This window comes from Ruditapes philippinarum, unplaced genomic scaffold, assembly GCF_026571515.1.
Source record: "Ruditapes philippinarum isolate M1 unplaced genomic scaffold, ASM2657151v2 ctg6385_1_1_1_1, whole genome shotgun sequence".
NCBI classification, from domain to species: Eukaryota; Metazoa; Mollusca; class Bivalvia; order Venerida; family Veneridae; genus Ruditapes; species Ruditapes philippinarum.
In genome coordinates this window covers 1-55,000 of record NW_026862325.1, presented here as the reverse complement: position 1 = coordinate 55,000, position 55,000 = coordinate 1, and the positions used below count along the sequence as shown (strand labels likewise).

The following is a 55,000-nucleotide window of genomic DNA, read 5'->3' as shown; positions in this document are numbered from 1 at the left end:
TTTTATGAAATTGCATCTTTAATTCCAGAGTTATCTCCTCTTTAAGAATTTTGCTTTTTAAAATGTTATATTTTGGTAACAGGGATGTTTCAAATATTAACTTTAGAGTGTCCTTCAGTTCGTCTGTCTGTCTGTTCATAAAAACTTTTTCCTGTGATCACTTTTAAAGAACATTTCCAACAAATTTACTTAAAATAGAGAAAAATTTACACATTAGTGAATGGCCAATTGCCCTTCAGAATGCTGATGGGGTTCTATCCGGTAGGGGACTTATGGATTGCTTGCAATACTATGATAATTGCTTGTTTTTTATGCCCCCGCCATGTAATGGCCGGGGCATATAGTGTTACCCTGTTCCGTCATTCCGTCCTTCCATCCTTCCGTCATTCTGTCATTCCGTCATCATCAGTTTCCGTTCATTATCTTAAGAACGGTTGCACACATTCAACTCAAATTTGACATATGGATATGTCATGAGAAAATACAGGTCAAGTTCAAGTTCGAATTTGGTCGTGGTTCGATGATTTTTGGCAGAGTTATGCCCCTTTTACTTTGAAAATAATATGAAATTTTCAGTTTCCGTTCATTATCTCCCCAAAGGTACAACACATTCAACTCAAACTTGACATATGGATGTGTCAAAGGAATGTGCAGGTCAAGTTCAAATTTGGTCATGGTTCAATGATTATTGTCAGAGTTATGCCCCTTTCACTTTGAAAGTAATATGAAATTTTCATTTTCCGTTTATTATCTCCCCAATGGTGCAACACATTCAACTCAAATTTGACATATGGATATGTTTTTGGAATGCCCAGGTCAAGTTTGAGTTTGGTCATGGTTCAATGATTTTTGGCAGAGTAATGCCCCTTTTACTTTGAAAATAATATGAAATTTACAGTTTCTGTTCATTATCTACCAAACAGTGTTACATATTCAACTTAAATTTGACATATGGATATGTCAAACGAATGGGCAGGTCAAGTTGGAATTTATAAGCAGTTTAAGTTTGAATTTGGTTGTAGTTCAATGATTTAAGACAAACTTATCTTTCCTGAATGTTGGAAAAATTTTGAACTTTCAGCACTCTTACTTTTAGCCATTATTTTGGCTACAAATATGCAATATGCTATTTTTAAAAGGTTTAGACTGAATAATTTCAGTGCCTTGAACATTGTATGAAAATGGTTTGTGTTAACATTGAAAAGTTTTAAGGGCTTTGAACTTAAAATGAAAAAAATAATTAATGCACCATCTGAAATTTTGGCTGCATGCGGGGGCATCCGTGGCATGATGACACATTTCTAGTTTTTAGCTCACCTTGCACAAAGTGCAGGTGAGCTTTTAGGATGGCCAACCAAATGGCGTCCGTCGTCTGTCGTCCGTCCACATTTTAAATATTCTAAGGACATCTTCTATGATACCGCAAGGCCAATGTTAATGAAACTTGGCAGGAATACTCTTTGTATGAAGCTCTATCAAGATTGTTCAAAGAATTCCATTTCATGCAGAACTCTGGTTGCCATGGCAACCGAAAGAAAAATCTTTAAATATCTTCTTTTAAAGAACCGTAAGAGCTAGAGCTTAGATATTTGGCATGAAACATCTTATAATGAGTGTCTACCAAGTTTGTTCAAATAAAAGCCCTAGGGTCAAAATTGGGCCCGCCCCAGGGGGTCATTGATTTTCCCTATATGCATATAGTAAAAACTTAAAAATCTTCTTTTAAAGAACCCAAAGAGCTAGAGCTAAGATATTTGGCATGAAACATCTTCTAGTGAGTGTCTACCAAGTTTGTTCAAATAAAAGCCCTGAGGTCAAAATTGGCCCTGCCCCAGGGGGTCATAGATTTTCCCTATATGCATATAGTAAAAACTTAAAAAATCTTCTTTTAAAGAACCCAAAGAGCTAGAGCTAAGATATTTGACATGAAATATCTTCTAGTGAGTGTCTACCAAGTTTGTTCAAATAAAAGCCCTGGGGTCAAAATTGGCCCCACCCCGGGGGGTCATTGATTTTCCCTATATGCATATAGTAAAAACTTAAAAAATCTTCTTTTAAAGAACCGTAAGAGCTAGAGCTTAGATATTTGGCATGAAACATCTTCTAGTGAATGTCTACCAAGTTTGTTCAAATAAAAGCCCTGGGGTCAAAATTGGCCCTGTCCCAGGGGGTCATAGATTTTCCCTATATGCATATAGTAAAAACTTAAAAAATCTTCTTTTAATGAACCCAAAGAGCTAGAGCTAAGATATTTAGCATGAAACATCTTCTAATGAGTGTCTACCAAGTTTGTTCAAATAAAAGCCCTGGGGTCAAAATTGGCCCCGCCCCAGGGGGTCATTGATTTTCCCTATATGCATATAGTAAAAACTTAAAAATCTTCTTTTAAAGAACCCAAAGAGCTAGAGCTAAGATATTTAGCATGAAACATGTTCTAATGGGTGTCTACCAAGTATGTTCAAATAAAAGCCCTGGGGTCAAAAACTGGCCCTGCCCCGGGGTCATTGATTTTCCTTATATGTGTATAGCAAAAACTTAAAAATCTTCTTTGAAAAAACCCAAATAGCTTGAGTTTAGCTATTATACATGAAACATTTTTAAGTAAATATCTACAAAGTTTGTTCAAATAAAAGCCCGGGGGTCAAAACTGGCCCTGCCCCAGGGGTGTCATTGTTTTTAACTATATGTGTATAGTAAAAACTTAAAAATCTTCTTTTAAAAAAACCCAATGAGCTAGAACTTAGATGTTTAGCATGAAACATCTTCTTATGGGTGTCTACCAAGTCTGTTCAAATAAAAGCCCTTGGGTAAAAATTGACCCGGGGGGGGGGGGGGGGCTATATACAGGTGAGCGACCTCAGGGCCATCATGGCCAGCCATCATGGCCCTCTTGTTTTAAGAAAGATACCCATTCTTAGCCATATCTTACGTGCCATATCTTACGTGCCATATCTTACGTGCCATATCTTACGTATGGTAAATTGGATTGTTATAAAACATATTGTTATATGGAAATGATGCTCATCATATACTGTTTAAATCTCCCTGTGCATTTTCATGTTGCAGCCCATTGTAAAATATAGATAGGCATTATTAAAGGAAAATTTAAGCCAATCTCTATACTAATATACATAATATACGATGTACCAGTACATGATTTTCAACTTTTTTGGCATGGATGTGTTTTACAGTAAGAAAATAATGGACATTAAATAACATAACATAAATTGATTGGGCTTTATATCGTTAATATTATAATTACAAAATGTATTTAAAAAAATACATTTTTTTTCTATATATATACTACTTAGATGTTTGCGTGTAATAAATTGTATTGTAATAATGAACATTAAATAACGTAACAATACAATGGTTGAGATTTGCATCATACTAAGTAAAGATATAAAATGTATCAAATATATGTTCATATATTATACTTAAACATTTCCATCTAAAAAGTTTTACTGTATAGTGGAGGATATCATTTTAACAAATTTCTTTGTTTACAAGCTTCAGGTACAAATAATCATTTAAGATGCTAATTTTGATAATGAAATACCAGAATCTCAAGCAATCCCACGAAGTGATTAATAGACAACTCGAAGATTGTCATAGTTGTAAACAAATGTAGGAGCTAAGGAAGTGTCTGAACCAATTCCTGTAGCAAACACGTTTGTTATGCAACAGTGATAATTTGATGTTTTAATTTTATGTTCAAAATTTCAGGCAGTGGTGTTTGCATTCAAGAAGGTGAATGGGTACAGTCGGAAACGAGCATGGGAAAGATTCGATATAGGTAACGTTAAATACAATTGTTTACATTGTATAAAGCTATAATATCTCTGAAAATTTGGAATACTGGAAACAAAAATGAAAAACTCATCACTCTGTGCAGTCTGACCAGGCTGTTGTTTTACCAGCAAGCACTGAGAATAGTCGAGCATGCTGTTCCACTGACAGCTCTTTTGTATTTGACTGTTTGAAGAATAGTGTTACTTTCTTAATATCTTTGTATTGGCCTAGCACTTGGTTTAACATTTTGCTTGCAACTTTATATGTCATCAGCTATAAAAGGTATATTCACCTACAAGTTCACACATCATGTCTCTGAGATCAATTTTGTGTGTTTCTGTTCAGGGCTTGATGCTGGTAGATGTACTCAGGTGCCGGTTTGTGTCAGAAATAATGCACTTTAGAGGCACCTAAGTTTTCCCACCATCATTTAACAAGGAAAAAAAATTAAAATCCATTTGTCCCCTCTTCTCTCCCCCCATATATAAAAACAAAAGAAAAACTTACAAACAAACAAAAATCTCAAACAGTTAAAGCTCTTTGTAACATAAGGAATGCCTGTTTCAATTTTTCATGCATGGTAAAAAAAATCTTTCAAACAAATGAAAATATTCTTTTAAAACTTCACGTATGTTTTCTGTATTGAAATTATAGGTAATTATTCAAGATCCCTGTCTCCTAGTGTGTGAATTTTGAATGAAATACAGCCCCTTCATTAACTTAAAGAAATTCCCTGTTAAAGTTTGATTTGCAAGATTAATCTGAAGCTATGATAGGTTTTTAAATTAAATATATTTCTATTATAGAAGTATAATTCTTGTCAGGTGTAAAAGTATAATTTTCTTTTCAACAAAACATGTAAAAGATTAGAAATAAAATGTCCGCTGGCCTTTAACATCAGAAGTCTTTCATGTGCAGCCAGGTTACAGAATGTCGATGGTTCTACTCAGGTGGCCGCCTGACCACCTTAAATAATACACTAACAGGCACCTGAGGGCTAATTTGACCAAAACAAGCTAGAATCTCACCATATAACCTGTTATTCACAGTGCCTATGACTAGGGGTGTCAAGGTTAGAAAAAATGCTAACTGTTTAAACAGTGACGTAATAACTGTGTTAAACACTTAACTGACCGTATTAAAAAAATCCTTAGATTTTCAACATTAATGTTGTTTCTTTATGACAAGATATGCCATTTTGTTGTAATCAAAATAATTACAATACATATCCAAATATGGAGTACCTATTTTCCGCTAGGGTCGTACCGTATTCTGCCAGATCGGAAAAAATACATTATTGAGTACAACTAAAATACAAACAATTGTCATATGTTGTCATAAAATACTTAGGTCATATTTAGAATCAATTTAAAACTTTTCCGCCCCTTTTTCAAATATTAACCTTTTACTGGTTATTGAATTTTCTTATTTTAAAGGTATTGGTCGGTTTTCAGCTAAAGTGGGTTTTTAGCTGAAAATGGACCATAACCTTTAAAACAGATAAACATGACATCCCTCCCTATGAAGTAACCTTTAATGTACTGGATATCTTAAAAGAATCTATCCAGTTTACGTTGTTGTAACTACTGATTATCAATTTTAGGGATATCAAGATAAAAAATTAAAGTTGGCCAGTCTACAGTATAGAGCCTGGTCAGACTACATGGATGTGTAGGCTGGTCTGGCTCTATACTGGTGGCAAAGGTTAGTCACTTTCGGTTTCAGCAGGTTAAAAGAATTTACAGGAATGTTTTAATTATTCAAATTGATTTCAGGTGTAAGACGGACAAAAGAAGAGCTACAGATCATGCATAATGACTTAGTTAACTGATGTGGAGTCCATGTATGTCATTATGCATGATCTGTCAAGGACATACAATGATATACATATATCATGTGAGTGGATTTCAAAAAGAACGGAATTCATAGATTTTGTCTCTTGTTGCCATGGTAACCATATATTTAAATCTAAATTTTCACTGCACAATGACCTGTGAAACTGTATGATTGATTGTGATTTAAAAATACGTTTTTGATATTGTTAAATTGAAATGTGAGGTATAATTAATAATTTCAAGTTTTTGTTTATGGTCAATAATTTTCATTTCTGAGATTGAAACTTGATTATGTGGATACATGAGCCACACCCATTTTCATGTCAAAATGTCAATGTGAACACATTTATTCAAGTTTTCTATTTATTTAGAAAAGTTTAAGTTATTATCCAGTACTGAGAAAAGGGGAGCACACTAATCCTCTGACAGCTCTTGTTAAGTTCTGGTATGTTGGTAAACCAAACTGTAAAAGTTATATGACCAAGTTTATATTGTTGTGATCTTATATAACCCAGCTTGATAGGCAAAGGTTATATTGGTTATTATGTAAAGTTCTGGTATTTTGGTAGACCAAACTATAAAAATTATATGACCCAGTTTATATTGTTGTAAACTAACTTATATAACCCAACCTACTAGGCAAGGGTTATATAGCAAACAACCATTTAGTCATGACCATATAACCATATAAGCAGTAAAAAAATCTTGATGAAAAATTATAATATAGCACAATTTAAAATTTATTTATTCATTTACATTAGTCTTGTATATAGATAATATAAGTGTTATAGTTATCCAATGAAAACAGACATTACAAACATGCACTATTATAATTGTTAATACATGTATATTGTTTGAAGAGAATAACCCATGATGCAGTGGTCGTTTTATTTTTCTTCTGCAAGAGCTTGAAGCAAGTTTCCTGTATATTTTTGTTACAATACTAATTAAAATATTTGTAGAATATGTTGATAATTTATTTGATTATTTTGGATCTGAGATTTCCTTAATTACCGCCTGCTTGAGAATATTCATTAATGTTGATTAAATGCTTTAAATAATTTTTTGATTTCTGCTGAACTACTGAAGCTTTAAATTATTCTTAATCATTAATAGTGTTTTTTTTTTTTTGAGAAATTTATTAGCTTACTGGAGCACATAGCACTCAAACTTTTGATCTTATATTGTAGAATCATGCTAACAGTTATGTGCCCTTGAGGTAAAAGATTGATACAATACAGTTTTTGATTGTGTGAGTAAGGAAAGGCCATGCTTGCCTTTTTTAGCACATCTGAGATAGCTCAGGGTGAGCTTTTAGGATCGTTGAATGTCCGTCGTCCATCCACATCAGTTCGTTAACACTCAAGCAATCACATCTTTGCCTCAATCATTATCAAACTTTGTCAGGATGCTTGTCTAGTTAATGGCTTGGATAAGATTGAACATGGGTTCACTAGGTCAAACTAGGTCACAGCAGCTAAAAATAGAAAAACCTTGTTAACACTCAAGTGGTCACATTTTTGACTCAATTGTCATCAAACTTGGTGAGGATGCTTGTCTAGGTATTTACTAGGATGAGTTTGAACATGGGTCATCTCGGATAAAAAAACTAGGTCACAGGAGCTAAAAATAGAAAAATCTTGTTATAGCACTCTAGTGGATACTGTTTTAATTCAAATATCCTGGAAATTAGTCTGAAAGTTTTTTTTATGATTTCTAGGTTAACATTGAATATGGGTCATCTGGGGTCAAAAACTAGGTCACACTGCTCAAATATGAAAAATCCTTGTTAACACTCTAGTGGTCACATTTTTGACTCACCTGTCATGAAACCTGGTTAAAATGCTTGTCTAGGTAATTGTTCAGATGAGTTTGATGGGTCAGGTGAGCGATCTAGGGCCATCTTGGCCCTCTTGTTGTTCTTTATTTCCACTGATAAAGAGGTAATAATTTAATTATTCAGATGTCAAAAGTTACTGGTATGTAAAATGCATTCTTTCATTCATGATATGATGAAACCTTTATTTGTGCCTAGATTATTATTACAACTTTACATCGTTAAATATCTCATATTTTGAATAGTTGGTTATGATCAGATGTGCAATGGATATACTGAATATACCTAGAGATAATTTTTAGCAAATAATTTGCAAATTGTAATAAAAAATCAAAGTAGATAAATGAAAGTCAATTGTATATTTATATGAATGTGTATATAAAAGTGACAGTGATAAATGGATGACTGGTGCATTTTTCAACTTTGACATTCCATATTTTGATATTATATAAATATGCAAACAAATCAGTTTTTCACCTGTATATTCATCAAAATAGTTTCTTTTAGATATTTATATCTAATTTGGCAGCTTAAATAAAATGTCATCTTTTACTAGTTAAATATCATCTTTTACTAGATGACCCCTATTGATTTTTGAGGTCAAGGTGACTGTAGCCTTGACTGCTAAAAGCTTGTTCAACCAATAAAAAGCGAAGCTATTATGAGGGTTGTTCATTACTAGAAGATCCCTATTGATTTTAGAGGTCAAAGGTCAAGGTCAAAGTTATACTGACTGTAAATTCTTTGTCTTATCAATAACTTGAGAAGTAATAAACATAAGTTTATATAATAAACATGAAATTTTATAGAGACATTGCCATGGCCTGTAGGCGACACCGTTTGATTTTGAGTTCAACAGGTCAAGGTCACAGTGTGACCTCGTAGAGTTTTTGAACTTATTTGCTGTAATACCATTATTATATATATTAAGTATTGATAAAATGCTTGACTTTCCTAAGACAGCATAATTATGTAATTGTGCCTCTGCTACAGCAAATGAATTAGGGATACACTTTACTTTAATTGGAATCAATGTATTTGAAAATATGTGTGAAATAAATGCGTTATGTTAGATTATGACTTAAATTGTAACAATTTTTTTCTAATAAAAATTCTCAAAACATTACGTATGTTTGTGCTATGATGCCCTTTGGATTGATAGATCCAAAAATATAGTCAATTTTATGCCCCCCCCCCCCCCTTGGAAGAAAATGGGGAATATTGTTTTGCTAATGTTTTTTGGTCCACTACCAAGTTTGTTTAAATCATGGCACAATAAAATTCCTCCGCCCATAGGGCCACTTGGTTTGGCAAAGTCGTAGAGGAAAATTTTTTAAATCATTTTTTAAAGTGAAACCCCAGAACTTTTGAGTGTACTGTAAAGTATTGTCTAATGGACCTCTATTGATCGTGTTCAAATTAAGACAGTGGGGGTAAAACTGGCTTGTTTCGGGTCATTTGATCTTAAAAAAATTCATACAGAATGCTCCTTTATAAAAATCGTTTTGTTTATAACTGCAAGCTCTAGAGCTAAGATATTTTGTGTAGCATTGCATGGTAGACCACTAACCAAGTGTGTACAAAATCTACCTCCTGTGTCGAAAATGCCCCGTCACGTCCTGGACTTGATCTTACATAGACTCATATAGGTAAACCTTTAAAAGTCCTGTAATGTAAATATGCACAGTTATGTAGTGTTTGACAAAGTCTAATTAAGTTACACTAGAAAAAAAACACATTTAAATTTTCTTTTATAAACTTGAACCCTTAGAACTGAGCACTGGTGTTGGTAGTTTTCACTGTAAGCCACAGTACAGTTCAGCCAACGCATCGTTCTTAGGCAGGCTGACAAGCAGTTTACCAGTTCTAATTGGCTTCATTGTTGCAAGGAACTGATAACTTCTGTACACACCAGAACAGAGGTACAGTGCGAATGACTGTTGAAAGGATTTCATGACCAGTCACAACGAAAGTGACCTGCATCTTCCGGGAATCGAACTCGCATCGCCCGATTCACAGTTTTAAGCTAACCGGACGCTACAACTTGGATAAATAGCATAACTTACACAGTTACCAAATTTTTAGCATATACAGCATGTCTGAAAGGTGAATTCTGCATTTTGTCTGATAACAAATTTTATTTGGCCAAAGATTTAATCTTTTTACCTTCCTGTACGAAATTTTGGCACGGATTCTGGGCGGAATTGGCACGGAATTGGCACGGAATCAAGTGATTTTGGGGGCGGACCAGGGGACGGAAACGCAAAATCCGTGACCCATTCTGTCCTCACAAAGAAAAAATATTTTGTTCACTTTTTCTGGGCGGAAAAAACTAGAAAATTCCCCGGCTGGAATTTTATTTTGAGGCAGAAAATTTAATATCTTAAAAACATTTCATCTTGGACAGAATTTTCAAACCTTTGAAATTTTTTTTGGTAAAGGAAAGTCCTTCAACTACGGGCGGAATTTCTATACTTAAACATTTTTTTCTTGAAACAGAAATTTCACATATAAGCATGTCCAAATCCATAATTTGTAACTCCTGTTTTTTGCACTTGCAAGACATTGAAATTTTACCTACTGTTAACTTAATTTTTTTTTGCTGAACCAATAATTTTCAGGTGTAATTTTTAAGGAATTGATATATTATTTTTTTAGACATTAAAATAGGCCTTCCCTTTTAGTATAAAAAATGTGGCAATTAATAATATATTGTCAGACTAATTTATATTTTTTGGTAAACTGAAAAACAAACTGTAATAAATCTTAAAGTGTAGAAAATTTGAAAACATTCACCTCCAAAATGCTTAACTTTTTTATAATATAAAGATTTTTTCATAACAGCTTGTATTATAATACATTTACTGTATTATGAATTTTAAATATGATTTTAGGACATCATCTAAAAGCAACATTAAAAAATAAGAATGCTTTTTAAATTTGAATATACTAAATAGAATATAGGGCAGTCACATAGGGACAAGATTATGTGTGCTTGCCATTTTAAATTTTCTAAAGAAATTCATGATTTTGTTATAAAAAAATATAAACAAAACAAAACAGTCGCATGAAATAATCTCATATATAATGCCTTTTAAAATCTATTTAAAATTGATCAACCAATATGCCCAATAAAATTGCTTTTATTAACCGTAGGTAAATAAATACTACAATGTATATTCTCACTGAGATTATATCAACCCAGATTTTTTACACTACACAGATATCAAGAGCTCTGATAAAACTCTACTGACGCAGCAGTTTCCCCATCATCTACACTGACTGGTCATTCCAACAGATCAGGCTGTTCCATGTAATTATTTTGGGGAGAGATAACATTATAAATTGCATATGTAGAATTTGTCTAGGGCATATTGCAAATTTTTTTTGTACAAAAATTTGTAATTGTTTTTTTAAAATTTAAAATATATATCTATTTGTTATTTGATTTTTTTTTTTTACATTCAATGAAATGAAATTAAGATGATGAGTAAAAATTAACCCTGTTTTAACATAATGATGGACCAGTCCCATTATACAGTAAACTGTTTGTGAATTTTGAATTCAAGATATCTGGGTCAGCAAAAAGAGTGGAGGATGTACTTGATATTTTAACAATTTTGGAGTAAAGTTTTGTTTAAGATCTCAAAGTGTTATAAGTAATTGGTATGATAACATGGGACAAGAAGAATGTTATAACAAATAATCAGGTAATTATTAACTTTTAGTTACATTAATTTTATATGACGACTATCAATACTAAGAAGCCAACTAAAAATTTGTAACAAGAGGTCATTGTTGTTTTAGTATTTTTCAAACTTCATACATTTGGTTTTTTTTTCTGATAATTGTTTTAAATCTTTAATACATGTATAATTTGCAAGTTAAAAATTATTCAATGATTTTTTTGTTAATATAATGGTTGTGTAAATCTATATTGTATAAATAGCATGTAAGTATATCTTTTTGCATTTCCTGGAAATTTAACAAATTAAATAAATTTGATTAAAAAGGACTAAATGGTACAATCAGTAGTTTTGTACAGTTGAACAGGGTCATCATAATCATTTATTATTTTACATGTTTGTGTTGTATTTCCTATGGAACAATCTAAAATTACATTTTACACTCATAATTTGCAGGCTGCTTCAGGGACTTAAGTGCTGAATGTGACAGGTGTTTAATAATGATGTGCAGTATTAATCCTGAAAAGGTATATTTTTTAAAATCTCTATACTTAACTATTCAACATCTTTCCTTGAAAAAAATACATAACCAGTATTAAATAGTGTCACACATAAAGCAGTCAGTTAATTCTTATACAGGGCAATTCTTAAACACTTGTACACTTGAATAACTGATTCTGTGTTGCTTTTACTATTTTTGAATATGCTTTATAAGCATAGTTAATATTTAATACTGTTGAAACATAAATTTGATATTATTAAAAATATAAAATATAACTGCATAATTATGCAATAAAACATAATTGAGCCATGTCATGACAAAACAAACATAATGGGTTTGCGGCCAGCATGGATCCAGACCAGCCTGCGCCTCAGCGCAGTCTGATCAGGATCCATGCTGTTCGCTATCAGTTTCTCTACTTGTAATAGGGATTGTAAGCGAACAGCATGGATCCTGATGAGACCGCGCAGATGCGCAGGCTGGTCTGGATCCATGCTGGTCGCAAACCCATTATGTTGGTTTTGTCATGACATGGCTCAATTCATTACAAAATATTTGTTTAATTAATTATGAATTTTATTATTAAAGGTGAGCACAACCACAAGAAGTTCTAGGAAACACAGGCAGTGACTTAAAACAGACATGGATTAAAGAAATAGTAATTTAAATAATAAGAAACATTTGAAACAAAATTTATGATTGAAACACTTCCAGCAAAATAATTGCAAAAAAAACAAAACAAAGTGTTTGGATTCTAAGATTCCAAAACCTGCAGCTAGAAAAAAAGCTGTTTGTGTTATAGTGAATGTAGGGTATTCTATTCTGTATTTGGACTAAAGGATATGATATTTTTTTTTATTAAATTTTGTGAAAGAAAATTTAATGTGATATATTATTGATAATTTTTATCCCAAAATATGTGATCATGTTAAAACTCATAAATTCCGCCCCCCTGAATTCTGTCACAGAATTCCGCCCAGAATCTTGTTTGACAATTCCGCTCCGAAAATTCCGCCCCAAGGTTCCGCCCCCAAGATTCCGCTTCAAAAATTCCGCCCCAAGATTCCGCTTCAAAATTCCGCCCAACTCATTTGCATATTTCGTCCCAATTCCGCCCAGAATCCGTTCCATTTCCGCCTGGAATCCGGCCGGAATCCGTGCCAAAAGCAAATGGTTTAACACTTGTATAGTCGGGGGAGAATTTAAATTTCTGGGCGGAATCTGCCTTTGAATTCCGCCCCATTTCCGTGCAGAAAATTTCGTACAGGTTGCACTGTGACGTTGTTCTCATTAAAACATATTTATAGCCTTTCTGCATTGTAATTGAAACAATGCCTATTTTCTCAGAAAACAAGCTTGAAATTCAAAACTTTTGAAGAAATTTTGTTCAGACAGCATTTGTTTTCAGAATAATCTTGTAAGACTTATTTCAGTCCAGATATACGAAATCCCCGTGAGCTACGTGAAGTTTAAATCATAATTTAAATTATTTATACATTGGACCCGTAAAAAACCCAACAACAACAACAGACAAAAATAAACAGGTAAAGAAGCTACATGTATAAGACTTGACATATTTTTCTTATATATGTCTGTTCTGTGGAAATTCATTACGTATTCCTTGACCTTTCACCATATTATTTCATGATAATTTTAATGGCGTCAGTGACTAGTCGAAATTTCGTATACCATATTATTCCATGATAATTTTAATGTCCGCTGTGACTAATCATATTAACACTCCAAATCTTATAAAAAGAAAGGAAACCAATCTAGATTAAACAGTTCAAAGAAAGCAAGCCTGAGACGTGCAAAGCTATGTCCATTGTTCTACCAACTAGTAATGGCGGGTTATGCCAGTCAGCGTATGAAGATGATGTCGTCTGCGTATTTGTTTCTCGTCTGGATGAAGCGAGGGATTTTGTGCATTTTCTACCGGAAGTATATGTGGGTGACGGATTAAAGTCGCAAAAGAGGCCGGGTGGAATTGGAGCAACATTTGTGACATCAGCAGACGACAGTTAGACTTACATCCGGGAATCAGAATAACGAAATTTGTGTATTTGTATTTCTGTATTTGTAAGTAAAGAACAACACATTTCTACTACAAGATCATAATGATTTATTTAAAAACAAAATTGTTAAAATATATGAGGACAAAATGACTGCTAATTCCTTTTTATTGAACTACAGAGGAACAAATAATTTAACGATGAGGAAATTCTATTTTTGGCGCATTTACGCATGCTGGATGATGGCGTTTCGCTGCAAAAGATAAAGACAATAAACAATTGAACAATGTTGAAACTGAAGAAGATTCTTTATAAAAATATGGTTTATATTTGTCACATAGATATTATAGTAGAAAAATGTACAAGTTAATAGTTATTTCAAAATTCAGGATTTGATAAATTGAATCCAAAAGGTCTTAGACTACTTTGGTAAGATAAATTAATTATGATTATATCAACAAACATTCTCTCAGATTTCTTTGTCACATATCAGTCATGTATAGTATTTTATTTGTGTGTGTGTGTTTTAAAGATATACTATGTAAGAAAATATTGATAATTGCAAAGTCTCTGTAAATATAAAATAAACATGTTTTGACTTCACGAAGCACTATATAGGTGGATTCAATACTAAATCTATTGAACTCGTTGATTAAAACAATATTATGCTCACCAGTGGCTCGCATAATCTGATTTAATTCAACTCGTTCAATAAATTTAGTATTTAACCTACACTCATGCAATATCCCCTATATAGTGTCATTAAAAATGGCAGAATTTCTAAAAAAGGATCCAACTTTTTTTCCTGTAATAGGGAAAGCAGCTTCCCATACATAGTTTATTCATTCTTTTATTCAAATTAGACATACATGTATTCAGTTAGAATTTTATGAATGTTTTTACGTCATTTCCTTTATGTATTGATATCTGAATTTGTGTTGGTTTTGATCTTTTTGTCCTATGAATGTTTTTAAGCATTGTAAAAGTTTGACAATATTGGTGATACTGACCCGAGATATCTTTATTGACGAATTTTATGCAAATTTTATGCGCGCCGCGCAAAGATTATATAAAACAATTTAAAATCAGACTCGCGCTGCCATGATGATTCGGCATGGACCGGTATATTCCGAAGACAATTGCTCCGTTGATTAACATAATTTATTCAACCGGAAGTTAGTAATTTTACAAAAGAATTCAACAAACTGGCCAACATTGTCAAATAATACCTACTGTAGCTGTATTGTATTTGTATAAATAAAATAAATGTACTTGTTTAAAAAGGATTTAGTTTGTTTCTTATATATATACCTTTTGAAGAAAAAAAAACGCCTAAAATAGTAGGATGAACACTAAGGATTGTGGGAAGATACGATGTGAATGATCATTAAGTCAAATTTAAGTAAAGATTGCAGAAATTCATTGTCTAACCAATACGAAAGAGGTCCAAGCTTTAATTTTATGTCTGAGCCAGGACATATGCTTACCGCCATTTAAAGGGGCGTCCGTGGCCGAGTGGTTAAGGCCTTTGACTTCAAACAACTTGCCCCTCACCGCTGTGGGTTCGAATCCCGACAGGGACTTTGGATTCTTTCTTGTGAGGAAGCTATCCAGCTAGCTTACGGAACGTCGGTGGTTCTACTCAGGTGCCCGTTCGTGCCTGAAATAATGCACGGAAGGGCACCTGAGGTCTTCCTCCACCAGTAAAGCTGGAACGTCGCAATATGACCTATACTGTGTCGATGTGACGTAAAACCTAAAAACAAACAAACAATTACGCCATTTAACTGTGTCCAGGTTCCATAAACACACGATGGAATGCCGGAAACTCGTCCTCTTCTCGTATTGCATGGATAAGACGCAAAACCTACTTTTGAAAATAATTATGGTATCATAATGAAATTAAATAACATTGGACCTTATTCCATTTTTAGATTAATTCAATATTTAATCAATTGACATCGAAAAATTACGGTTAAATGTTTTGATTGTCTTAAATAGATACCAGGCAAACGTGTCTACGTTTTTGAGTTTGCAATCTTTTACTTTTTAAGACTTGATGGCAAATGAGACATTTTGTTTTAAAATTCACATGGAAATTGAATCGAACCAAGTTTAGAGGAAGGAAGTGTTAAAATGCTTTAAAACAAATGCAGAGAAAGATGAAGTCACTGTCTGACCCCGATTGTCTGAGTAATGTCCGACATATGTTGCCTTGCGCCTGCAGTCCTACGTCAACAGTTGTCTTCTGTTACTTACTTTTCTAATCTACTTCTGGTTTTCTGTATTACATCTCTTTGACCTATTGGCAATTTGACCATTGGTTTAAATATCCTTAAAACCGGGCATTTTTATGCAAAAGTACTGGCTGCACTGTGAGATGGATTGGTGTATCAATCTTGAAGGCAAATTGTGCCGGGATACCCGTCTTATATTTTACTGGTCCTTCGAGATATTTGATTTATATTTTGTCTCCAAAATGTGAAAAGCATCATTACCATAAGAGGAAATATATTGCTTTTTACACTGTATCAAAAGTATTTAGGTGTAAATATTTTTTGATCGCGGATCAATAGGAGAACAGAATATTTACGCAAAAGGTATGTGGTCCGAGACCATCTAGTCCCTTATTTACCTAGTTTTTGTTGCATTTTGCGATGTTTTTACTTTTTTCGCTGAAATGTTGCCATATACATGCGGCAGTGATAGCGACACTGACACGGCAAGTAAAACCAAACTGCGAGGACATGTTTGGAATGATTTAGTATATATGTTTAATATCAAAGTAAATATGAAAATCTAAAGGTATTAAAAGACAATGTTATAATTATAAGCAAGTAAAGCTAAAAATGACTGGACCTTTCAGTAAAGATGACACTACAATAAGCACACAATTTTTCGTCTCTATTTATTACTCATAATAATACAAAAATGTCCACAAAGTTCGATAAACGACACAGTTGACATACTGCTACTGCTGTGCTACTACTACTGCTGTGCTACTGCTGTGCTACTACTACTGCTGTGCTACTGCTACTGCTATGCTATTGCTACTGATGTGCTAATGCTACAGCTGTGCAAATGCTACTGCTGTGCTACTGCTACTCCTGTGCTTCTGTTTTGCTGCTGCCTGCTAAAACTACTGCTACCGTTGAGCTACTGCTTCTGCCAATTTCACATTATATATTTTTGCTACTGCGTCTGCTACTGCCAATTTCATGTTTTATAATTATGCCCCCCTTCGAAGAAGAGGGGCTATATTGTTTTGCTAATGTCAGTTTGTCGGTCCGTCGGTCTGTCCGTTGGTAGACCATATAGTTTCCGCTGATTTTATTGAAAGTTATTTATAACAGAGTCTTCATATTTCACATAGTGATTGGTCATAACTAGAAGATGACCCCTATTGATTTTGGAGTCAGTAAATTAAAGGTAAAGGTCACAGGGGCCTTTAATGTCAAAATGGTTTCCGCTGATTATCTTGCAAAATATTCATCACAAAGTATTCATATTTTACATATTAATTGGTCATAACAAGTAGATGACCCCTATTGATGTTGGGGTCACTAGGTCAAAGGTCAAGGTCAAAGGGGCCTTAAATGTCAAAATGGTTTCCGCTGATTATCTTGAAAAGTATTCATTACAAAGTCTATATTTCACAAATTGAATGGTCATAACTAGTAGATGACCCCTATTGATTTTGGGGTTACTAGGTCAAAGGTCAATGTCACAGGGGCCTTAATTGACAGAATGATTTCCGCTGATTTTCTTGCAAAGTATTCATCACAAAGTTTTCATATTCACAAATTGATTGTTCATAACTAATAGATGACACCTGTTTATTTTGGGGTTATAAGGTCAAAGGTCAAGGTCGCAGGGGCCTCAAATATCAGAATGGTTTCCGCTCATTATCTTGATTACAATTCATTGCAAAGTCTTCATATTTCACAAATTGATTGGTCATAACTAGAAGATGACCCCTCTTGATTTTGGGGTCACTAGGTCAAAGGTCAAGGTCACAGGGGCCTTAAATGTCAAAATGGTTTCCGCTGATTATCTTGCAAAGTATTCATCACAAAGTCTTCATATTCACAAATTAATTGTTCATAACTAGTAGATGACACCTGTTGATTTTGGGGTAATTAGGTCAAAGGTCAAGGTCGCAGGGGCCTCAAATATCAGAATGGTTTCCGCTCATTATCTTGATTACAATTCATTGCAAAGTCTTCATATTTCACAAATTGATTGGTCATAACTAGAAGATGACCCCTCTTGATTATGGGGTCACTAGGTCAAAGGTCAAGGTCACAGGGGCCTTAAATGTCAAAATGGTTTCCGCTGAATATCTTGCAAAGTATTCATCACAAAGTCTTCATTTCACATATTGATTGGTCATATCTAGTAGATGACCCCTATTGATTTTGGGTCACTAGGTCAAAGGTCAAGGTCACAGGGACCTTAAATGTCAGAATGGTTTCCACTGATTATCTTGAAAAGTATTCATCACAAAGTCTACATACTTCACGTATTGATTGGTCATAACTAGTAGATGACCCCTGTTGATTTTAGGTCACCAGGTCAAAGGTCAAGGTCACAAGCTCATCTTGAAAGATATTTATCAGAAAGTCTTCATATTTCACATAGTGATTGGTCATAACCAACAAATGATCTGTATTGCTTTTTTGGTCACTAGATTAAAGGACAATGTCACAGGTGCCTTAAATGTCAGAATGGTTTGTGCTTATTATCTTGAAAACTATCACAAAAGCCTTCATATTTTACATACTGATTGGTCATAACTAGAAAGTGACCCTTATTGATTTTGGGGTCACTAGGTCTAAGGTCAAGGTCACAGGGTTCTTAAATGTTAGTATGTTTTCCGCTCATTATCTTGAAAGCTATTTATCATAAAGTCTTCATATTACGTATATTGATTGGTCATAACAATTAGATGACCCCTTTTGATTTCTGGTCACTAGTTCAAAGGTCACAGGGGCCTTAAATGTCTCATTATCTTGAAAACTGTTTATAACAAAGTCTTCATTATTTTTCTTTTTTCCATAACTGAACACTTCCATGTACCCATTCATGGCAATTTTCAATAAAAAAATTACCAATAATGTGAGTCAAGGGCTAGAAAGGGGGGGGGTTGGCATATGTGTCGTTTGACATTTCTTGTTTTGCTACTGCTACTGCTGTGCTACTGCTAAAACTACTGCCACTGCTTTGCTACAGCTACTGCCAATTTCACGTTTTATAATTTTGCTACTGTTACTGCTGTGCTACTGCTAATTTAATTAAAGCTTCACTTTTCCTACTGCTTTTCTGCTACTGTCTACTTTCCATTCATCTGATAGCCTCGCCTTTTTCCAGTCAATGGAACCAACTGGCGTTATAGCAGCACATCAAAATCATCACTAGAATATATTAAATACACTCACAATAGAATAAAAAGTTATGCGTTAAATATCTTCCTCAGGTGAAAAACTTCTAATATGCCTTGAATCCATTATCGAAACATTACTTAACACATATGCTTGCCTATTCTCGTGAATAACAAGGTTCTACTTATGAGGCAAAATGTGCAAAAAGATATACTATGCTCATCTTTTCGTAAAATATCTTTATCTTAGAAATGTATTGAAATCCATGAAATGTTTAATTTGAATAAAATAATGATTTAACTATGTAAAGGAAGCTGCATTCCCTATTACGGGTCAAGTAAAGTTAGTCTATTCTTAAAAAAACTGCCAGTTTTTTTAAAGACACTATATAATGTTACGAAGTTCATTTCGTCCGAACATCATGACACTTTTTATAACCCCGGAAACCACGTTAATACTTGTTGACAGTTATCAACTTTATTCTGATTTATTAACATATGTATAATACTTAATGTTTACGCCAGTTTGCCCATTTGTAATCACTTATTTAATGCTACATAACTCATCAAACATGTGCCATGCCTTGTGTTTAATCCATTATTAGTTGGTACTGATTAGAATTCCAGATGGAGACGTAGAATATGTTCTGTATTTAATCGAGTTAAGATGGAGACAATGTGACGTCATCAAATAGATCACATGACCCATCTGGATACTCAGTGACGTCATTATATGAAGTCACGTTACTGTTTCAAGGGTCATGTGACCTTTTCCTATAAATACCCCAGATTTTCCCTTGAACTTTGTCAATTGTATTGTCCGCTTTGCAGACGCAACCTCTATGCACAATGTCTTATAGAAAATATCCATCTGGAGAGGTAGTACCCAGAATCATTTAATAAATATATTTCACTTATTAAAATAACTATAATGAACGTATAAATTCCAAGTATTTATAAACTTGTACAGAATATTTATCTATGTAACTAAGGTAAACAAACCCAACTGGAGTGGTTTCCGGATATGTACCCATTTTGACTACATGTATTATTTATATTACTGTTGACTGTGTATACATGAATGAATGATGTTGATGATGAATAAATGAGATGTTAAACTAACTACTGGCTTTCTCCTGATACAACATACCCTGACTATTAAATACCTATAGAAGTGAAGCTATAGTGATCTACCCGCTATATAGGCCTACATCCTGAGAAGTATAAATTGTTACCCGGGGACTAGCAGGCTCTCCCCGGTCCGGGAAACGTAACAACTGGTGTCAGAAGTACGGATAACAGTGACTGTAGATGTACAACCACAAACTGAGGAAAACTACCATCCAAGATGACTTTAAATAACTATCAACCCATATGTCTCCAGATTTCTCCAGATGTCTCCATCAGTATCCAGATACTCCATTCAAGTAGAACCTTTATGATGGATATTATGCCAATATAAAAAGAACAACAAGAGATGTCAAACCAATTTATTTCCATGAACATATGACACAATAAGGACATTACAATTGACCATCCAGCCAGGAATGTATGAGCTCCACAATCTTGACTGGATTATCTTCAGCTCTACGGGATGGATTGAGCTCCATCTATCCTTTAGACCTCAAGAGATGTGACTACCTACATCAAATATTGACCAATTCAACCATATCCGGAATCTACAGTACTGTTGACCCTCCTGCTATCGCCTGAAAAACAAAATATTTAACATTTTATGTATATATGTGAAATGTATGAATATGTGGATGTATCATTTTATATACATGAGAATATTTTTTTTTTATCAACTATGAATAGTTTTAGAATGCGTATTATGTGCGTGTGTGTCTAATAACAATTGTTATTTCTACTTTTCTTCATCAGACAGAAATTATGACTGATTCTAACACTGACCCTGTTGAAGTCATTGTTGACATAGATCATCACAATGAAGAAGACTCAGAACCAGATGTAGATGAATACCAAGATATAGAAAACTCAGATGAGAAAACCTTAGATGAACAAATCCCCAGTTACCCCCACCACAACTTAGAACAGAAAATAGAGGAAATGACTACAAAAATTACAGAGAGTCTAATGACCCTGTCCAATGACAATCAAGAAACACAAACAAGGCTATTAAGTCTTGAAGAAGATATTGAGAAGCTGAAAAAGAGTAAATACCCACAACAAACTAAGAGTGACCACACATCAAATTATACTAACCAAGAAACTTCTCCTGATCCAGAAATTGATTTTCCCCTCTTAAACCAGCAGAAGGACACAGCTTACACAGAAAATCACCTGAATATGAAGATAAAACCACCAAAATTTGATGGAAAAGAAGATTTATATGAATTTATTGATTCATTCAAGATTTGCTGTGAAATTAATCAGTGGAACTACAATGCAACCGGACTATACTTAGCAAGTTGTCTAAGTGGCAATGCAAGATCACTTTTGACTGAATTAAATGGTAAAGAAAAGAAGGACTATGATACTCTCTTCAAAAAGCTGACTGAAAGATATGGATGTCTAAATAAAGTAGAAGTCTTTAGAACACAATTAAGGACAAGAGTACGTAAAAATGGTGAAGAAATTTCAGAACTTGCCCGCAGTATTAAGAAGTTAAGCCATCAAGCTTATCCAGATGCCCCACCACAATGGACAGACACAATTGCAGTTGACTGTTTTATAGATGCAATGCAAACTACAGAGATGAGAATGAAATTAAGAGAAGCTAATGTAAAGACCTTATCTGAAGCTGAACAAACTGCCATACGCCTAGAAACTTTCCGTACAGCTGACCAACAAAGACATCAATCAATAACTGTAGCTGCTACTGGAAATGAAAAATCTGATACTAAACCTTTCCAAGACAATCAGGATAAACTGAAATCTATTTGTGACTCATTACAAAACTTAACCCAGCAGTTTCAAAGAATGACACAGAATCAAAAGCAGAACAACTTCCCCTCCTCTTTCCCAAGAAATGAACAACAAAGACAGCCAAATAATAGAGACCGGAGTAGAAGAAATCAATTTCAACATACTCCCGCTGATAATCAATTTAACAGAAACCCTACACCTTACAGTTATTCACACAACAGACAAACAACTAATGTTTCGGGAAACGAGAACCAGTCTTTCTGGAGGCCCACAGGAAGACAGAACAACAGAGGCCACAGACAATAAATGTAATTACAGATCAAGCAAGTCAAGAAGGATGTTTCTTATCTACTTTTATACAAAATCAACCTACAAAGATGTTAATAGATACAGGATCTAAAGTGACTATATTACAAAAGAAAATGATAGATAGTTGGCCAAAAGAAGACAAACCAAGAATCAAACCTGTAAATGCCCAATTACTCGGAATAACTGGCGACAAAGCACCTTTTCATGGAAAAACTATAGTTAACATTAAAATAGGAGAACAAAATTTTGATGTACCAGTATATGTAGCAGATATCCAACAAGAAGCAATCTTAGGAAGAGATTTTATAATGACGCAAAAATGTGAACTTCGATTAAGTGACCAGACTATGAACCTAAATGGAGAAATAATTCATTATTACAGCGTAACCAATCAAAATGTTCCTTGTTATATCACCATAACAGAAGACCTTGAAATACCCCCAGATACTGAGATCATCACATCAGGTCGATTATTATCAAGTTATTCAACAAATTGTATAGGTATTGTTGAGACCAATTCTACTTTCATAGAAAACCATGACATTTTAGTGGCAACAGCATTAGTTAGACCAGAAGAAGGTTGTATACCTTTAAGACTTGCAAACTTTACTCACATGCCAGAAATGATACGCAAAAATACTAAAGTAGCCATCTTAAACCCAGTTCAACTTCCAGAAGATATAGAAGTAAATACAGCCCAACAAGAAACTGACTTTAAATATCACCCTGACCAATTGCCTTCACACCTAACAGAGGTATTTAATAGATGTTCTAATGAAATGACCAAAGATCAGAAACAAAGTTTTAAGAAATTACTGACTGAATATCAAACAATCTTTTCGAAATCTGAAGATGACATTGGTAGAACAAACCTAGTAGAGTACACTATAGATACAGGAGAAAGTCCTCCTGTCCGAACTCCACCGTATAGATTACCTCCTGCAAAAAGGAAAGTTGCAGAAGAAGAGATACAGAAATTATTAAAACAAGACTTGATTGAACCAGCAAAGAGCCCATGGCTGTCACCTGTAATTATGGTACCTAAACCTGATAAATCAGTTCGAGTTTGTATTGATTTTCGAAAAGTCAATGCCAAAGTCAAATTTGACTCACATCCTTTACCTAGAATTGACCAATCTTTAGAGTCATTAGCAAACAAGAAATATTTTTCTAGCATGGACTGTAAGAAAGCCTATCATCAAGTTTCCTTAAATAAGAAAGATCGTCCAAAAACCTGTTTCAGCATAGGTGGTGAAACATACCAATGGAAAGTTATGCCCTTCGGCATGGCCACAAGCCCAGCTGTATTTGAACGACTTATGGAGCATGTACTACATGGACTTACTTATGAAATTTGCCTTGTATATCTTGATGACCTTTTATGCTTTTCCACCACTTTTGATGAACACATAGAACATCTTCGACAAATGTTTGAAAGACTTCGAGATGCTAACCTGAAACTGAGTCCAGACAAATGTTGCTTCTTCCAGAGATCAGTAAGTTTCCTTGGCCACAAAATCAGTGAAAATGGAATTGAGGCTTGTCCTGAAAAGATAAAAAGTGTATCTCAATGGCCTAGACCTGAAAATGTGAAACAAGTTAGACAGTTTATTGGACTATGCAGCTACTATCGCAAAATGGTACCTGATTTTGCCACCATTGCAAAACCACTACATCAATTAACCGAGATCAAACAACCTTTTATATGGGATGACCTCTGTGAAGCAGCATTTCAACAATTAAAGAAATTACTTACTTCCACACCTGTACTTGCTTACCCTATTCAGAATATACCCTATACCCTTGATTGTGATTGTTCAAATAAAGGACTTGGAAGTGTTCTCCAACAGACCCAAGATAATCAAGAGAGAGTTATTGGTTATTACTCTAGATGTCTCACTAAATCAGAAAGAAATTACTGTACTACCCGCAAAGAATTACTAGCAATTGTAGAATCAGTTAAACATTTCCATCATTTCATATATGGCAATCATTTTACCATTAGAACAGACCATGGATCACTTACTTGGTTATTAAACTTCAAGAACTGTGAAGGACAGTTAGCCAGATGGTTAGAAGTTCTAGGTAACTATGATTTCACCATTGAATATCGCCCAGGAAGAATACACAACAACTGTGACTCTCTAAGTAGACGTCCATGTTCCAATATATTATGTTCTCATTGTGAACGTGCTGAAACAAAATATGAAACAGAAGTAAAACAAGAGCTACCTGAATCAATACATGTAAATAATGTCCAAGTAAACCACACTTCAAATACCCAATTATTCTACACGAATATGGAAAGTATACGTATTGAACAAGACAATGATGAAGTACTTGGGAAAATTAAACAATGGAAAATAAATGACGTGAAACCTACTTGGCAAGAAATTTCTCGTGAAAACACCGTGTTAAAACATTACTGGTCAAACTATTATCTTATAACAGTGGAGAATGACATACTTTACCAGAAGATACAAACTGAACAAAACACCATACGAAAAGTAATTATTGTTCCAGAAAAATGTCAAAGACAAATATTCCAAGAAATGCATTGCACTGTTACCTCAGGTCACCTTGGGATTAAGAAAACTTTAGGGAAAATACAACAGAGATTTTATTGGTGCTTTCAAAGAAGAGATGTTGAAAATTGGTGCAAATCTTGTGACACCTGTGGTACTCGAAAACAACCAAACCGCAAAGCCAAAGGTGCAATGCAAATATATCAAGTAGGACAAGCCTTAGAAAGAATTGCTGTAGACATCCAAGGACCATATGTAACATCAAAGAAAGGAAATAAATATATACTTGTTATTGGCGATTATTTTACCAAATGGATTCAGGCAATACCATTAAAGTCAATGGAAGCAAGCTATGTAGCAAGGAAAATTGTTGACAAATTTATAAGTAACTTCGGTGTACCCCTAGAACTATTCAGTGACCGCGGGTCAAATTTTGAATCAAAAGTTTTTCAAGAAATGTGTTCAATTCTTGGAATACACAAGACCAGATCAACCGTTGGACGTCCAAACTCAGATGGAATGATTGAGCGCGCGAACCGTACATTAGAGAATATGATCTCCGCATATGTGGATAAAAACCAGAGAAATTGGGACGAAAACCTAAATCTTTTATCCATGGCCTACAACACAAGTGTTCATGAAAGCACTGGCTTTACACCAAGTCTAATGATGTTCGGGAGAGAAATGAATTTACCTATTGACCTAGCACTCGGGAAACCTGTAGACGAAATCACAAAGTCTACAACAGAATATGTCACACATCTTGAAAATAATTTAGAACGAATACATGAAATAGCTAGACGACATCTTAAACAGTCTGGAGTCAACATGAAAAACATCTATGATCGAGGAAAACATGTCATCTCCTACTTAATTGGTGATGCAGTGTGGTATTACAACCTTAGAAGACAAAGAAATCTCAGTCCAAAATTACAAAATCCATGGATAGGACCATACATTATCACACAGAAATATGGAGAAGTCCTTTATGAAATCAGACTAAAACCAACAACTAAAGCTTTAATTGTTCATCATGACAAGCTGAAACCTTACAAAGGTGAAAATAAACCTTCATGGTTTACTCCAACATCTTCAACACCTACATAAATGTATATTATGTAACATAATGTAAACGATGCTTTATCTTGTTGAAAATACATTTATATATATTTGATGTTTTGCTGTATTGTTGTTCAACCCTTACCTTACTGGAAAACCACTCCACTACCTTGATGTCCATACCATATATCCTTGGGGGAGGGAACTACAAAAACCCAGAACCTGAAATTATAAAAATTCAACATTGTGTCTTGATGAAATTTCCTGTTATTTCAACTATAAAATTTTGATTATGCTGTTTATTCTGAGATGAGATGTAAAATCATATACAAATAGTTAAAACCAAGGTATTTTCTACTTCCAGGAAATCAAATATGAATGCAGATTGTGCGATCGAGATTACCCAAGAAGAGCAAATATTATCCGACACATTCTAGAGCGCCATTTCGGAGCCTGTTTCATATGTTTAGGCTGTGGCAAGCAATTTAGTAGAGAGAACGCACCACATACTTGTAAAGATGCGAACAAAGTTAGATTCGAGGCCTACAACAAAATAACAAAATTGAAGGGAAGGGAAGCCGAAAATGCTGCTACAAAGTACAAATGTACAGAAATTGAAAAGGACTTCCGTATCAGGAAAACACACAAATGTAAATTCATACCAGAAAGAACCCCTCAACTAGAAGGCATAAAAAGTATAGTCCTAAAAAGAAAATTACAAAATGAAGAAACAAGACCATGGAAAATTCCAAAAATACAATCTCTACCTAAAACAACGTCTAATCAAACATCAACCTCTACTAAACTTTTTGACGACCTGAAATTATCGGATGATGAAATTGAACTTACTGACATTGAAGTGCAGCCAATTGAAATCATTGAACCTACAGAACAGAAAACAGATGAAAACAAACATGAGAAAACAAACAATAACACTGAAAATGAAAACAAACAAGTAAAACCAAAAGAAGATAAAAGTTACAATAAAGCAAACACTGACAAAAAGAGTGAAGAAAATAACACAAAGCAAACCAAAGAAAATGAACAAACAACATCAAACAGGAACATTATAACTGAAAACAAACACAAAGACATAGTGAACACAGACAATCATGAAACAGACAAAAAGAGTGAAGAAAGTAACACTAAAACAAACAAGAACAATGAAAAAGAAAACAAGGAAAAAGAAACAACCAAAGAAAAATGCTACAATAAAACAAAAATGGACAAAAACAGTGATCAAACAAATATAAACAAGAACCATAAACAAGGAAACAAAGAAGATAAACCAAACCATAAACTGACTGAGAAAAACCAAACAATGACAAATAAAACCAGTGAAAAGAAAACCTCACATGAAGTAAAGGGAAAGGAGTTAAACAAAAACAATGAACAAAATAAAGAAAAACAGACAGTTAGAAAATCAATTGAAGATAAATGTATGACAATAGACAAACACACAGAAAAACAGAAGGAAAAACAAATGGAACACAATGCAAAAACAACCAATATGAATACCCATAAACACAAACAAAAACAAGATGAAAAAGAAACAACAAAAACAAAGTCAAAGAAAACTGAAAATAACAAAGAAAACAACGAAAATGTACACCAGAGAAATAAACAAAAAGATAACTTCAGTATAATAAGAAAATCTAAACCACAAAAAGAACAAATTACAAATACAAATTTTGAAGGTGACATATTGAAAGAAGTTATAGACAACCAATTTAAAACAAGCGATACAAGAATAGTAATATCAGACTACCAAACAACACCAATACCCAGTGATTGCGAATCTGAAGAAGAAGACAGAGACGACCCATTCCAAATGGAAAGCAACTATGAAAAACTTCAACTGATTCAAAGACAACAAGAAGAATTCATTCAATTAAACATAGGCCGGACAATCTTTTACACATCAAAAATAACATTGTTAAATAGTCCGTACTCAATACTCCATCAGATGACTCAAGAAAATTCGCCCGTCAATATTCTAAGGGTGTAACGGTTTACCGGTATACCGATATATTGCAATATGAAAAAATAAATTTCGAACCGCGGTACGATTTTTGGAAAACCGGTATTTTATAAAAAATCATAATTTTCAATTAATTGCCTTCTAATTTTTATGGTGGCATATTTTTGCCACCAGATAACCATATAACTAAAAAGTTAATTATCAGGTTAACTAGTTAAGTAACTATAGTTAACCTCTTAATTAACTAGTAAATTATCAGGTTAACTAGTTACGTAACTAGTTAACCTCTTAATTAACTAGTTAGGTATTAGGTTAACTAGTTACGTAACTAGTTAACCTCTTAATTAACTAGTAAGTTATCAGGTTATCTGGTGGCAGAAATATGCACCATAAATTTTGTACAAATTTCACATAAAATCTTTAATTGGCAAATTTTTGTTGGCGCCAACGTAAGATAAAAGTATCCGACAATTAGTACACTTAAAAGTCAATAAGCGGCCGCAAACTTTACATAAGCGGCCCAGATGTGAAGCTCACACGCGACTAGTTTTGTTTATCAAATTGTGTGACACTACTTTCTATTTATTCCTTACATTTTTATTAAGTTTCTACTAAAAATATTTACATATAAGGCCATCCTTAAAAAAATGTTTGTTTGCAGTAACCCGACCCAGAATTTTCAAGGTGGGTAGGTAGGTAGATTTTTTTTTTTTTTTTTTTTTTTTTTTTTTTTTGAACTGTACTCCCAAATAAACATTGAATGTCAAAATGCTGGACAATATATGCCTTGATAATCTGGTAACAATTAATAAATTGATAACTGAATACTAATTTAATAAGACCTACATTTAATTTCTTCCATTAACCTTTAAAAGAACGAAAACAAAGTTCAAGGCATAATTTTCTGATTCAAAAAAAAAAATTTATCCAGACCATGAAAAAATTTTTTGAGTAGGGGCAAATTTTGTGAGTCGGTCGCGTTACTGCAAACGAACATTTTTTTAAGGATGGCCTAATAATAATATATAAATGTTACTCCATCTTTACATCAAAACATACACGACAATACGTATTGCAATATATTGCAATACGCTTCAGCAAAATGGCAATATATTGCAATACGGTTTTTGCTGTATTGTTACACCCCTACAATATTCAGAAGAACTGTATCTTTATAGACAGAGATCCATGCCACTTCCGTTTTATACTAAATTACTTACGAAATGAATGCCATATACCTACAACACTGTTCCCATCAAACCCAACAACAATACAAGAGATCCTATTAGACGCTCAATTCTACAACATCAAAGAACTCATCAAGGACTTGAAGAAGATATTAAATAAGAAGCAGTAAACAAAAAAATTGTAAACAAAAATATATGTAAAGAAAAGTCAAATCCAAATTTCACTCTTTATTACTAAGTAATACTTACCAATTCACTCTATGTTAACCTGTTATTTCTGGGGAGGGAAGAGAACCAGTCCAAACATTTGACCTTTCTGTAACTAAAATTAACATAACATTAACAATATACTTGTACATGTATATTACACTAAGACAAAGACATTTTTTTTCTATTCAAACTTAAATTATTATGTAAATTAATACAAAGAATTGTTTACTTAAAAATAGGCTAGGTATATTAAATTAATATATTTTATTGTACGAGAGATTTTCTCAAATTTTAATAATACGTTGAGCCACCGCTTATTATATTGGTGCACCTTAAATATTATATATTTTAGCTAACTTACAAATAGTTAAGCTGTGTTGGATAATGAATGTTTTGAGATATACTCTAGACTGTTAGCATAACTTTCATTCAAAGTATTCTCTGAGAGATAAGTGCAGCCGTTTGAAATTAAAAATATTTCAAATTTGGCATATTCACTCCTCTCAGCTAATCTAGTCCAATGATAGTTATGAATAAATGTAAAACGGCTCATTTTATATATGTGTCTATTACCTTGAGAAGGATGTACTCTTACTTTTAAAGAGCCATGTACAAGATTATTAATTATTGACATAGATTCATTTATATTATGACAGTATAAAGATAGTTTATGAGTCTTAAGTATAGTTAACGAATGAGTATTAATAATATAGAAGATTGTTAATGAATGTATTATTATGGCATGACTTGTATAGTTCTGTGGCGGTACCCAGCCATCGGATATCTACATTAATGTGGAATACTGATGGAGGAGAAAGACTCCTAGTGGTTCGACTCCACCTTCAAGTGCTGAGAGGTAGCGGTCCTCAGTAGCCTTTTAAATGTAGTATAACTACATTATATATTGCTCCGTATTCATAAGTTTAGCATGCTTAAACCATAATTTTATGTGAAATCATTGTTGAATATTCTACCATGTATACCTATGCCTAGAGGAACTCTTGTGGCCAGAGAGTATCTTCAACAAAAACAATCCCTGTCTCAAATGTTCTACCAAACATCCTACAAAATAAAAATGAAAATCTTTGTGTGAATAAGTGATTATTAAGAGTAAATGATTATCTTTAGTTAACTTTTACATGTGTAACAGTGTGTATAAATGAGTAAATGTTTAGCATGTATTATTTTATATAAATTGTTCTATGCATTGTTTATGATGAATGATTACAGTCTGATAAACTTTGAATTCATTGTGTTAGAATAATTCAGTAATTAGAAAATTTGATATTTAATTACTTAATGATTAAGATAGTATGCAGGTACTTACCAAAAGTACTGATTCATTAAGGATGCTCTACAAACCAATGTAATTACTGAAATTAAAACATGTGTTTAAGATTAATACATGAAAATTAATCTCACCCAAATTCAGTTATGTCAGTATGTTGTATAATTTAATTGTTTATTGATAAAATATTTACATGTGTGGCTATGCTATACAGGGTAAATAAAATATAACTTTCATACTATGTATGTAAAAAATTTCTTTACCTAGATAACTATGTACCTAAAGCATAAATTCATACTATGTATGCAATTACAATTTGTATTGAAACTAATGTTTATGTGTGTATTATTTAACTTAGGATAAATATCAAGGACAATCAGACTTACAGTCTATGTTCCCTATCATACACATGTTTTATTTGTTATTGTTGAATTGTTTATTATTGTTATACCATGATGTATAAATGTGAAAAGCTTATATGAGAAAAGTAATTTGAAAACGTTAATTAAATTTCGTACGAAGTGAACTTCACACATGATAAATTCCCATTACTTTCTGTATATAATTAATAACTTATACTTACCTTATATCTTTCGATTCAGGGTCTGAATCCTTTGCGGGATGGGGGTAATGTTACGAAGTTCATTTCGTCCGAACATCATGACACTTTTTATAACCCCGGAAACCACGTTAATATTTGTTGACAGTTATCAACTTTATTCTGATTTATTAACATATGTATAATACTTAATGTTTACGCCAGTTTGCAAATTTGTAATCACTTATTTAATGCTACATAACTCATCAAACATGTGCCATGCCTTGTGTTTAATCCATTATTAGTTGGTACTGATTAGAATTCCAGATGGAGACGTAGAATATGTTCTGTATTTAATCGAGTTAAGATGGAGACAATGTGACGTCATCAAATAGATCACATGACCCATCTGGATACTCAGTGACGTCATTATATGAAGTCACGTTACTGTTTCAAGGGTCATGTGACCTTTTCCTATAAATACCCCAGATTTTCCCTTGAACTTGGTCAATTGTATTGTCCGCTTTACAGACGCAACCTCTATACACAATGTCTTATAGAAAATATCCATCTGGAGAGGTAGTACCCAGAATCATTTAATAAATATATTTCACTTATTAAAATAACTATAATAAACGTATTATTACAAGTATTGATAAACTTGTACAGAATATTTATCTATGTAACTAAGGTAAACAAACCCAACTGGAGTGGTTTCCGGATATGTACCCATTTTGACTACATGTATTATTTATATTACTGTTGACTGTGTATACATGAATGAATGATGTTGATGATGAATAAATGAGATGTTAAACTAACTACTGGCTTTCTCCTGATACAACATACCCTGACTATTGAATATTGAATACCTATAGAAGTGAAGCTATAGTGATCTACCCGCTATATAGGCCTACATCCTGAGAAGTATAAATTGTTACCCGGGGACTAGCAGGCTCTCCCCGGTCCGGGAACGTAACAATATTCATATTGTGACTACCTATAGTGTTAAGAGTTCAAAACATAACATATCTACTTTAAATGAAGACGAAACATGTTTATTTTATAAATACAAATAGACTGTGTAGCAATAATTAACAATTTTAAAAATCAAATTTGAGCATAGTATATCTTTAAAGGGTTGAAGACTAAATACTGTAGAAGCTGTCCTAGCTGGCGTGAGTATTGAAGACTTAACCCTGATAAAGGCGATCCTAGGTTGCGTAAAGGATGCCGAATTTTGCATGCTGTTTCATGACGAAGTTAAATCCGACTGAGTATGTAATACCCCACAATGTTGTTGTTTTAGGGTGCCATTAGTGCCATTATGTAATAATTCATTTCGACATAATATAATACTTTATCCAAATAAAAGATCTCAAAGTTAATTATGGCAGTAGTATAAGGTAATTCCTGCAGAAGGAATCATTGTAGAGCAAATACCTGTTCAACAACATACTTGTAAACAGCAAGAATTATTCCCAAAAATCAAGGCTTCTGAAGAAGTCAAACCTTTCCAGAACGAGAGAAGTCAAACCTTTCTAGAACCCAAAGGTTGATGCTTTGCAGAGGTTGAATTTTAGTTGTTTAATTAAATTATTGATTATTGAGAGGCGGGGCCGAGTGATTAACACGTCGGACTAGTTATCTAAGGATTTCTGGCCGCGTGGGTTCAAACCAAGTTAGGGGCAAGCTATTGTTTCCGTGAGCAAGAAACATAGGACTCATTGATAACTGGAACGGATTTGAGTATTTTAAGAAGCTTACAGCAACACAATCGAACTAAAATTGATAAGTACAAACTAAATATATATTGATTAAAATCTCGGTACGCAGCATTTGTATTGATTTCTTTTTATTACTTCTTATGACAATGAAATTGTTGGAAAGAATAGAAATCGTTTGTGTCGTGAGTAAAGTAGAAATATTATTATAATATGTTTCAAGGAAGATAACCATAGAACAATTTCTTGCCAAAACCCTGAATGATTTATTCATCTTTACTCAACAATGTCCCCAATTTTTATATTTTCCGACTGTTTCTCTTGTCCTAAAGCTTTTAAGCCATGTGTCATGACAATTTATATATTTTAAATTTCTTTTCCTTACATTTTCTTTCTTTACTTTTCCTTTATTTTCCTTTCTTTTTCTTTTCTTTTCATTCCTTTCTTTTCGTTTCTTTCTTCTTCTTTCTTTTCCTTTTATTTCCTTTCTTTCGTTTCCTTTCATTTCATTTTCTTCCTTTCGTTTCCTTTTTTTCCATATAAGTGAAGCAGAGAACATTAATTTTCTTTTATTCTGTTGTTTCATGAAGATGTTATCTTTAATAAAACAATATTATCATTCACCAAGCCACTTCGTATTTTTTGCCTTTCTTTTTGATATAACCAATTAGCTACCCATTTCATTAAGAGTTCTGGGACCGTGCTGATGAATATAGAATATAGTATAATATAAATAACCTACTAAGATTCAAAGCGACAGAAGTAAATCAGAGTAAACAATATGTGTGCTGACCATTTAATAATTAGAAAATAAAAAATCAAACTAAAGTAAATTAGAACAAACTCAATATAATATTGATCAAAATCTCGGTACGCTTCATTTGTATTGATTTCTTTTTTGTTACTTCTAATGAAACTTAAATTGTCGGAAAGAAAAAATATTGTTTTGTGTCGTGAGAAAATTAGAAATATTATTATGGTTAGTACATTTCAAGGGAGATAACCAAAGAAAATTTGTTTGCCACAACTCTGAATGATTATTCACCTTCACACAACACTGTTTTATAGTGTTAAAAACATATCTTTTCCAACTGTATCTTGCTAACTGACCCTTGACGTATGATCTAAAAGTTTTAAGCACGTGTCAATGATTTTTTGACATTTTAATTTAATTTTCCTTTCTTTCCTTACTTCCTTTCCTTTTTTTCTTTTCTTTTCTTTCGTTTCTTTTCGTTTCTTTCCTCTCCTTTCCTTTCTCTTTCATTTCTTTTCTTTCATGTCATTTCGTTACATTCCCTTCCTTACCTTTTCTTTTTATCCATATTAGTGAAGACAGAGAACATAAATTTCTTTTTTTTTCTTATTTCATAAAGATTTTATTTTTTAAAACAAAAGTAGTATTATCATTCACTCAACAACTTCAATTTTTTTGCTTTTTTTATTTGATGTCTAAATAGACTACCCATTAAAAATTTAAGAGTTCTGGGGACCGTGTTGATGAATATAGAATATCATATATAGATAATTAAATTAAGGTTCAAAGGGACAATCTAGAAGAATATCAGAGTAAACAACATGCTGCTGAAACACAATTTTATTTATAATTAAGCATCGGTGACTAGAAACTTATAAAGTCATCACAGATAAGCACCCTTAAAATAGGGAAAAAAATCTTGCAAAGGAAAATAAAGAAATGTACTCCTCAGAATTTAAAATTTATTGTTTTTTTGTGATTCTTAACCCAATTTGATTAATGAGCGCACAATTAAAATGATTATTTTGGTAAGGGAATGGTTTAGAATTTCACATAAAGCCCATTTGTTCAGACTTCCATCAAATTGTACAAAAGCTCCGTTGTGACAAAAACCCTCAGTGGAGCCCCTTTAAAGTTTCAAATATTGAATTTTCATCACCATACTGATTTCATTTTCAATATTTATGGTTATTTTTTTTATATCGGAACAAATGAGTATCTATTTAGTAACAAATATGTTGCTAGCGTGGAACGTAAACTAGCAGCATAAATAAAAAAAACATGAGCAGAAGATAATATTTTTAAATTTGATATTTTCAAAGTTATATAGCAACAGTGTGAACTTGTAGTTGTTGTCTATTAAAGGGACTCCACTGAGTTTGTTTTTTTTGACATGTCGGGACTGAAAATATTTTTTTCGAGATTTATGTTCCGTTTGATGTAGGTCTAGACTGACTTACGTTCCCTTTTTATATATTAAATGAGTTAACTGACAGATTAAGTGCCTAAACCTCTACCATTGTATTGTAAACAACTTCTATAGGCTGGAGGCATTCCAGCGTTGTCAAATGAATTTTAAACTCTAAATAAGTTATCTATTGGTCGCTTCTTTGGGTTGCTAATTGTTAAAATGTCACTGAAATCAACACTAACACAATCATAACACTAAAAAATTAAAAATTCGGTACGCAGCTTTTGTATTGATTTCTTTTTTTCCTTCAAATATTTCATTAAATACTTTCCTTTTGAAAACTAAACCTCTGAGATTTCTTGCGTAAGAAATAGTTTTCATGGTTTCTTTTTCAAAATAAAATTGTCGGAAAGAATAATCGCGAGAAGTGGGAAATATTTTTATAAGAAAGAGGTAAGCCTATTATGTTTCAAAAGAGATAACCATAGAAAATTTTCTTGCCAAACCTCTGAATGATTATTAATTTTCACAAATCAAAGTTATATAACTTTAAAACATTTTATTCAATTAAGATTTAACACTGAATCTTAAAATCTGACCATTTACGTATGACCTGGGGCTTTTAAGCACGTGTCAAAATATTTTAGACATTTTTTTTTTCATTTCCTTTTCCTTTTTTCTCTTTTGCTTTCCTTTCCTGTTCTTTCTTTTCTTGACTTTCCTTTCTTTTCCTTTCTTTTATTTTATTTTTCTTCCCTTTCCTTTCCATTCCTTCCTGCGTTGCGACTTTATAATGTTCAGGCTTACAAAGGAGTAATAAAGTCTTACGTAAGAGTAAAAAACTTCTTATTAGGGTTTTTATCTCTTACGTAGAAGTTATTTTTTTATAGAACCTTATAAATTGGCACCATGACGCTTTCGTAGTCAGCCCATACATAATGGCCATGCTTTCTTTTTATTTGGACACAGGCGTTTCTACCTCATTGTATGATTTTAGGGCAACTTTCAAAAATATTTACTAACTGAATAGCAAAAAGTGCAGACACGGATGCATTAATGAATAATGTCATAAAACAGGCTAGTGATCATTTGAAGTTTACTTCCCCATCCCTTTTTTATTTCCAAAAAAAATTCTTACACAGGGTAATACAGTTATGATTAATCTGGTCATAATCGGACTGTTCGTTTTTTTTTTTTTAAATCCAGAATTGCGGGCCCACTTTTCTTTTGGATAAAACGCACGCGGTGAAACGGTGCCTATATTAGCATTTTCTCGTCTTTCACATTGTCCACACGTCACTTAGGTTCGGCAGGTACTTAGAATTATTTCTGAACATATCGAAAAATAAATAGCTAAGTGACAATAAGAATGAAAAAAAAAACAACCTGCGATTGGCAACTGTGCGCTTACGTTAGGTGCTTTTCCAAACTATTTTAAAATTTACTCAGTGGCTATCCATATACGGACTGGTGTGAACATCGTACATATATAGTTATTCTAAGAATAACACATTTTGATCTAAAGACATGCGCTTTAAGGAAATACTTTGAAGGTTATTTGGTACAAACATGTCATATTTGACGTGTTCTTACGTAAGTATTTTGGAAGCTCTTTCCGGAGCAAAAGGGAATATTCCTTGAATATTTTATGTTAAGTTTATGAGTGGTTGTATCGCATGAATTTATTTTGCAAAGTTGTATACTCCATGTTTGTATTTTATTATACTAAGCGGACTGTTTTTATAGCAGCAGTACACATCTCATTGGCAACAACATTTGAAACACAAGGATTTTGGTTGTTGCTATGAGTTATGGTTCTTTAAAAGTGAAATTTATTCTGAAGGTTTACTTTTGGAAAAACTGGTAACCGATAAAGGGCCGTTCAACAGAGTTGGCAATGTATTTGAAAAATCAAATAAGTGACTTGGAAAACAAATAATTGAAATGAAGAACAAATAGTATATGAACATTCCAAAATACAAAGATAATACTAAGTAACCAGGTTGAAAGTTAAGCAGGCATCAAAGGCTTAACTGGCTTATCCAAAAATCGAATGTGATTCAGTGACTTTTGTGAGATAACGTCGTTTCAAAAAATGCCGAGGTAACGTTGGTAATTCATACTAAATGAATCACTTTTTTCTGTTTCTTTTCAGTATTATATGAAATTGTTGCTCGAAAAATGTCAAATTGATAAAGTATAAAAGAAGTTGTACTAGTTATTATTGAAAAATCAAAAAATCACCCTCACTTTGGTATCCATGTCGCTATTCGCATAAATCACATTTCAAGGCAACCACTTTCCTTGAAATACTTGTATTGAAACTTTAAATACTTAATGTCCCAGCAGCCGCATTTGCAAGTCCATATCTTTCAATTGAATTATCTACAAACTATATTTGTTATATTATAGTACTGGCTGCACTGTGAGATGTATTGGTGTATCAATCTTGAAGGCAAATTGTGCCGGGATACCCGTCTTATATTTTTACAGGTCCTTCGAGGTATTTGATTTATATTTTGTCTCCAATGTGAAAAGCATCATTACCATAAGAGGATATATATTCTTTTTACACTGTATCAAAAGTATTTAGGTGTATTTTCTTTATCGCGGATCAATAGCAGAATATTTACGCAAAAGGTATGTGGTCCGAGACCATCTAGTCCCTTATTTACCTAGTTTTTGTTCCATTTTGGCGATGTTGTTACTTTTTCCACTGAAATGATTGCCAGTCTATATACACGCGGCAATGATAGCGACACTGACACGGCAAGTAAAACGAAACTGTGAGGACATCTTTGGAATGATTAAGTATATATGTTATATATCAAAGTAAATATGAAAATCTAAAGGAAATAAAAAAGTTATAATAATAAGCAAGTCAAAATATAACTAAAATGACTGGACCTTTCAGTAAAGATGACACTACAATAAGCAGACATATTTTCGTCTCTATTTATTACTCATAATAATACAAAAATGTCCACAAAGTTCGATGAACTACACAGTTGACATACTGCTACTGCTGTGCTACTGCTGTGCTAGTACTACTGCTGTGCTACTGCTACTACTATGCTATTGCTACTGATGTGCTAATGCTACAGCTGTGCAAATGCTACTGCTGTGCTACTGCTACTCCTGTGCTTCTGTTTTGCTGCTGCCTGCTAAAACTACTGCTACCGTTGAGCTACTGCTTCTGCCAATTTCACATTATATATTTTTGCTACTGCGTCTGCTACTGCCAATTTCATTTTTTATAATTATGCCCCCCTTCGAAGAAGAGGGGCTATATTGTTTTGCTAATGTCGGTTTGTCGGTCCGTCGGTCTGTCCGTTGGTAGACCACATAGTTTCCGCTGATTTTATTGAAAATTATTTATAACAGAGTCTTCATATTTCACATAGTGATTGGTCATAACTAGAAGATGACCCCTATTGATTTTGGAGTCAGTAAATTAAAAGGTAAAGGTCACAGGGGCCTTTAATGTCAAATGGTTTCCGCTGATTATCTTGCAAAATATTCATCACAAAGTATTCATATTTTACATATTAATTGGTCATAACAAGTAAATGACCCCTATTGATGTTGGGGTCACTAGATCAAAAGGTCAAGGTCACAGGGGCCTTAAATGTCAAAATGGTTTCCGCTGAATATCTTGCAAAGTATTCATCACAAAGTCTTCATTTCACATATTGATTGGTCATATCTAGTAGATGACCCCTATTGATTTTGGGTCACTAGGTCAAAGGTCAAGGTCACAGGGACCTTAAATGTCAGAATGGTTTCCACTGATTATCTTGAAAAGTATTCATCACAAAGTCTACATACTTCACGTATTGATTGGTCATAATTAGTAGATGACCCTGTTGATTTTGGGTCACCAGGTCAAAGGTCAAGGTAACAGGGTCTTTGAATGGTAATATTGTTTTAGCTCATCTTGAAAGATATTTATCAGAAAGTCTTCATATCTCACATAGTGATTGGTCATTACCAACAAATGATCTGTATTGCTTTTTTGGTCACTAGATTAAAGGACAATGTCACAGGTGCCTTAAATGTCAGAATGATTTGTGCTTATTATCTTGAAAACTATCACAAAGCCTTCATATTTTACATACTGATTGGTCATAACTAGAAAGTGACCCTTATTGATTTTGGGGTCACTAGGTCTAAGGTCAAGGTCACAGGGTTCTTAAATGTTAGTATGTTTTCCGCTCATTATCTTGAAAGCTATTTATCATAAAGTCTTCATATTACGTATATTGATTGGTCATAACAATTAGATGATCCCTTTTGATTTCTGGTCACTAGTTCAAAGGTCACAGGGGCCTTAAATGTCTCATTATCTTGAAAACTGTTTATAACAAAGTCTTCATTATTTTTCTTTTTTCCATAACTGAACACTTCCATGTACCCATTCATGGCAATTTTCAATAAAAAAATTACCAATAATGTGAGTCAAGGGCTAGAAAGGGGGGGGGGGCATATGTGTCGTTTGACATTTCTTGTTTTGCTACTGCTACTGCTGTGCTACTGCTAAAACTACTACCACTGCTTTGCTACAGCTACTGCCAATTTCACGTTTTATAATTTTGCTACTGTTACTGCTGTGCTACTGCTAATTTAATTAAAGCTTCACTTTTCCTACTGCTTTTCTGCTACTGTCTACTTTCCATTCATCTGATAGCCTCGCCTTTTTCCAGTCAATGGAACCAACTGGCGTTATAGCAGCACATCAAAATCATCACTAGAATATATTAAATACACTCACAATAGAATAAAAAGTTATGCGTTAAATATCTTCCTCAGGTGAAAAACTTCTAATATGCCTTGAATCCATTATCGAAACATTACTTAACACATATGCTTGCCTATTCTCGTGAATAACAAGGTTCTACTTATGAGGCAAAATGTGCAAAAAGATATACTATGCTCATCTTTTCGTAAAATATCTTTATCTTAGAAATGTATTGAAATCCATGAAATATTTAATTTGAATAAAATAATGATTTAACTATGTAAAGGAAGCTGCATTCCCTATTACGGGTCAAGTAAAGTTAGTCTATTCTTAAAAAAACTGCCAGTTTTTTTAAAGACACTATATATTCATATTGTGACTACCTATAGTGTTAAGAGTTCAAAACATAACATATCTACTTTAAATGAAGACGAAACATGTTTATTTTATAAATACAAATAGACTGTGTAGCAATAATTAACAATTTTAAAAATCAAATTTGAGCATAGTATATCTTTAAAGGGTTGAAGACTAAATACTGTAGAAGCTGTCCTAGCTGGCGTGAGTATTGAAGACTTAACCCTGATAAAGGCGATCCTAGGTTGCGTAAAGGATGCCGAATTTTGCATGCTGTTTCATGACGAAGTTAAATCCGACTGAGTATGTAATACCCCACAATGTTGTTGTTTTAGGGTGCCATTAGTGCCATTATGTAATAATTCATTTCGACATAATATAATACTTTATCCAAATAAAAGATCTCAAAGTTAATTATGGCAGTAGTATAAGGTAATTCCTGCAGAAGGAATCATTGTAGAGCAAATACCTGTTCAACAACATACTTGTAAACAGCAAGAATTATTCCCAATAATCAAGGCTTCTGAAGAAGTCAAACCATTCCAGAACGAGAGAAGTCAAACCTTTCTAGAACCCAAAGGTTGATGCTTTGTAGAGGTTGAACTTTAGTTGTTTAATTAAATTATTGATTATTGAGAGGCGGGGCCGAGTGATTAACACGTCGGACTAGTTATCTAAGGATTTCTGGCCGCGTGGGTTCAAACCAAGTTAGGGGCAAGCTATTGTTTCCGTGAGCAAGAAACATAGGACTCATTGATAACTGGAACGGATTTGAGTATTTTAAGAAACTTACAGCAACACAATCGAACTTAAATTGATAAGTACAAACTAAATATATATTGATTAAAATCTCGGTACGCAGCATTTGTATTGATTTCTTTTTATTACTTCTTATGACAATGAAATTGTTGGAAAGAATAGAAATCGTTTGTGTCGTGAGTAAAGTAGAAATATTATTATAATATGTTTCAAGGAAGATAACCATAGAACAATTTCTTGCCCAAACCCTGAATGATTTATTCATCTTTACTCAACAATGTCCCCAATTTTTATATTTTCCGACTGTTTCTCTTGTCCTAATGCTTTTAAGCCATGTGTCATGACAATTTATATATTTTAAATTTCTTTTCCTTACATTTTCTTTCTTTACTTTTCCTTTATTTTCCTTTCTTTTTCTTTTCTTTTCATTCCTTTCTTTTTGTTTCTTTCTTCTTCTTTCTTTTCCTTTTATTTCCTTTCTTTCGTTTCCTTTCATTTTCATTTTCTTCCTCTCGTTTCCTTTTTTCCATATAAGTGAAGCAGAGAACATTAATTTTCTTTTATTCTGTTGTTTCATGAAGATGTTATCTTTAATAAAACAATATTATCATTCACCAAGCCACTTCGTATTTTTTGCTTTTCTTTTTGGTATAACCAATTAGCTACCCATTTCATTAAGAGTACTGGGACCGTGCTGATGAATATAGAATATAGTATAATATAAATAACCTACTAAGATTCAAAGCGACAGAAGTAAATCAGAGTAAACAATATGTGTGCTGACCATTTAATAATTAGAAAATAAAAAATCAAACTAAAATAAATTAGAACAAACTCAATATAATATTGATCAAAATCTCGGTACGCTTCATGGGTATTGATTTCTTTTTTGTTACTTCTAATGAAACTTAAATTGTCGGAAAAGAAAAAATATTGTTTGTGTCGTGAGAAAATTAGAAATATTATTATGGTTAGTACATTTCAAGGGAGATAACCAAAGAAAATTTGTTTGCCACAACTCTGAATGATTATTCACCTTCACACAACACTGTTTTATAGTGTTAAAACATATATTTTCCAACTGTATCTTGCTAACTGACCCTTGACGTATGATCTAAAGTTTTAAGCACGTGTCAATGATTTTTTTGACATTTTAATTTAATTGTCCTTTCTTTCCTTACTTCCTTTCCTTTTTTTCTTTTCTTTTCTTTCGTTTCTTTTCGTTTCTTTCCTCTCCTTTCCTTTCTCTTTCATTTCTTTTCTTTCATGTCATTTCGTTACATTCCCTTCCTTACCTTTTCTTTTATCCATATTAGTGAGACAGAGAACATAAATTTTCTTTTATTTTCTTATTTCATAAAGATTTTATTTTTAATAAAAGTAGTATTATCATTCACTCAACAACTTCAATTTTTTTTGCTTTTCTTTTGATTTGTCTAAATAGCTACCCATTAAATTAAGAGTTCTGGGACCGTGTTGATGAATATAGAATATCATATATAGATAATTAATTAAGGTTCAAAGGGACAGATCTAGAAGAATATCAGAGTAAACAACATGCTGCTGAAACACATATTTATTATAATTAAGCATCGGTGACTAGAAACCTATAAAGTCATCACAGATAGCACTTAAAATAGGGAAAAATCTGCAAAGGAAAATAAAGAAATGTACTCCTCAGAATTAAAATTTATTGTTTTTTGTGATTCTTAACCCAATTTGAGTGATGAGCGCACAATTAAAATGATTATTTTGGTAAGGGAATGGTTTAGAATTTCACATAAAAACATTTGTTCAGACTTCCATCAAATTTTACAAAAGCTCCGTTGTGACAAAAACCCTCAGTGGAGCCCCTTTAAAGTTTCAAATATTGAATTTTCATCACCACACTGTTTTCATTTTAAATATTTATGGTTATTTTTTATATCGAAACAAATGAGTATCTATTTAGTAACAAATATGTTGCTAGCATGGAACGTAAACTAGCAGCATAAATAAAAAAAAACATGAGCAGAAGATAATATTTTTAAATTTGATATTTTCAAAGTTATATAGCAACAGTGTGAACTTGTAGTTGTTGTCTATTAAAGGGACTCCAATGAGTTTGTTTTTTTGACATGTCGGGACTGAAAATATTTTTTCGAGATTTATGTTCCGTTTGATGTAGGTCTAGACAAAAAGCTTGTTGTCCAACATTTTAGATCATTTGCCCACGCTATTTTTCCAAATAAATATTCTAATTATAAGACATGACCAAAATGGAAAGGTGTTGCACAATTCAAAACAAAAAAAATACAATTTATTTCAATTTAGTTTTGAGTATATATCTTAATATCTTTTGTACATCTTTCTGTTTTTAGTGCCCCAGCTGATCTCTGTAAGAAATTCAAATTTTTATTTTATAGCTAGGCGTTTGGTCCTCCGTGGAAAATCCTTTAATATGTTTAATCATCTATATGTTGCTTTGCTTATTAGAAACTACCAGAAATGAATCGAAGATTTTTTAAAAATATTGTCTTACACAGGAAGATACAGCTGAGACAAATATCTGATCATGATAGTGCATGCTGTTTCATAACCCAGGGTTGCGTCCCCATAATTTTTTGGACAAAGAGCATGGAGGGGATCGGCTTTATATAAGCTTTTTCCCTCCTCGCGCATAGTTCGTAAGTAACTTCGTTTCGACGTTGTGTACTTGAATGGTTATTTCTGTACATATCGAAAAAGAAATAGCAAAGTCAGCATCAACATGTGTAAAGGGCAACTGGGATCGTATATTAGGTGTCTTTTTATACTCTGCAGCCTCCTATATACGAGCTGGTGAGAACATCGTTAATATAAAGGTATGTCAGCGATTAAGTATTTGCATGCTCCTTTCGAAATGAAATTGATTTTTATAAATCAAAATTAATTAAAAAAAAAAGAGTTTAATATTAGGTGAGGTGAATCGTCACTAAAGTTGAGCGAATTGTCATTAAAATTGGGTGAATCGTCACCAAAGTGGGCGAGTCGTTATGGGGCGAATCATCAGTGGGTGAATCGTTATATATTGACAGTGAATATTCCATGAGGATAATAATTATAATGAATGTATTGTACCGCTTGAATTTATATTGCAAAGTTATTTTCCCTCATGCGAGTATTTTATTATGCTAAAAAGACTGTTTTTAAAGCAACCATACAAGCCTCTCCATAGCAACCATCTTGGAAACAAAAAAAAAACGTTTTGTTGTTATTGAGAGTAGTGGCTCATCAGAAGTAAAATTTGCTTTGAAGTCTTTCTTTCGGAAGACATGATTACTGATAAAAAGGTTAATTGCTCAACAGAGTTTGCACTGAAAAACAAATTAGTGACGTGAAAAACAAAGTAATAGATTGAAAAAAGTGTAGTTTATTAACATGTCCAAATGCAGTTTTAATCGCCAAGTTTAAAAGATTAAATGAATTATGTAAGAAATTGTACTAGTTGATATCGACGGAATTTATAAAGTTGCATTCAATATTTAACAAATAAAACATGGCCTTGAGGGCAATATGCAAGTTTACGGACTGATTGGTCAGACTGAGGAAGGTATATGGCCTGAAGCGAAGCTGAGGGACATATTCCTCCGAGGTCTGACCTCTTGCTAATTTACTGTGTAATGTTCCCCAAAAATTAAGGGCAGGGCTGCTTCCCCACCTGTAAAAAAAGCCCTGTGATTTCACCGCTCAAGTATCGTTCCTAATAATGTTGAATGAAGCATTGTTAAAATTTTATGCACATAATTTTATTTTAGTTGATTTTGTAAAAAGCATGAATTTTAAAAATTTCATCTCAAACCCATCTGTTTGAAACGACCCCTGAAAGCAATTTTTGTTGTAAAACAAATTTTACAAATGCTAGGAAAATTTATGTTCCCATCCCCCTTAAAAAAAGGGGGTTGGGTTTTTTAAATGGGAAGCTGATTTTCCCAAAGATTGATCCTTTTTATGAAAATGAATTTTTTTTTCATTGACTTGATCTTAAATAAAATTTTGTTTTCTTTTAAAAAAAAAGGGGAAAACCCAAAGAAAAATTGTTTAGAAAAAAAATTAAATGTTTGCATGGGAAAGTTTAAAAGCTTAAAGACACACCCCCGAATCTGGAAGAAAACGCATTATCTAACTTTTACAATGATAAATATAATTGATTTGAAACCCTGATGGTCAGCAGTGGTTACATTACCAGTCAAATTAAAAAAAACATTTCAGCCTTGCTGCAACATTTTGTTAAATTAATCTGAAATTTTCACAAACTAAAAATTGGCCTGAGAAATTCTTGATACTAGTGCTGCACAGTATTAATAGAAAATATCTTTGAACATATTATTAAAGGGACTCCACTGAAGTTTTTTGACATGATGGGACTTGAAATTATTTTTTCAAGATCAGTGTTCTCTTTGATGTAGGTCTTCATCAGTAACTTGTGTGCATAATTTCAGATCATTTGTTAACTCCGTATTTCCAGAATCATTAATTTATTCTATTTGAGAATATGACCCGAAATTGAAAAGCTAAGAAAAGCCCAAATTTATGATTTTCTATTAAATCATGAGACTGTATTTTATATATCTTTTGGATATCTTCCTGTTTAAGTGCCCAAGATGTATGTAAGAATTTCAGATTTAATATTTTTAGGCTTGTCTACCCCAGTGGAATTCCTTTAAACTTAAAACTCATTGGAAAGTATTATGTTTAATGAAATATTGATATATTTACAGGGTAGAGAAGAGGAAATTAAAAACCAGACCAATGATTGATTTCCTTATATCTGATACTACTAAGGTATACTACAAAATCAAATTTTCTTTGGGTTGAAATTACTTGGAGTTGTGCATTATTGGACATCTTCTGTTATGTTATTCTTGAGTCATGAATGATTTTCTTACCTGAAAGGGCTGTGGCTACTCCAATATTTAGCTCGACTATTTGAAGAGAGAGCTATTTTACTCACCGTAGCGTCAGCGTAACACTGGTTAAGTGTTTGAAAAAGCTTGTTTCTCCAAAATTACTGAAGGGAATGGGTTTACTGGTCACTGTTCAAGACCAAACAAGCTTATGTTTTCAGAAATGTTGCTTTTTAAAAACAAACAAACAAACAAAAAACCTTTATTTCTGTGTGTTAATCAGAAAAAAAATTCAAACATGCAAAAAAAAAAAAAAAAAGGATTTAAAACAAGAGCTGTCAGTAGGGCATCTTGCTAGGATTCTATTCACAGTATAAGATGGTTAAATGATGTTTTGATAAAGGACAATTTTTCTAAAAATTCTAATGGACCTAGGGTTGGGGTCTGTCCAGTAGAATCAATGGCGATAAGATAAAGGTTTCAGTTGAATCGTTGTCTCTAGATCTAGCAACTTAAATCCAGTTTGGAAGACAATATGTGCCTGATCCATTTTAATTTGGTACTCTTTGTTAAAACCTAATTATTACACCACATTTCTGAAATGGTCTTGTCCATCTACATGTGTAGACCAAAACCATCCATCATTTTTAGGGAAATTTTTAAAATAAGTACTGACTGAATAGCAAATGGTGCAGAACACGATCAGACGGCATAGATGTTCGCGCTGAGTTTGATCTACACTAGCAGCACCTGTAAAGGCAAAGTGTTGAAACGTGTGTATTTGTTTTATTTTTTTTCAGAAGATTTTTAACGGTACAACTAAAAGTGAACTGCATGATAAGTTTTTAACCGGTACCATTAGAGAACGAGCTAAAATGAAACATCGCGGATTTGGTCTGATTGACGATGATGAACAGGTAAATATTAACTGATGACAAATGATGTAGAAAGATATGGGCTCTTGCATTATTTCAGTCGTAATTGTTGCTGAATATTCTGAATGGCATTGAATATTCCGATTTATGTAATAATATGTATATCCTTGCTTTGAGCAATAGCTTTGTGGGGCATCAGTAGACAAGTGGTTCTAAGGTCATTGACTTAAAAATTTCAATCACATGCTTATTGAACTCTGCATGGGACATTGGAATTTGGATTTTCTCATAGGAGAAAACTATAAAGCAAGCTAACAGAATGTTGGTGGTTCTACTTGGGTGCCCCTTTCTTGTCTGAAATAATGCACGGATTGGCACCCGTGGTCTTCCTCAAATAGTTAAGCTCCAAAGTCGCTTTATGACCTACTGTTTTGGTGCGACGTAAAACCCAACCAAAAAAAAAAGGAGAAAATATATTTGTTCTGTTTTGACTCTTAAACTGTCCAAAATATGTTCATTATTGCCTTCTTTTTTAAATTGAAATTATTTTCTTTTATTTTCTTTCATTTTGAAGGGATCACTTGAGTCATTTTGTGCATGTATAATATGGGTTTTTACGTCTTGTAAAACTCTGGTACTTTGATAGCTTCATGGCATAATGAATGATATTATATGGTATATGATGGCAATATTATAAATGGTACATTATAAAGATGAAAAAAGCGTTCTATGGCAATATGTGTACAGATATATGGTATTTTATGACAAATAATTGGTATATAGTTATAAAAGTGGTATATCATTTCAAAATGTTCTTTATTGATAAAGAATACAGTAAGGTGATGAAAATTATATTTATTGGAAATATATGAATAGTGTTTAATGGCAATATAGATTAGTGGTATTTTATTGCAATAAATATAATATTGTATAAATGGCAATTTGAATGTTTTATAATGGCTATAAATATTGTATTAATGGTAATATGAATGCTTTATTATAGCAATTTGAATAGTTTAAAATGGCAATAAATATTCTATTAATGACAATTTGAATGGTTTATAATTGCAATAAAATTTGTATTAATGGTGAATGGTTTGTACTGGCAATGAAATACATGTATTTTCATACCATATCCTTCTTTGTAGATAGAGTTTCTACTGAGCACATACTTGACATGGATTAAACAGATAAATAAGAACATACATTTAGATGATGTCAACTATGTGTTTGACGTATGGGTACCAGAGGTAAGTGTTCTCTGTATTTTAGTTTTGGTGTTCATGACACGGGTGCTATTATTTTGGTATGTAGATTTGATTTTTTATAGTATATATGTTTGTGTATTTAGCTTACCTGATCACAAAATTGACCTTGACCTATACATGACCATAATCATTAGTCAAATGTGGAATTTAAACAGTCAAAACTTGTTGATTTTTTTAAAAGCTTTGATTTATGATTGGATAAAGAAAACTCTTTTGACAAAAGCTGTATGTTGATTACTTCAAATGTAACATATGCGTCGATTGTAATAACTTTATTTATGAATTTGATTCATTCCTTAAACAAAAGAACACTTTCAACTTAACTAACATGATTATTATTTTAAATGTTAACTTTGACCTTGAAATAATTATGACCATGGCTGGTTATGTCAAATATGAAATTTAAGTTAAATTTTTAACAGAAAATAATATTTTTTAGGAGTATTCCTGGAGATTTGGGGAGTCTTGGAATTTCCTTACATCTTTTATAGTAAAACTTTAAGAAACATATTCCATGAACCTGCAAAAACTAGAGCTTTTTTTGGCTGAAACATCATCTAGTCAATCTCTTTTATGTTTGTTCTAAATGAAGCTATTGGGTTAAAATTAACACTGCTCAGGGTATGAAGCTGCATGCCAAAATAGTTCAGTAGCAATCATTGACAGTTCATATCAACTAGTGACTTCCCAAAGCAACTACTGACTTCCAAAGCAACCTTTCTTTAGCAACCGAAGACTTTTAATAGTAACCATGAACTGAACATAATAATCAGTTACTTTCATAGCAACTATTGACTTTACATAGCAGTCAGTGACTTCCTTAGCAACCATTAATTTTCCATAGCAACAAGTGAATCAGTTATTAACTTCTTATTACAACCACTGACTTCCACCGCAGCTATTGAGTAGTTAGTGCTTTTTCTTTGGCTTGTTAACTTTTTTAGATTCAGATATAAACATGGTAATATCAGATTGAGATTTAGACCTTATATCTGCCTTTTATATTATAGTATTATTATTAACTCCTTATAATTTATTCTTTGTCATATAGAACATTTTTAATCAGGTGAGCGATATTAGGCCTGTAATGGCTCTCTTGTTTTTTTTTTATTTTATAAAAGCCACAAATGCGTAGATGTAGAGTTTTATAAGTGAGATCAGATCTTTAACATTTTTTTAAATAATTTTCATGACTGAATAAGAATTCTTTAACGTATCCATGAAGTATGATTATGAATTGATATATTGACATGCACTGTATGGTACTCTTGAAGGGGGCATTGTTCTGCTTGCTATTACCATTGACTTGTTAATTTCACAGCATGATTTACAAGACAGTGATAATAATGGGAAATAATAATAATATACATTGACATTTGTTGTTGCAACAAATGTCAATGTATTATAAAAGGTAATTATCATTTGTATGGTAATATCGTCATCATATTACCAAGTCAGTAATGATTGTGTCAATTGTGGTAATCAGAGATGAAATGTAATGTTAATGGACATATCACGGTATGGGATTGTACACCAAATATACCGTATAAGTGGATATTTCTGCGTGTCGAAAAAAATGGCAAATTTGGAATTCATAAAATTTCGCAATAGGAAACATAAGTAAATCACCAATCTTAGAGTAGAGTTAAAACTGAAAACAGGTTGGTTAAAATCTAAGCTAGAGAAATTTTAGTGATTTTTGTCAACTTGTGAAAATCGTCAATATTTTCATGCCACTAACTTAAACACTTTTACAGTATACGTGTTTTCAGTCAAAACAAAATCGAAGGAAAATACATGATGTAAGAACAATAGTATTTATCAGTGCATATAACATTTATTTGATCTGGGTTTGAGTTTATTGTTTCATAGATATATGCCAGATGTGAAATATATTCAAGTATCAACAAAAACATTCAAGATTTGATGTTCTTATTGATAAAATATGTCATGCCTGGCATTGGAGAAATTATCTAAATCAGTCTCTTTAAAAAATAAAAATTCTGAATCGGCAGATTTCTCAAACCTAACATACAAAATAAAATTTTGTCACCTTAGTGCAATAACTGATTTAACCTCCTATTAAATTTAGAAGAACTTACTCCGTTACTGCAGTAAATTGACAAGATATTTAGTAAGAAACACAAATATTTTGACTTCTACAGTTATGAAAATATGCACACGTCCAGTGTAATGGGTATAGTACTTTATTGTACTGGTTAAATCAAGCATTGTAAATGTAAAAACAAAAAAAATTAAAAAATATAGAAATAAATCAACATTGGTATTGATTTCTGACACTTTTTGGCATATATCATTAATTAAAAATTACAGTAATATAGTCAAGTTAAAGTCTCAGATATGTCCTACATAAGTGACTCAATAAAATCTTGTTTTTGGAATTATGTTTCTCTGCTCAGTAATATATGAAAATTTGAGATTATTATACATTGTTGAAAGCAATATATGATTTGTTGGACACGTACACAGATATCAAATCTATATTGGACGTGGCACTAGCTGATACAGCTTTTGTAACTGACTGAATGAGTCCAGTAGAATCAGTATTTTGTTTAACAGTGTATAATAAGCAATTTATTTCACACAACTATTGTTTAACATGACAGAATTTTGTAAGATTGGATCCGAAACGAAAGTTGAAATCATAACTTATTTTCATTCATTCTTTTCTCACAGTTGAATCTCATTGTTTTTATCGTACTAAATCTTACAGACACCACTGTTTTTCTCATTAATACACAGTGAACTACTTTTAGATATACATGGCACAATCTCACCTGTTTGAAAGACCGCCAAGGGAAGCAGAAACAAGAGTGTTCTGTTTTTACAGGTTGATAAACCTGACTTTATTTCTTGGTTCTTGGGGAAACAATCAGTGAGCAAGGGCTATTATCTACATAAAGTATATTATATTTTTTGTTGTTCCCTGTACATATGCTATATCTTGCATTTGTAAAAGAAAAATTAAAGTCAAACTGAGATAAAAAAAAAGTGTTATAAGTGCTAACAAATAAAAAATTTTGTACCTCTGATAATTTTCTTTGATTTTGTTTTTGACTCAGAACACTATTGTATGTATTGTACTTTACCATACCATGGTAAAACAATCAAAAGTGATTAAAGTACAGAATTTAGGTATCATGTACAGAATATCTGTCCCTGCATCAGTGACTACTTAGAAGATCAGATACTATGTTGTTGTTGTTGGTTGTTTTTTTTTAAGAAAGATACCCATTCTTAGCCATATCTTACGTGCCATATCTTACGTGCCATATCTTACGTATGGTAAATTGGATTGTTATAAAACATATTGTTAAGTGGAAATGATGCTCATCATATACTGTTTAAATCTTGCTGTGCATTTTCATGTTGCAGCCCATTGACTTGCAAGATTAATCTGAAGCTATAAGTAGTATATATATAGAAAAAAAATGTTTTTTTTTAAATACATTTTGTAATTATAATATTAACGATATAAAGCCCAATCAACTTATGTTATGTTATTTAATGTCCATTATTTTTTACTGTAAAACAATCATGGACATTGAAAATGCATCGTATATATATGTATATTAGTATAGCAAATTTTTTTCTTTAAATATGCATCTTTTCAGATTTTCTGCAATGGGCTGCAACATGAAAATGCACAGCAAGATTTAAACAGTATATGATGAGCATCATTTCCACTTAACAATATGTTTTATAACAATCCAATTTACCATACGTAAGATATGGCATGTAAGATATGGCACGTAAGATATGGCACGTAAGATATGGCACGTAAGATATGGCTAAGAATGGGTATCTTTCTTAAAAAAAAACAACCAACAACAACAACATAGTATCTGATCTTCTAAGTAGACACTGATGCAGGGACAGATATTCTGTACATGATACCTAAATTCTGTACTTTAATCACTTTTGATTGTTTTACCATGGTATGGTAAAGTACAATACATACAATAGTGTTCTGAGTCAAAAACAAAATCAAAGAAAATTATCAGAGGTACAAAAATTTTTATTTGTTAGCACTTATAACACTTTTTTTTTATCTCAGTTTGACTTTAATTTTTCTTTTACAAATGCAAGATATAGCATATGTACAGGGAACAACAAAAAATATAATATACTTTATGTAGATAATAGCCCTTGCTCACTGATTGTTTCCCCAAGAACCAAGAAATAAAGTCAGGTTTATCAACCTGTAAAAACAGAACACTCTTGTTTCTGCTTCCCTTGGCGGTCTTTCAAACAGGTGAGATTGTGCCATGTATATCTAAAAGTAGTTCACTGTGTATTAATGTGAAAAACAGTGGTGTCTGTAAGATTTAGTACGATAAAAACAATGAGATTCAACTGTGAGAAAAGAATGAATGAAAATAAGTTATGATTTCAACTTTCGTTTCGGATCCAATCTTACAAAATTCTGTCATGTTAAACAATAGTTGTGTGAAATAAATTGCTTATTATACACTGTTAAACAAAATACTGATTCTACTGGACTCATTCAGTCAGTTACAAAAGCTGTATCAGCTAGTGCCACGTCCAATATAGATTTGATATCTGTGTACGTGTCCAACAAATCATATATTGCTTTCAACAATGTATAATAATCTCAAATTTTCATATATTACTGAGCAGAGAAACATAATTCCAAAAACAAGATTTTATTGAGTCACTTATGTAGGACATATCTGAGACTTTAACTTGACTATATAACTGTAATTTTTAATTAATGATATATGCCAAAAAGTGTCAGAAATCAATACCAATGTTGATTTATTTCTATATTTTTTAATTTTTTTTGTTTTTACATTTACAATGCTTGATTTAACCAGTACAATAAAGTACTATACCCATTACACTGGACGTGTGCATATTTTCATAACTGTAGAAGTCAAATATTTGTGTTTCTTACTAAATATCTTGTCAATTTACTGCAGTAACGGAGTAAGTTCTTCTAAATTTAATAGGAGGTTAAATCAGTTATTGCACTAAGGTGACAAAATTTTATTTTGTATGTTAGGTTTGAGAAATCTGCCGATTCAGAATTTTTATTTTTTAAAGAGACTGATTTAGATAATTTCTCCAATGCCAGGCATGACATATTTTATCAATAAGAACATCAAATCTTGAATGTTTTTGTTGATACTTGAATATATTTCACATCTGGCATATATCTATGAAACAATAAACTCAAACCCAGATCAAATAAATGTTATATGCACTGATAAATACTATTGTTCTTACATCATGTATTTTCCTTCGATTTTGTTTTGACTGAAAACACGTATACTGTAAAAGTGTTTAAGTTAGTGGCATGAAAATATTGACGATTTTCACAAGTTGACAAAAATCACTAAAATTTCTCTAGCTTAGATTTTAACCAACCTGTTTTCAGTTTTAACTCTACTCTAAGATTGGTGATTTACTTATGTTTCCTATTGCGAAATTTTATGAATTCCAAATTTGCCATTTTTTTCGACACGCAGAAATATCCACTTATACGGTATATTTGGTGTACAATCCCATACCGTGATATGTCCATTAACATTACATTTCATCTCTGATTACCACAATTGACACAATCATTACTGACTTGGTAATATGATGACGATATTACCATACAAATGATAATTACCTTTTATAATACATTGACATTTGTTGCAACAACAAATGTCAATGTATATTATTATTATTTCCCATTATTATCACTGTCTTGTAAATCATGCTGTGAAATTAACAAGTCAATGGTAATAGCAAGCAGAACAATGCCCCCTTCAAGAGTACCATACAGTGCATGTCAATATATCAATTCATAATCATACTTCATGGATACGTTAAAGAATTCTTATTCAGTCATGAAAATTATTTTAAAAAATGTTAAAGATCTGATCTCACTTATAAAACTCTACATCTACGCATTTGTGGCTTTTATAAAATAAAAAAAAACAAGAGAGCCATTACAGGCCTAATATCGCTCACCTGATTAAAAATGTTCTATATGACAAAGAATAAATTATAAGGAGTTAATAATAATACTATAATATAAAAGGCAGATATAAGGTCTAAATCTCAATCTGATATTACCATGTTTATATCTGAATCTAAAAAAGTTAACAAGCCAAAGAAAAAGCACTAACTACTCAATAGCTGCGGTGGAAGTCAGTGGTTGTAATAAGAAGTTAATAACTGATTCACTTGTTGCTATGGAAAATTAATGGTTGCTAAGGAAGTCACTGACTGCTATGTAAAGTCAATAGTTGCTATGAAAGTAACTGATTATTATGTTCAGTTCATGGTTACTATTAAAAGTCTTCGGTTGCTAAAGAAAGGTTGCTTTGGAAGTCAGTAGTTGCTTTGGGAAGTCACTAGTTGATATGAACTGTCAATGATTGCTACTGAACTATTTTGGCATGCAGCTTCATACCCTGAGCAGTGTTAATTTTAACCCAATAGCTTCATTTAGAACAAACATAAAAGAGATTAACTTGACAATGTTTCAGCAAAAAAAGCTCTAGCTTTTGCAGGTTAATGGAATATGTTTCTTAAAGTTTTACTATAAAAGATGTAAGGAAATTCCAAGACTCCCCAAATCTCCAGGAATACTCCTAAAAAATATTATTTTCTGTTAAAAATTTAACTTAAATTTCATATTTGACATAACCAGCCATGGTCATAATTATTTCAAGGTCAAAGTTAACATTTAAAATAATAATCATGTTAGTTAAGTTGAAAGTGTTCTTTTGTTTAAGGAATGAATCAAATTCATAAATAAAGTTATTACAATCGACGCATATGTTACATTTGAAGTAATCAACATACAGCTTTTGTCAAAAGAGTTTCTTTATCCAATCATAAATCAAAGCTTTTAAAAAAATCAACAAGTTTTGACTGTTTAAATTCCACATTTGACTAATGATTATGGTCATGTATAGGTCAAGGTCAATTTTGTGATCAGGTAAGCTAAATACACAAACATATATACTATAAAAAATCAAATCTACATACCAAAATAATAGCACCCGTGTCATGAACACCAAAACTAAAATACAGAGAACACTTACCTCTGGTACCCATACGTCAAACACATAGTTGACATCATCTAAATGTATGTTCTTATTTATCTGTTTAATCCATGTCAAGTATGTGCTCAGTAGAAACTCTATCTACAAAGAAGGATATGGTATGAAAATAC

The 55,000-nt window shown here is 32.4% G+C and overlaps 1 protein-coding gene and 1 long non-coding RNA gene across 2 annotated transcripts; both read left to right on the top strand.

Moving 5' to 3' along the window:
* Positions 1 to 3,627: 3,627 nt before the first annotated feature.
* Positions 3,628 to 6,313, top strand: LOC132718649 (uncharacterized). The gene is made up of 2 exons (XR_009624129.1): positions 3,628 to 3,796; positions 5,568 to 6,313. It is a non-coding gene; the product is annotated as an uncharacterized LOC132718649 (long non-coding RNA).
* Positions 6,314 to 19,443: 13,130 nt separating this feature from the next.
* Positions 19,444 to 47,763, top strand: LOC132718648 (myb-like protein X; the record flags this gene model as incomplete). The annotated part of the gene is made up of 5 exons (XM_060702365.1): positions 19,444 to 19,923; positions 26,191 to 27,830; positions 45,513 to 45,576; positions 46,439 to 46,555; positions 47,662 to 47,763. Coding segments are annotated over exons 1-5 (1,953 nt in total), but the record flags the coding sequence as incomplete, so codon positions are not given.
* Positions 47,764 to 55,000: the final 7,237 nt, after the last annotated feature.